Raw genomic sequence first — 60948 nt, 5'->3', positions numbered from 1 at the left:
AAAGAAGAGCTCATAAACTCAGAACTCTTTGTCAAGTTAAAAAAATCAGAGATTTCATTATGAACAAATTCATTCAAAGCCCCACTACCTGAGCTATTCTATCCACATTTTATAGTTTCAGATTTCAACAAAACAGTTGATACCTACAAAACACACATATGAGAACTTAAATAATCGTTTAAAGCATAACCTCTTATTATAATTTCCCCATGGGTAAGGTTTAATATTATAGAATACAATAACAAATTAAAAGTTGTCAAAAGAGACAGTTTGCACCTTGCACACGGTATAATAATAATTTCTTCTCAGTCAGAGGAGGAGGGATCTATCCAGGAGGTAGGAGGAGCCCTGGCTAGTCAGAAACGTTAGTCGTGATAACACTGGCGTGTGAAGTCCTCCACAGCACAGCTGCCTCTCTCCCGCCTCTTCAATGCACACAGCACAGAATTGCCCCTGGGGCCACTGCTGACGGAGACACCAAGACAGAGCTGTGAGGAAGGGGGTGGGACAACAGACCCTCGGCTGAAGCAAGTCAAACTCGCTCATTTGCACTGTCACACACTCAGGGAGTGCTGCATGCGGTCTACAGGTGCTCTACAATCACTGGACCATATGTGGGATTGAGAACAAAGAGGGCTAATTAAAAGGATACTTCAATAAAAGTCGGGGAACAACAACTATTTTGGAATGCTTTAATTAGTATGTTGGAAAAGACATTTTTTTTTCTCAATGGGAATACATACTAAGAGTGGATTCTAACAGGACTACTCCCTTTGGCTGATTGTGGATGGTATTGCTCAAGTGAAACCAGAGGAAAGAACTGCGTGAATTGAAACTTTGAAGTGAGTAACTTCTAAGCTTGGGGCAACAATCTTGTGGGGTGGCTGGGGAAAGGGAAGGGGGAGGGGAAGAGGTAGTTGGGGTCTGGCTCCAGTCTCTGGGGTGAAATGCCTTCAACATGAGGCTTTGTTGGAGAATGCCACAGAGAAGTGTTTGATCGCTTCAGTTTTCAACTGCCAGCAGAAAAAAAAAACACACACATTAAAGAGATCTATGTGCCCTTGAAGACAAGACCATTTTGCATTTGGAAGCAATCTGTCTGCTGCGCATGCTTTGTTTTGCCCTGTTGAATTGTGGATTGAGGGAAATCCTCTTATTGTGTAGTCTCGCCTAACTGCCACCCCATAGTGTGCCTTTGTTTCTCATTGAGATGTACAACACGACTGTTCAGATGGAGAGTTTGACCCAGAAATGGGTTGGCAACTTCAGCAACTGGGACAATACTTCTCTGCAGCTATGCCCAAAGAATGACAGCTTCAAATATCCTCTCTACAGTATAGTGTTTAGCATTGTCTTCATGGTGGGACTCATCACAAATGTTGCAGCCATGTACATTTTCACTTGTTCGCTGAAACTGCGCAATGAGACCACAACATATATGATGAACCTTGTGGTGTCGGACTTGTTATTTGTGCTCACGCTCCCTTTGAGGGTTTTTTACTTCATCCAGCAGAACTGGCCGTTTGGCAGTCTGCTCTGCCAGCTCTCTGTTTCTCTGTTTTACACCAACATGTACGGGAGCATCCTCTTCCTAACGTGCATCAGCGTGGACCGCTTTCTCGCCATCGTTCACCCCTTCCGTTCGAGGGGGCTCCGGACCAAACGCAATGCTAAAATCGTGTGTGTCGCCGTTTGGATTCTGGTGCTTTCTGGAAGTCTTCCAACAGGCTTCATGCTGAATAGTACAAACAAGCAAAATAACTCAATATCCTGCTTTGAGAACTTCTCCTCAAATCAGTGGAAGAGCCATCTCTCAAAGGTGGTGATCTTCATCGAGACCGTGGGGTTCCTTATCCCCTTGATACTGAACGTGGTTTGCTCCGCTATGGTGCTTCAAACCTTGAGGAGGCCGCAGGCTGTCAGTCGAGGAGGGAAGCTGAACAAGACAAAGATCTTGAGGATGATCATCGTCCACCTCTCCATCTTCTGCTTTTGTTTCATCCCCTACAATGTCAACCTGGTTTTCTACGCACTGGTGCGGACGAAAACCTTAAAGGGCTGCGCGGTGGAATCGGTTGTTCGGACGATCTATCCCATCGCTCTGTGCATTGCTGTGTCCAACTGCTGTTTCGACCCCATCGTCTACTATTTCACCTCTGAGACAATACAAAACTCCATTAAGAGGAAGTCTCAGGCGAACCGTTCCTTGGAGGTCAAGTTCTCCGAGGCCATGCAGTCGGAGACAAGCTCCTCCCTTCAATTCAGCCTGAGGTCCATAAAGAACAAGATGTTTCACAATGAATCCAACGTATGAGGACATATATATATATATATATCGGACAAATGGATACTTGCTCAACATCCTATCTTGCAACAAATCTCAAAGTCATTACAAAAAGTGGATGTAAGGAAACAGAATGCAGAAAAAGCTCTCTGCGGTGGATGAAATGTGGCATGAAGCATGTGGATTATGCCCTAATTCGGTTTGTTAATATCTCTCTGGGTAAACTATGCCCTTTTAGAGGGATTTGCCTCCCTCTTAAAGTCATCCTTCAGCCCGGTACTGGGGGCCACACCTGTTCTCAGTGGAAATCTATCCAAACATTTGGATTACTTAACTGTGGAGTAAGAATAATACAAATATAGATCAACTGGAACTTGATTAAAGTAGTCCAGAGCTTCTAACTATACGTGAATGTACTTACATTTCCAGAATGGTAAGTGAATGTGGAAATAACATACTAGGATATAACCACTATTTAATTAAACCCACAAACAAACTAGAATTATACTATTTTATGCAATACCACAGGAAAACACATTGACTGCCTGAAGTGTCATAGTATTAACAAGCTGAAAACATTTGTTGCCACTTTATATAATACTGTATATTAACTTTGCACTGTTATTGATACAGTCATAACGCACTGTTTTTTTCCTGTTACAAACTTCACTTGAAAATAAAGTTCTAAAAGCATAGGTAGAAGTATTTATTTGCAATATATCATCATCATTGCTTCTCCCTCTGTAATGTCGATTCACAAATACAAGCCTGCCATATTGAAGTTACAATGTTCCCTTTTTTTCTGTTTAAACTTTAAATATTCAACAGTTACTATTTAAAGTATTTACTACCATTGTAAATGTGTGTAATGCCACACTGATATAAAATAAGAAATTCTCTCTGTGTTTTTAGCCATCTCAAGTGGCTGATATTGACAAAGAAAAGTCTCTTAGAATAAATTGAATGTATGAACAACATTTCAATCACTCAAAGTGTCAGTAAATGAAGAGTGAAACAGAATCGTCTGGATAAGAGATGCATGCCTCAACACCAGTTTTTCCAAAATTCAGATTGTCCTTGTTCTTATGAAACTATAATCTGCTACAGGCATAACTGAGCTGGGGTTTTGGATAAATACGGTTGAGAAATTTCTTTATAACTGCGTAATTTCTGACATGACAGCACATCGCTAGATTTGGCAAGAACTATCAACACACCCAATCCTAGCCAACGTCCTCCCTTCTAAACGTGCCTGTAAAAGTCTGCAATAAGGTGTTGCTGTATCTGTAAAGATGCGTCAGTCAAAAGGGAGATCCAGAGTTTTAATGATAGATTAGATCACCCTCACTCAAAGGGGAAATAAAAAAGACCGAAAGTCTGATGAGAAGTATTGACTTCACATTTACGTACATCAAATCTGCTTCCACTTATTCATGCAAGTCATCCTAGTTTTAATGTTTTGAATCAGGGAACTTGACTGGATCCCTATTTGTTCAACGTCTCTCATAATGCACTTGTCCCTCACAAAATTCAGAATAGTGGTGCATTATGGATTATTCCATTATTACATTTGCTCCCCCTAATATTTCAATATTTTTCCCTCTTTAAACCTTATGCAACTCCCAGATGATACATTTTCCAATTGGCTCAAAGTGGTTCGATGACTTGTGAGTGGCGACACTTTAAAACTGCTGTAGATGATGGTCCACAACTTTGCATTCTGTATCTAAGATTTTATAGGACAGCTGGAAGTTTTGGACATAAAGTTATTTTAAATGCATCATTATGTAATACGTCAAATCTAAATATGGAAGGTAAAACATCCTCAATAAAGCATGTGTTAGTTCCCAAATATCCAACTGAAATCCTGTTTTGTTTTCACTTCCTCAGTCTCTTGTTTCAGCATGCATGTCACGAAAACAATGTACGAGTCACTTTTAACCTCATGATTTAAATATATATATATATTTTTTTTTTTGCAAAGTGACATTATTTTCATGCAAAACAAGCTCATTACCATTGTAATGCATCCAGTTTTTTTTATACAGTAAAAAGAGAATTATAATATTGACATGTACATTGTTACAGTGCAACATAATCCTTAAGCTCAATATGCAAAGCAAAATACGGAAAAAAGCTGTTGTGAAATCCATCCATTAGATTGTTTGTATGGATGTGCACTGGTTTTTCTTGATTTTGCAGTATTTTTTTTTGTTCTAAGCAGTTTGTTATTCTCCTGGCGCTATGAAGATGGAGCCGGTGTGCTTTTGATAAACATCGGCTTATGTCTCCTAACTTCAAACAAGCATTACACATACATTATTTTCCCCGCTGCTCAGCCCTGCACAAACACAGCATCCGAAACCCAGCATGCCACCTCAAGCTCCACTTCAAAGGTTCAAAAACTTCAACACAGGCCTGTTTACTTTTTTGCCACCTTTGACTGGTTCATTTCCTGATGATGTGAGAAGGAGGGGTATGGTCCCGATAACTAGATTAACTAGATTAAGACTAAAGCTATTATTTAGTCTGCCTAGTCCATCTGCTCGATTTTGTTCTGTCTGGATTTTAATATGTTGATAGCAATGTTTATCTTCTATTTAAAAAAGCAGTTCACCCAAAAAAAATATTTTTGTCATGTAGTCAAAAATGAACTAGTCAAATGTATTTAGTCAAAAAATAAATAAATAAATAAACAAACAAATATATATATATATATATATATATATATATATATACAGGTCCTTCTCAAAAAATTAGCATATTGTGATAAAGTTAATTATTTTCCATAATGTAATGATAAAAATTAAACTTTCATATATTTTAGATTCATTGCACACCAACTGAAATATTTCAGGTCTTTTATTGTTTTAATACTGATGATTTTGGCATATAGCTCATGAAAACCCAAAATTCCTGTCTCAAAAAATTAGCATATCATGAAAAGGGTCTCTAAACCAGCTATTAACCTAATCAACTAATTAATTATAAACACCTGCAAAAGATTCCTGAGGCTTTTAAAAACTCCCAGCCTGTTTCATTACTCAAAACCGCAATCATGGGTAAGACTGGCGACCTGACTGCTGTCCAGAAGGCCATCATTGACACCCTCAAGCAAGAGGGTAAGACAGAAAGAAATTTCTGAACAAATAGGCTGTTCCCAGAGTGCTGTATCAAGGCATCTCAGTGGGAAGGAAAAAGTGTGGCAAAAAACGCTGCACAACGAGAAGAGGTGACCGGACCCTGAGGAAGATTGTGGAGAAGGACCGATTCCAGACCTTGGGGGACCTGCGGAAGCGGTGGACTGAGTCTGGAGTAGAAACATCCAGAGCCACCGTGCACAGGCGTGTGCAGGAAATGGGCTACAGGTGCCGCATTCCCCAGGTCAAGCCACTTTTGAACCAGAAACAGCGGCAGAAGCGCCTGACCTGGGCTACAGAGAAGCAGCACTGGACTGTTGCTCAGTGGTCCAAAGTACTTTTTTCGGATGAAAGCAAATTTTGCATGTCATTCGGAAATCAAGGTGCCAGAGTCTGGAGGAAGACTGGGGAGAAGGAAATGCCAAAATGCCTGAATTCCAGTGTCAAGTATCCACAGTCAGTGATGGTCTGGGGTGCCATGTCAGCTGCTGGTGTTGGTCCACTGTGTTTTATCAAGGGCAGGGTCGATGCAGCTAGCTATCAGGAGATTTTGGAGCACTTCATGCTTCCATCTGCTGAAAAGCTTTATGGAGATGAAGATTTCATTTTTCAGCACGACCTGGCACCTGCTCACAGTGCCAAAACCACTGGTAAATGGTTTACTGACCATGGTATTACTGTGCTTAATTGGCCTGCCAACTCTCCTGACCTGAACCCCATAGAGAATCTGTGGGATATTGTGAAGAGAAAGTTGAGAGACGCAAGACCCAACACTCTGGATGAGCTTAAGGCCGCTATCGAAGCATCCTGGGCCTCCATAAGACCTCAGCAGTGCCACAGGCTGATTGCCTCCATGCCACGCCGCATTGAAGCAGTCATTTCTGCAAAAGGATTCCCGACCAAGTATTGACAATTGTGTGCATAACTGAACATAATTATTTGAAGGTTGACTTTTTTTTTGTATTAAAAACACTTATTTTATTGGTCGGATGAAATATGCTAATTTTTTGAGACAGGAATTTTGGGTTTTCATGAGCTGTATGCCAAAATCATCAGTATTAAAACAATAAAAGACCTGAAATATTTCAGTTGGTGTGCAATGAATCTAAAATATATGAAAGTTTAATTTTTATCATTACATTATGGAAAATAATGAACTTTATCACAATATGCTAATTTTTTGAGAAGGACCTGTATATATAGTACAGGTCAAAAGTTTGGAAAGTAAAAAAGTCTCTAATGCTAATTGAGCCTGTATTTATTTGAAATCAGACGTCAAATATAATTCTAATGTGCTGATTTATTATCAATGTTGAAAACAGTTGAGCTGCTTATTATTTTTTAAAACCTGCAATATGTTTTTTCAGTAATCTTTGATGAATAAAAAGTTAAAAAAGGAACAGCATTTATTTTAAATAAAGATCGTTTGTAACAATATTCACTACCATTCAAAAGTTTAGTAAGTTTAGATTTTTTTTCTTTCTTTTTAGAAATAAATAATCATTTTATTCAGCAAGGATGTGTTAAATTGATACAAAGTGACAGTAACGATTTATATTGTAGGAAAATATTTCTAGTTTGAATAAATGCTATTCTTTTTAGACTTTTAATCCATCAATGAATCCTGAATAAAGTATCACAGGATCCCAAAAGATCTTGAGCAGCACAACCGTTTCCAACATTGATAATAACTGGGCATCAAATTAGCATAATAAAGTGTATAATTTCTAAAGGATCATGTGACACTGAAGACTTGAGTAATGATGCTGAAAATTCAGCTTTGATCACAGGAATAAATTACATTTTCAAGTATATTCAAATAGAAATGTATTATTTTAAATTGTAATAATATTTCACAATATTACTGTTTTTGCTGTATTTTTGATCAAATAAATGGAGCCATGGTGAGCATAATAGACTTTTTTCAAAAACCTTTTGACTGGTACTGTGTGTATGTGTGTGTGTGTGTGTGTGTGTGTGTGTGTGTGTGTGTGTGTGTGTGTGTGTGTGTGTGTGTGTGTGTGTGTGTGTGTGTATGTGTGTGTGTGTGTGTGTGTGTGTGTGTGTGTGTGTGTGTGTGTGTGTGTGTGTGTGTGTGTGTGTGTGTGTGTGTGTGTGTATATACAGTGGATAGCATAAGTGGACACACCCATGCTAAATTTGAGGAATAAAAAAAATCATCTTTTGGAAATTGATCTTAATGCCTTAATTTAAAAAATGAGGAAAAATCCAACATTTAAGGACACCAGCTTTCTTTGTGAATGAATAATGTATCGTAAATAAATAAACGTTCTTCCTTAAAAGACAGGGTGCATGTTAAATTCCCATAGAGGCAGGCAGATTTTTATTTTTAAAGGCCAGTTGTTTCATGGATCCAGGATAATATGCATCCTGATAAAGTGTCCTTGGCCTTTGGAATTAACATTTTATGGAAACTTTCCATAAGATCATCTCTCAATGCAAATCAAACCAGCTATTAGGCTAACTGAAATAACACCATGCCAATCTCTAGGTATGGTGTGTTCACTTATGCTATCCACTGTATATATATATATATATATATATATATATATATATATATATATATACACACACACACACACACACACAATTAATTTGTGTTTACTATTATTTTATTCCTATGGTTAAAGCTGAATTTTCAGCACCATTACTCCAGTCTTCAGTGTCGCATGATCCTTTAGAATGCTGATTTATTAAGAAAGCTTTCTGATGATTATCAATGTTAAAAACAGTTGTGCTAATTAATATTTTGTGGAAAACATGATACATTTTTCAGGATTCTTTGGTGAAGAGAAAGATCTACAGTATTTTTGGGAAATAAAAAAAATGCAAATGCAATGTTAAAGTATTTACTGTATTTAAGAATTCATAAATATATATTATACGTATTTAAGTATTTATACATGTATTCTTGTTTGTTATATTTCAAGGCCTGGTTCCACAGACAGGGCTTAGATTAAGTCAGGATTAGGCCTTAGTTAAATTAGGACATTAAAGTAGCTTTTATAAACGTGCCTTAGGAAAAAAAAACATTACTGCTGTGCATCTTGAGACAAAACAATGGCACTGACATATTTTAAGATATGCTTTCAGTTAAAACAGCTCAAAGATGCATTTTAGTCCAGGACTGTCTGTGAAACCAGGTCTTCTTAAATCATATAATTGCTTTGTGTCAGAGATCAGACTGAAACTTAAATCAACCTTCATTAAAAGTAGAATGATTCTTGGAGTTTAAGGATAAGCGTTATACTGCTTGCTGTCATTTTTCATGTTGCATCCCCAGAACACAAGACAGCAGAGAAGGAAAGGGCCGCAACAAAACAAAGAGGCTAGTGTGTAAACTTGTGAGTGACCTTCTGACCTTTCGACATGTGAGCGCCGCATTACAAGAGACGCTGTGAGTCAAAGCAATTGCCTGAAAAAAGAAGCTTAGCCATCGTAACTGTTCTCAAATCCTGGTGTTTCATTTGTACTCCTCTGTCTTTAAACAGGAGATTAGCATGTTTATTGACATGTACTTCGTGGTAAAGCAGAACAGCTGAACAAGCAAACAGGAACCCGCTGAAGTTATTGATAGAATCTCCAAGGCTGCCAGATTAGGTTTCCCTATGACCCCTGACCCCATTTCAGCAGCACATGTGACAGGAACTCTTCTCAAAACCGACTCAGGTATGCTAACCTAAACCGAAGCGCGCCCTAAAAACATGTTTCCTGAGTGTGAAGCGTTCTGTCTGTCGACCGCATCTTTCTGTCTCTGACACAGTCGCTATTGCTGTCAGTACAATATGTTATACAATATGAAACTTTCCACATGCATAAGGCTGGAGGCTTACGCTGCTATTTTGAACCAATAATTGGAACAAAAAGCAGTTGAAGGATGACATGCATAATTTAATTATTTATCTGACTCCAATATAATTAATCTGACTCCAAGTTGTTGTTATTCTTTAACCTCTAATTCTTTAAAGGTACAAGTCTTTCTAATAAGACTGATTGGAAAAAGTAGGATTTAACCTGAACGTTTAGATAACGAAAGTTATAATCACTTTAGCTTTCAACATCATTAGTGATAAAAGGAAAGATTCTCAAAGCCTTTAAAGCAGGCAAAGTTATTTATTAAGTTACATGTTTAAATATACAGACAGTAGAATGAGACAACATACTGTATAGAAAACTTAGTTGTAACAAATAATGCACTGTTGCGCAAACGAGGCCGTAAAAGCCTTTCTCATAGGATGAGGTTACGCACCGGTGTACGGGAGTTTCTCTCAGATCAACAGTTTTCTTTTCTTCTTATACCCTGAGCAAAGCATTATTAAACATGAGAGGAATACCAACACCAAAACCGACCAAAAGGGAAACCAAAAGATAAGGAAAAAGGGGTGGTGATCAAGAGGGAGAGAAGAACATTAACACATTCTCCTCAATGCATGTTTAAGCAATATTCCCTACATTGTACATTAGGACACTTTAATATCTCTATTCAGTTCACCAACGTTCAGTTCAGTTTATAAGCTGTCAGATGAGACCAAACATGGTATAGTTACATGTTGGAACACACTAGTAAATAAACAGTATGCAGTTGAAAGCATTTGTCATGTGACGTGAATGGTACAGATTTCTCATTGAGGTGCAAACGACTCTGTTTCTCCCGACAGGACCATCCTGTGCCTGGAGTGTCCCAACAGTCCTCAATCAGCATATTGATAAATCCCTTGCACTAAATAGGTATTAGCATACTGTGATGATGAAGGCCATTGTGCCACGTTCAAAGGGTTAGTTCAACCAAAAATGAAAATTAGCCCATGATTTACTCACCCTCAAGTCATCCTAGGTGTATATGACATTATATGTTCAGACGAATACAATCAGAGTTATATTAAAAATATATTAAAAAGTTATATTAAAAAACCTTGGAAGAGCCAAGACATTTTTTAATATAATTCAGATTGTATTCGTCTGAAAGAAGAAAGCCATATACACCGATGGCTTGAGGGTGAGTAAATCATGGGATAATTTTCATTTTTGGGTGAACTATCCCTTTAATTCACATGTACATTGAATACCTGGATTACATTTAACAAAGTGTAGTATACAACTGAGCACAATGCTTTGGGTAATGAATCCCATAATGCAATGCACTCAACTTGACCTTCCATCTTCTGTGAGATTTATTAACCAGAATCAATATCTTTTCATATCTTGGTATATTCATACAAAAAAGTAGGGAATATAGCCTACTGATTTGATTGTCAAGAGAATTAGGTTAAAAAAGTACTTTTTAACTCTTTATTTACCATTATATGATATTTGGATGCCACATTCATGTTAAAACAATGTATAGAAGAATACTACTACTGTTGCACAATACATTCGGTTTCACATACTTTACAAAAGATAATTGTGATTTTTTATTGCACAATTCTGACTTTTTTCTCACAACTGCAAGTCAGAATTGCCAGAAATGAACTCATAATTGCGAGTTATAAGTTAGAATTGCGGGATATAAAGTCGCAATTGCGTGTTATAAAGTCAGAAATGCGAGATATAAAATCGCAATTCTGACTTTTTTTCTCTGACTTTAGCTTAAGATTACGAGTTTGATTGGTAAGATATAAACTCACAATTGCGAGAGAAAAAGTCAGAATTGTGAGATAAAAAGTCATGATTACCTTTATTATTTTTTAATTCAGTTGTGGAAACAAGCTTCCATACAATTTTGCTTATCAGTAAAAGTATCTTACTTAGATATTTTTACCAATTATCAAAAATATATAACTCCCACTTGTTCTCGCAAAAATCATTTAAAAGCAAGACAACACAGTGTCAGCAATTTCAGGAATTTAAAATGGCATGTTATTTCACTTGAGACTAAATACACATAAATAATGTGTCTTCATCATGTCAGAGAGACTATAGAGCCGTGTGTGTGTGTGTGTGTGTGTGTGTGTGTGTGAGTGTGTGTGTGTGTGTGTGTGTGTGTGTGTGTGTGTGTGTGTGTGTGTGTGTGTGTGTGTGTGTGTGTGTTGTTGGTCCAGGTCATGCTTTTCAAACCCTATCTGAAGTGGATCAGGAGCCTCGCACGCAGTCCACACTGACTGCTCTGAGTCCAGTCTTATCTTATCAGTCTAACAGCTCTCCCCCTGGGCCTGGGATTGAGAAGAGCCAGAGCACACACACAAACACACACTCATTGTGTCCAATACACAAATCTCAAGTCTCCTACACCTCTGCATCTTTGTTTTTGTCGATGGTGTGAGTGAGAAGATCCTGATGCAGGTCTGTGTGTTTGCTGAGGCGTCCAGCTAGATTTTCAAGTGTGGCTGGTTTTTAGCTCATTGATATGAGTTGCTAAAGGGAATTATTGGTTGTTTTTCGAATGTTGGGTGGTTGCTTACTGGCAAATTCAGAAAAGCTCCTCCTCAAGCCTCTATGATATTCTAGCCCCAAGATATGAGAAAAACTGTACACCAAGACGGTTCAGTCATATTTTTCTGAATGGGAGAACGTGCAACCCACAATATGCCATAATAAGTCTGTCTTCTACATAAAAGAGCTAATCGGCAATTGATTGTGTCACTTCAGCTGTCAGTTTCCACAGAAACAGTCAGTGTTCTGAGACGCTTGCTTAGGGCTGAACATGCGCATTGCATGGACCAACCTGAAATATATGTTTTTTAGCATAATAAACAACATTTACATATATAAAAATGTATGCTAATGCTAATGTGAGTATGTAATAATATGCTAATGTTAATGCTTGGCCAATGCAGTGCAAGGGTGCATTCTGGTTGTACATACAGTATTTTTTGCCTGTTGTTTTAGTTGTAAAAAAATATATATATATATATATATATATATATATATATATATATATATATATATATATATATATCAGGCTGTGTCAGGGTGTGTTGCTGATTTGAAATATGTTAATTAAAAGTGAGTTTGGAAAGCAGGGGATATTTACATCTGTAGCATAAGTGCCATTGTGAAAAAGAAGTAGGCCAACATTTTAGCATACTTTTAAAGGGGTCATGACTTAAATTTATAATGATCTTTGAGGTCCACTTAATGTTGGCAAGATGTTTACATTAAAAAACATCCTATTTTGACCCTCTCTTTGAAGCATTCAGTTTTCATAGACATGCTGCATTTAAGACTTGTACGTTAACGCCCACTGTTATGATTGGGTAACAGTTCTGCATATTAAAATGATATTCAACATCCCGACATTTAACGCGTAATTGTTTCGAAATCTTCCAATGTTGCAAAATAGCAACCGATGAAATTCAGTCATACATGTTTGAGCCACCAGAGTTTGACACTGAATTGCATGTTAATTTAAATTGAATTAAAATGTATTGTAGTTTAAATTGATATTAAATTGAATAAGCTGAACTTTAGAGTTTTTTTTCTCACTTAAGAAAATTTTTTTTCTCATGTTTCAAAATGACTTCATGTTTCAAAAAGTATTTTATTTTCTATTAGTATGGTTAAACAAAACTAAAAGTTTAATGAGCCCCTAATTGGACACGGTGATGGCAAAAAAAAAAAGGCATGGGAGGATAAAACCATGTTTCTTGGGGGAATGCAATAGTTTTGTGAGAGAACACAAAAGCATTTACTTTTTTTCCCCATTACTTTCCAAGAGTGGTGCATGTGGGATGAGTTGCTGATGGTTAAGGCTTTGTTGTTCAAATCTAAGTATAGGCTATAGTAATGGTGATGCTTGCCTCAGCATTAATATCGTTTCATATTAAGCTTCATGTTAAAAATAATCATATGAAACTCAAAATGTCATGACTGCACTTTGCTCATACTTCTTGTGGTGCAAATGGATTAAAGGGCATGCCGCCTGCTACGCATTTCCTCTCATGTTTTCATCTGGTTTATTTACTAGCTAAGTAAGTTTAAGCGTGCTAAACACATGCGGTTTTGAAACCCACACTTGGAATTGGCTCAGGTGCCAAATGCTTTATGTAAGGGCATAGAAGGTCACAAATGCAAGTGTTTGTGGATTGAATGAAACCTTAGGACAGTGACGTGTCTGTATCTGTGTGGCCTGAGGATTGGTATTAGCAAATTCAGTCATGCATAGGCGCAGACCTGTGTATGTCAAGAAGTAATTTAGAATTTAGAAGTAAATTCTTTTTGTTCTTACATTCCCGTCTTTGTTATATGTTTGTCTTGTGTGGATCACAACATAGATGTGTTAGCTTAGCTTCAAATAACTCTAAACAACAGATATGGCCCACAGGAAGACAGTCAAGGAAAGGAAATGAACATTATCAGTTTGATATGAGAAAATTCCAGCTGATTAGCTTGTTTACATCTTAGGACGTCAGAAGAATAACATCTGGTGAGTGTATAATAATGCTAATGTGAGTATGTAATAGTATACTAGTGTGCTAATGCTTGGCCAACGCGCAATGCAAGTGTGCGTTCTGGTTGTTTTAGTTGTTATTTTGGTTCATAAAGATCCACTTCTGCTCTTCCTTGTCTGCTGTGAGATGCAGATAATGTACAATTAATGAAATAAAAGGCCACTTAAGAGCATCTAAACTGTTTCATAACACATTTAAAAGTATTCAACGTCATGTTTTACTTACTTAAGTAAATTACTTAAAGCCCATCGCTCCTCCTGGAGCATAGGGCATCGACAACAATTCTCCAGCGGGCACGGTCTTGGGTTGTCTTTTCTATTTGAGTCCAGGTGATACCACTCTTCTTCAGCACTGTTTCATTGTCTTGCTTCCAGGTGTTCTTGGGCCGTCCCCTCTTTCAAGTGAGGGACTGGCGTGTCACATTACATGTTGGTTTATGTAATGTGTGTCCAATCTAGCCCCACTTTCTCCTCCCTATCTGCTGGGTGATGGCTTCTTGATTGGCTCTTTGCCAGAGCTCATCATTATTGGTACGTTCAGGCCACCAGAATATGCAAATATATTGAATATGCGCCTTAGGCATCCATTGGTGAAATTCTAGATCTTCTGTAGTGCGCTTGGTCATTCTCTATGTCTCCGGCACATAAGAGAACAGACTTCACGTTGGAGCTGAAAATCCTCATTTTGGTTGCTTCTCCTATCTCTTTGGAGGCCCAGATGTTTTTGAGCACGATGAACACCGCTCTTGCTTTGCCCACCCTGGCGACCACATCACTGTCTGTGCCACCCTGTTTGTCCACTACACTCCCAAGGTAGACAAAGGAGTCCACTTCCTCAAGAGGCTGTCCATCTAGCATGACATGACTGTTGTTTTACTGTGTTGATCTTCATCACCTGTGTTTTCTTCCTGCTGATCTTAAGGCCAACCTTTGCTGAGACTTCTGCCAGTCGTGATGTCTTCTGCATCTGGGCATGTCTGTGGGAGAGAAGTGATAGGTCATCAGCAAAGTCCAGGTCTTCCAGCTGCGTCCAAGGGGTCCACTGTATCCCATTTCTTGTTCCCTCAGTGGTGGACTTCATTATCCAGTCGATGGCAAGCAAGAACAAGAAAGGTGACACCAGACAACCTTGTCGAACTCCTGTTTCACTGTGAAGCTGTCCGACTGCTGACCGCCATGTATCACTCTGCATGAGATGTCTTGGGACGTGTTTCGAATCACGGTGGTCAGCTTCTCTGGCACCCTGTAGTGTCTGAGCAGCTTCCACAGCGTCTCTCGCTAATGCGTAGGATGGTGATGTGGTCTGTACAGGATCTGTCCTTTCAGATGCTGAGCATCCACTGCAGTCTTCATTCTTTCCAGCAGGATTCTGTTCAACACTTTTCCTGGTACTGACAGCAGCATAATCCCTCTGTAGTTGCCACAACTACAATCTGGAATCTCTTCCTTCTCCCAGATCTTTGCAAACCGGCTGTGGAGCATGCTAGTGGCTGTGTTGATGTCTGCCTTGATGGCCTCTGCTGATATAGACCAACGCTACTTTTGAGTCATCGAAGGGTAACGCCCCTTTTTGGGGGAAAACAAACGGATTCCTCAGAGAGCAGAACTCGCTCTAGATCTGCAAAGTTTCTTGATAGCAAAAATGGCACAAACATGGCACAAACTCTTTGGACCGTAAGCGGTATTTAAAGAAGCTACTGGATACGGGGTTACAGAGGTGTCCCTTTGAAATGGTCGAAGACTGGATTAATGACCCCACGCAGTGGCCAAATATGGACTGTTCAGACATCTACCACTATTTTGTGGAATCACCAAGTAAGTAACTTTAGCCTATTTTTTTGTCATTAACACACTCACAGTATGACAAACTAGACGATGAGGCCATGTTCCATTGTGGCGGTTTGTATTTTGGTGAAGAAATGACTCTTTTTTAATTTATTTTTATTTGACGGATATTTTCTTCATCTTCCGAGAATTCAGCACCGGTAAATACACTATTATCTCAGACCATGCCTCTGTTCGTTCAAGATAGCTTGTGAAATTATATATTAAAGATGTTAACCAAACCTAAAGTGATGGGAAAAGATGAGATGCCAGGAAAGATTAGGCTATAATAGTTTTTGCGTTTACTTGCATAACTTTTGTGTTGATATAGGCTATATATTTCCTCGAAGCTCTTTATTTCATTTCCAAATTTTCTCTGGGGAAATTTTTCGTAGACATTTAATGACCGAATAAAACCTTCTCTGGCAATTCCAAAGTTTTGCTAGTGAACGCAGAATAGAGATAACATTAATTTGTTAGGATCATATAGACCAACACTACATATTTTGCCGTACACTGTAAACCTTTTTACAACTTTCAAAGTCCTAGCACTTTCTAGACACAAGCAGAAACCAGCCAAGTCCACTTTAGTCCTAGCCTGCCACTATTTCAACAGTAAAATCAGTTAACAGCCAAGATAGCGTGCCTAGTGAGAGCTAATCACGCAGCTGCTAGCAGCTTCGTCTTTCTAACTAGTAACGTTATAGCTAGTCGACAACAAAACTATGTCAATACCTTAAATCAAGTTAAATATGATCCAAGTGACATGGCCTCATCGTCTAGTTTGTCTTACTGTGAGTGTATCAATGACAAAAAAATAGGCTACCTGGTGATTCCACGAGATAGTGGTAGATGTCTGAATAGTCCATATTTGGCCACTGCGTGGGGTCATTAATCCAGTTTTCGACCATATCAAAGGGACACCTCTGTAACCCCGTATCCAGTAGCTTCTTTAAATACCGCTCACGGTCCTCGGCCGGCAAAGAATGTGTGAATGTTTGTGCCATTTTTGCTATCAAGAAACGTTGCAGATCTAGAGCGAGTTCTGTTCTCAGAGGAATCCGTTTGTTTTCCCCCCAAAAGGGGCGTTACCCTTCGATGACGCAAAAGTAGCGTTGGTCTATTTCATCTGGTCCGGCCATTTTTCCACTCTTTAGTGTATTAATAGCTTTCTTGATCTCATCTTTGCTGGCCTTGTCGCAGTTGACTGGAATTATATCCTCTGCGGGTGGAATATCTGCAGGCTCTTCCAGGGCTGGTCTATACAGCTGTAATCTGAAAGCTGGTTCACTGAAATCCTCTGCACATCTCTTTCTATGGTCATCTGAGGTGATAACCTTGTTTGTCCTTGATTGGCCGGTCAGCCTGCTGGAATTTTCCAGACAGCTTCTTGGTGATGTTGTACAAGTCCTTCAGATTCCTCTGTGTGGCTGCTTCTTCTGCTTGCTTGGCTAAGCCATCCACAAACTCTCTCTTGTCTGCCTTAATGCTCTTCCTGACCTCCCTGTGGGCACATGTGTACTGTCTTTATGCCTCTGCCTTTTCAGCTCTTGTCCGGTTGTTATTAAATGCTGCTTTCTTTGTTTTCCTCTCTTCAATCTTCTTCAAAGTAACCTTCATCATCCAGTCCTTGTCCTGTGTCTTCTTCTTGTCCAGGGTCTCTTCACAAGCATCAGCCCACAGTCGCTTTGCATGCTGCCAGGAAGTCTCAATGTCTGCGTCAGAATCCTCATACAGTTCTACCAGAAAGACTCGGGAGAATAAATACTGTAACAATAAATACATTTATTGATAGCCCAGCAAGCAATAAAGTTCTTTGGCGTAGGCCCCGTCCATAGCTCGCAATCCGAGGGTCCGGACTCTGCATTTCCTGCCTGAAGACGAAGGCAGGGGCGCAGCCGACCCCCCGTGAGGTATAGGAAGGGGCCATCCTGGTGGTGGTGGGGAGGATGGAGGATGGAGGGGAAGGGACCATCCTGGTGGTGGTGGGGAGGATGGAGGTGCATGAAAGCGTCAGCATCTGTGAACTCAGACATGTGTAAGTACTGGTCTTTTATACCACAAGTCTTAGACACGATTGGGTAGATGAGAAGGTAATAAGTGACGTAGCAATTGAGTCTTCCTGGCAGAACTTAACGCTAGAGCTTCCATTTCCTGGAGCACCAGGAACCTGTTCGAGATGGCGACACAGAATTGGTCCTGGGTACGTTTGTCCCGCAAAAGGTCCACGTCGTAACGTGTGCAGGTACTGGCTGGCTGAGCGTGTCGTTTCATATGGAAATTGACTGTCGCTAGCACCAGGTGGTGGTCCGAGGCCGCGTCTGCTCCTCTCTTCACCCGCACGTCTTCAATCGATCGCCTGAACTTCTGGCTGATGCAAACATGGTCTATCTGGTTCTCTGTGGTGTGATCAGGAGATCTCCAGGTGGCCTTGTGGATGCGTTTGTGTGGGAAGACACTGCCTCCGATGACGAGGCTATTGAGGGCAAAGAGGTCAGCAAACAGTTCCCCGTTCTCGTTCATTTGTCCCAGTCCCTGGGTTCCCATCACCTCCTCATAGCCTGTATTGTCTTCTCCTATCTTGGCATTAAAATCACCTGTTAAGATGTTAACATCCGTGCTACTGTGTTTGTTCAGAACATTCTGCAGCTGCCTATAAAACTTATTCTCTTCCTCTGCATCATTCCTCTGCATAACACTGCACCACATGGAGCTTAATCCTCTTTTGCTTGGTGGAGAATGTGGCAGTGAGGATTCGTGAGCTGACTGGTAGCCAGCTAACCAGAGCTCGCTGTGCCTCCCTGGACAGCATCAGGGCCACATCCTCTGTGTGTGGGGCGTCCTTCTCCTCATGTCCAGAGTACAGTACCATCTCTCCAGTTGTCAGCCTCAGCTTACCGGACTGTACCCACACCGGGTCTCGCACAGTCCCAGCAGCGCTATGTTGAACCTCTCCATCTCCCTTGCCACCTTCGCTGCTTTCCCAGTCTCATACATGGTGCGGATGGTCCAGGTGGCAATCTTGGTAATCCTCTTGGGCGCCTTGCAGCTTCTTGTCGGCTTTCACTGCAACGTGTCATAGTCCTCCGTAATAAAGGCTCCTCCTCTCCCAAGTCGAGTCCTCATTGAATTTTCGTTGATGATTCTGTAACACTTTGTTTTTACAGTTAGGGTTGTTGGCCCTAAGCAAACCCCTTGGCCTCGGGGAGAGGTATTAGTCTTGCCTCTACCCTTCGACCTGTCCAGCCTGGGAAGCCCTACCAGGAGTTTACACTCACGCTGGCATAGCTCTCAGGGTCATAGAGACACACAAACCACCACCCCGCGTTAAGGAATGGACCGTGTGATGGAACGTCATGTTTGAGTTGAACATAAATGCTTGTCAGCAGCACACTTTACTCAATTTATACTTTATACACAATTTATATTTCAAAAACAATATAATTATGAAATTACATATAAATACACCTAAATTCTAGTGGGTAAAAGTTGCAACTAATTGCATTTGAGAAATTTAAATTATGTTTTCATTTTATTGTAAATAACATGCAATTAAGTGTCTGAAAACATTGCATTCAGTCCACACTTAAGTATATTCTTTTAAAGCATGCTATATCATAATAAGTAATGTTTTCAAAAGTATGCTAATGTACCTCTTCACAAAGACGTGAAGTGAGAGCTGTTGACCTGAAAAAGAAAACTGGCAATGTGTGAAATCAAAACTCATGGAGCTGGAAGCGTTCACATACTTTTGTACAGTATGTTCTTACAAAAGTGTATTTACAAACATTTGGACACATCAGAAACACTGCAAGAAAGTAATAATGAATGTTGATTCAAATGATGATGTTCACAAACAACAAAACAACTACAGTAGAAAAAAAAACGTATACCATGAAATAAATCAAATATCAAATTCTTCAATAAGCAAGCAGACCAAGATCATGTTGCATGTCTGATGGAGTGAACCACTGTAAAATTTGCTCAAGGAAGGGAGGAGGACACAGATGCGGTGTCATATAATCCAGATGTCTCAAAGCTCAACAAGTCTTCTTATCAAAGCACTGGGGAGAATCTGTATCTGTGTTGAATTGCATAACACCAGTCAGTGCACAGACAGTCTCACAACAAACTAGCCAATCGAAGGTTCACTCTCCTTCAGAACATTTACCCTTAGCTGGTGTTTACTGGTGTTTTCTAAGGCAAGCATTACTGATTATGTTATTGATGTGAATTTATACTGGAAAACACAGATAAGTTATGTTCAAAATATCAGCACATTTGTATAAAGTTGGAACTGGTTAAATTATAATTTCTTGTAAAATTGTGTTTACTTTTCAATTTTCTAAAGTTTTCTATAAATGTATGATTACTGAACGTTGCTTATATCTCATACAGTGTAGCAATTTGGACACACACACACGCACACGCACACACACACACACACACACACACACACACACACACACACATACACACACACATACACACACACACACACACACACACACACACACACACACACACACACACACACACACACACACACACACACACACACACACAGAGCGAGAGAGAGAGAGATTTTGCATAGACTGATTATATACGTAAGCAATAAGGTACGAGAGTCTGTGCTGTATCATGAATAAGTCATGGCTAAAGGCCGTTTTTAGGCACAAGTTTTTATGAAGTAAAATCACTAAAATCCTTTCTTTCGCTGGAAAAAATAGTCCCTGACTGTGAACAGCAACAGAAGTTACATGCGCTTCGTGTCGCACACACGCGCACATTTGCACACACGCAAGGTCGCTCGCTCTCTCCCTCTCTGCCGTGCGCGCACTACACGGTTTTGGATTCCGGGAGATTTTAACTAATTTGCGGGCATCAGGGAGCCGCTATCAATATGCGGGAGACTCCCAGAACTTCCGGGAGACTTGGGATGTCTGTGAATATATATCATTCGTTGCGTCTAATTCTAAATATGAATGAGGATAGGCCTACTCATTCCAATGATGTTATTGATCAATTTTTTTTTATTGTTGTTCTTATTATCATTTAGGGGTGCTTAGGAACATTTTGAAGTAGCTTCAGCCCCCCTAAAATAGGCCTAACGATGTCCCTGTTGCAAATGCTTTGACTGACTCTAGTCGGTTAAAAGGACAAGATATCGCAGCGGACATTCAAACATTTTTTTAATAGTGAACATAGGACTGACCTGAAGGAAAATGCTAAATCTGAATGCAGGTAATACACTCGCTCACTCGATCTCTCTGAGAGTGGGGGTGTTGTGTATACACCCGTTGGGTGAAGTGGTCATAGCCGTGTTTTATTGTGAATACAATAGTTCTCTTACGAGAGGTTCTCTCGTATTGCGTAAGTTTAGCTTACGCTACGGGAAAGATTCATCTTCTCGAGATACTGAAGCCAAAAAATTATCCTTAATTTTGTATTCCTTGTCAACGCAGTGCAGCAGCTAGCAGACCTAGAGCAGGCCATCTCGCGTGCTCATTGGCTGCTCTGCGCAACTGCTGCAGCCTACCAGTGAGCCCGGCGTGACGTCACGCCCAATGAAGGGCGCCCGCGCCTTCATAGCGTCACAGCCCGCCAGAATGGGCATGGCCTAGCGTATAAAAGTTGGGGCTGTAGGCTGAATTCTCTGATTTTTCGTCTCTTCAGCGAGCTCTTCTTATCGCTGGATTTGAGAGAAGCAGCCGCCGAACAGCGAGAAGCCAGCTTAGGACAGCACTGAGGAAGCCGGCCGTCTTCGCCACCTTCAGCCATCCGTGCGAGCTACGCTATCCGGCGACGTATCCTTTTTGCCTTGCAAAAAAAAAAAGCATTCAAGATGCCTCGCACTTCCTGCGGCTCGTGTAGAGCCCCGCTCAGCGCCGGAGACCGCCACCTGATCTGCGCTCTCTGCTTTGGGCCTGGAACACGCAGAGCTCGCCCTCGCGTCCGGGGGCTGTGAGCTCTGTGAGGAGCTTCCGCTGTCGACCCTGTGGGCTCGAATTGAGGCGTTTAACACCGCAGCAGTCACTCCGCCCTCTGTGGGACCGCACAGGAAGAAGCGCCATTCCCTGAGACAGCTGGAACCTGTGGCCACAGCGACGCGCTCGCCGGAGAACGTCCCTCGAGCCTCGCCTTCGCCTTCTCCGCCTCTCCTCACTGCCGCTTACGAGCCTCACTGCCGTCGCATCGGAGGATGAGGCCGAGGAACACGCCACGAATGACTGCTGCTCCATCCTGGCATCGGACAGTGAGGAATGGTCGCTTCATTCCGCCACCTCGTCGATCCAGGAATCTACCCGTACCCGCGCTGGAGCTGATGCGGAACTGATGCGCCTGCTGATACAGGCTGTTGACTGTCTCGGGCTCGAGTGGTCGCTGCCAGAGGAACCCGCACCGAACAGGCTCGACGGCTGCTTCCTTCAGAGTCGCCGCCGCCATACAGCTTCAGCAACTAGGCCCGCTCCATTCCTGCCGGAACTTCATGCGGAGCTGACGAAGTCGTGGAGTACACCTTTTTCTTCAAGACTTCAGTCACAGGCCTCCGCGTCGCTCTCCCAAGTGGACGGCGCCGCCGAGAAAGGGTACACGGCTATTCCCCCTGTGGAAGAGGCGATCGCAGCGCACCTTTTCCCGCCCTCTGCGAGACGGCGGTCACGGTCGGCCCTCCCGTCTAAAGCCTGCAGAGCCACGTCCGCCTTGGTCCGCCGCGCTTAGGCTGCCTCCGGTCAGGCCGCGTCTGCGCTACACTCAATGGCTGTGCTTCAGATCCTGCAAGCCGACCTCCTCCGTGAGTGGGATGAGAAGGGCCGGGATCCAGCTGCGGTTACGGATCTGAGGAGTGTGACGGATCTCTCTCTCTGTGCAACCAAAGCCGCAGCCCAAGCCATCGGACGAGCCATGGCCGCGTTAACTGTGACAGAGAGGCACCTCTGGTTAACGCTCGCGGATATGAGGGAATCTGAGCGAGCCACCTTCCTGAACGCGCCGGTCTCTTCGGCCCAGTGGTGAACGGGATCGTTGACCGCTTCTCTGAGGTGCAGAAGACCACGCAGGCCATGAACCTCTTCCTGCCGCGACGCTCGAGTTCCGCCACAGGCCGCTCTCGCGAGAGACAGAGACAGCCGCCCGTGCCAACCAGCACCCAGCGTCCAGCACAGCCTCAGCCTCAGCCTTCGCAGCGACGCCAGGGCGGCCGCCCTAGATCGCGCTCAGACAGCCGTCACAGACCGCCGCCCTCCAGAGAGCCTTGGCAAAGAATTATGCTGAAGTCTGAGCACGCGAAGCCCTCCTAACAGCGAGAGAGAAAAGACGCGCGTGTCCCGCTGCGGCCGGACCGCCATCAAAATTCATTTCCCTGTCAGTCCCCTTCAAACAGGCTACTGCAGTGGTTCAATTAAAAGCCAACGAGCCAGTTTATTCACCCTCTCGCCTGCACACAAACGCCGTTTTCACGGCGACCCACAGAAATCTCAAAAAGAGTATAATGTCTGTTCCGGCTCACGCCGTCAGTGTTTTAAGTGTAGTGAAAGTGCCCACGCCCCAGTGTTCACCCCTACACATAAGCACTCCGAATCCCGTGTCACTCACAGAGCACACTCTCATAAAGCGCAGAAAAGCCGCTCGAGTGTTGAATGTAAGAAATGTGTCCACAGGTCTGTGCCCACTATCTGCCCGCTCTGTTACACGATCAAAAAAGCAGGTTATGAATGTAAGTTTTGTGCCCGCCAGAGAGCGCTCACGCTTGCCAACACAAACCTCCCCCCGGGCCCCGCCCGCGCGTCTAAGTGTTATCACAAAACGCAGAGCGTTAATAAAACGTTCCCCATCCAGTATGATCGGGGCTTCAGATACAGTTGTAAGTCTCATGCCCGCGTACACGCGCTCACGCTTACAGAAAGCTTTTCCGCCCGGTGCGCTGCTCGCGCGTCAAAGTGTGGTAAAAGTATGTTCCCCATCCCTTATGATTGGGACATCTCACATAAGTCAGCCGGTTTCGGCTGTCAGCGAGCAGCCATTGCCCAGAACCGAGAGCGCGCACGCCGCACTTTCGGCTCCGGTTCAGTTTCACAAGCCCGCAAATGGCGGCGGTCTGAACCCGGAGGTCATTCGCCCCCTAGCGGCTCACATAGCTGCGTGGGAAACTATCCCAGGGATTTCAGAATGGGTATTGAGCACAATAAAGCAGGGCTATACACTTCAATTCTTTCGACGTCCCCCGAGCTTTCAAGCCCGGACCGCGACGATAGTGAATGCGGAAGTAGCACACCTACTTCACGCAGAAATAGCAAAGCTGCTGTGCAAAGGGGCTATAGAACAGGTACCGCCTTCTCTGAGCGAGTCAGGCTTTAACAGCCGATATTTTCTCGTACCCAAGAAGGACGGAGCCTTCAGACCTAGATCCTAGATCTGAGACTTTTGAACAAAGTACTTGCGAAAAGACCGTTCAAAATGCTTACGACCAGAAACATCCTTGCGCACGTTCGCCCGAGGGACTGGTTTATTTCTCTAGATCTGAAGGATGCCTATTTTCAGATTCAGATAGTACCCCGTCACAGGCGATTTTTGAGATTCACCTTCGACGGTCAGGTATATCAATACACTGTCCTGCCGTACATTTACAAAGTGCATGGACACGGCGCTCTCATCCCTGAGAAGTCAGGGGCTGCGAATAATGAACTATCTGGACGATTGGCTGATACTGGAACAGTCAGAGACCTAACTGCTATCTCACAGAACAGTGCTTCTCAGTCATCTGGAAAGCTTGGGTCACACGGTCAACTGGACCAAGAGCTCATTACTGCCCAGCCAGTCAATTTCCTTTTTAGGAAAAGAACTGGACTCGGTGACCATGACGGCTCATTTATCGACACAGCGCGCGCCATGTTCGCCACCTAGCCGCGTCTTTCCAGAAGGGCAGCTTTCTCTCTTTGAAAACTTTTCAGAGGATGTTGGGCTGTATGGCATCAGCTGCAGCGATGCTTCAGCTGGGCCTACTGCTCATGCGCCCGCTCCAACGCTGGTTGAATGCTCGCGTGTCCCGCCGAGCCTGGGTGTCTGGCGGCCAGAAAATCAGAGTGACTCGCGCTGTTCGAGGGCAGACCGGTCTTTGGCCAGTGGTCAGACCAGGAGAAGGGTTTTCACATAAACTGTCTGGAGATGATAGCGGTCGAGAACGCGCTGAAGGGCTTCCTCCCGTTCATACAGGACCAGCATGTTCTTGTTCGCTCGGACAACATGTCTGTGGTTTCCTATGTAAACCGTCAGGGCGGTGTCAGATCCAGAATTCTCTGCAATCTGACAGAATGCCTCCTTATTTGGTCTCAGATGCACCTGCGCTCGCTGAGGGCGGCGCATGTGTCTGGCAATTTGAACGACGGCCCATACAAACTGTCCAGGGACAATGTTCCCCCAGGGGAATGGTACCTGCACCCCCAAACGGTCCAGAAACTGTGGCGCCTATTTGGCAGAGCGGAAGTCGACCTATTTGCGTCAAAAGACAACGCTCAATGCCCGACGTTCTTCTCGAAGGACGAGGACGCGCTGGCCCAGGTTTGGCCCAGCCTCCCGCTATATGCTTTCCCTCCGGTCTCTCTGTTGCCACAGGTGATCGAGAGAATCAGGGAAACGCGCCACTCGGTGCTCCTCATAGCCCAGCGTTGGCAGAATCAGATTTGGTTCCCGGAACTAGCACGGCTGTCACATACAGCTCCGTGGCCGATTCCGGTGAGGGCAGAGCTCCTCTCTCAGGCTCGCGGCACGATCTGGCATCCCCATCCAGAGCGCTGGTCTCTGCATGCATGGTTGATCAACGGGTACTCGTTGCCCTGCCAGAAGGAGTGATGAACACGATCACGCAGTCTAGAGCCCCTTCCACGAGAAGACTCTACGCGTCTAAATGGTCGGTGTTCTCTGGATGTTAAGCCGACAGAGGTCTGGACCCGCGGACATGCGGGGTGGCGCATCTGCTCACCTTCCTACAAGAGCTGCTGGATAAGGAAAGATCCCCATCCACGCTCAAAGTATACGTGGCGGCCGTGGCAGCGTTCGCAGAATCGACGCACGGCCAGTCATTGGGAAGACACGAGTTGGTCATCCGCTTCCTTAGAGGAGCTAGAAGGATGAATCCGCCGCGCCCCCCGTCGGTTCCCATGTGGGATCTTTCGTTGGTCCTCGAGGCCCTGAAAGCTTTTCCATTTGAACCACTAGACTCCGTGGGGTTGAAACATCTATCCCTGGAAACCGTCTTTCTGACTGCACTGTTGTCAGTAAAACTTGAGGGGGACCTGCATGCGCTGTCTATCAGCGCGTCGTGTCTTGAGTTCGGGCCGAATGACTATAAAGTCATCCTCAGACCCAGACATGGCTATGTCCCTAAAGTGATGGGCACTCCATTCAGAGCCCAAGTTATTTCATTGTTAGCTCTCCCAGCATCTGACAGCGAAAGTGATGTGAATCTCCTCTGCCCTGTCAGAGCGCTGAGGGTTTACATTACGCGCTCCGCCTCCTTCAGGCGTTCGGAGCAGCTTTTTGTTTCGTTTGGTGGGCGCACCAAGGGTCTCGCCTCCTCGAAACAGAGCCTGTCCAGATGGATAGTGGACGTTATAGCAGCCGCTTATGCGTCGAAAGGTCTGCAATGCCCTCTGGGCATCAGGGCTCATTCCACGAGAGGCGTGGCCTCTTCGTGGGCATGGTCCAGTGGAATTTCTATCCATGACATATGTGTAGCGGCGGGCTGGAGCTCCCCGTCTACCTTTGTCAGGTTTTATAACCTTGAAGTTCCTGCCTTGCAGGCTAAACTGTTGTCAGTTTGAAGGAGAGGTGTATTCTGCCCAGATCTCCTGCTTAGATCACTCTCACATGACTCAGCTCTCCTGGTTGAGCTGCACTAAGTAGGGTATGGCCATGTGCCTATACAGACCGGCGCGCTGCTCTGTATTTCCTACGTGTGCTTATGTACAAGTGATGGCCCGCGTGGCTGGCCACCTTATTTTTCACTTATGGGGTTGCCCTGAAAGTTCGGGGTCTCATGGTGGATGCTTGGCGTGAACGGTGTTGACAAAGTGTTCCCGTATGTGTTCCCAATACAAGAGAACCTCTCGTAAGAGAACGATACTCGGTTACTAACGTCACCTCGGTTCTCTCTAGAGAGGGAACGATTATTTCGTAACCGGCCGTGCTCGCGCCACGAGCGACTTCGCTTCAGTCGACGAAAAACCAGAGAATTCAGCCTACAGACCCTACTTTTATACGCTAGGCCATGCCCATTCTGGAGGGCTGCGACTCTATGAAGGCGCGGGCGCCCTTCATTGAGCGTGACGTCACGCCGGGCTCACTGGTAGGCTGCAGCAGTTGCCGCAGGGCAGCCAATGAGCACGCGAGATGGCCTGCTCTAGGTCTGCTAGCTGCTGCACTGCGTTGACAAGGAATACAAAATTAAGGATAATTTTTTGGCTTCAGTATCTCGCGAAGATGAATCTTTCCCGTAGCGTAAGCTAAACTTACGCAATACTCGTTCCCTCTCTAGAGAGAACCGAGGTTACGTCAGTAACCGAGTATCGTTTTACTTTTAGTTTAGTTTTCATGGACATCTCCTGTGTTTCCTTTTTGTTTTCTTGGTTGTCGTGGTTTATAAGCATGTTTTCCTTTGTTTTCATATAGTTACACATTGATTGATTACATCCACCTGTTCCTTGTTTAGTTCATCAGTTCATCAATTTAAAGTAGACCAATAGGCCTATTTCACAAAATGGAGACCGGGAGTAGTATAGCGATCCGGTCGCGCCACCGGCCGTTACGATCGCCATTCATTCTCAAAGTAGACAGTGAACAGCTTGTTCTCTTACGAGAGGTTCTCTCGTATTGCGTAAGTTGCTTACGCTACATGGAAAAGTCATGTTTTCTCGAGATATTGAGGCCAAAAAATTATCCTAATTTTTCCATTTATTATCAACGCAGTTAGGAGCTGTCTCACACCGAAAGGTCATCTTGATGGACGCCTCCAACTTAGGCTGGGGCGCTCTCTTTGAGGGCAGACGGTCTTTGGCCTTTGGTCAGACCGAGAGAAACACTTCCACATAAACTGTCTGGAGATGATAGCGGTCGAGAACGCGCTCAAGCGCTTCCTCCCGTTCATTCGGGACCACCATCTGCTAGTCCGCTCGGACAACAGCTCGGATCTTTCCTTGGTCCTAGAGGCCCTGAAAGCATTCCCCTTTGAACCACTAGACTCCGTGGACCTAAAGTACCTCTCGCTCAAAACCGTTTTTCTGACAGCTCTGTCACCAGTTAAACGTGTGGGGGATTTACACGCGCTGTCTGTTAGCACTGCGTGTCTTGAGTTTGGACCAAATGACTCTAAAGTCATCCTTATCCTCTGTCGGCTCTGCCAGCATCCGATAGTGAGAGCGATGTTAATCTCCTCTGCCCTGTCAGGGCTTTGAGGTCTTACATTATGCGCTCCGCCCCTTTCAGGCGTTCGGAGCAGCTCTTTGTTTCGTTTGGTGGGCGCACCAAAGGTCTCGCCGCCTCGAAACAGAGCCTTTCCAGATGGATAGTGGATACTATTGCATCCGCTTAAATGTGTCTAAAAGTCTGCAATGCCCGTTGGGCGTCAGGGCTCATTCCACTAGAGGCGTCGCCTCATCGTGGGCTTGGTCCAGCGGGATTTCCATCAACGACATTTGTGATGTGGCAGGCTGGGCCTCCCCGTCTACATTTGTTAGGTTTTATAACCTGGAAGTTCCCGCCTTGCAGGCTAGACTTCTGTCAGTATGAGTGGTGTATATGTTCTGCCCATATCTGATCGTGTGCAGACTCTCATGTGACCTTAGCTCTCCTTGTTGAGCTGCACTGTATGGTGAAGATTTATATTGACCGGTAACGCCACTCTGTATGCCCTATATATGTGCTTATGAATCCCCAGGATTCCCTGGGACTCATGAAGTGGATGCTTGGCGCGCACGGTGTTGACAATGGGTTCCCGTAGCGTTAGCAACTTACGCAATACGAGAGAAGCTCTCGTAAGAGAACCTACTCGGTTAAGTACGTAACCTCGGTTCTCTCTAGAAGAGGGAACGAGTATTGCGTAACCCGACCGTGCTAGCGCCACGAGCGATTTTCGCTGCTAGCTACTGCACTGCATTGACAATAAATGGAAAAATTAGGATAATTTTTTGGCTTCAATATCTCGAGAAAAGATGACTTTACATGTAGCGTAAGCAACTTACGCAATACTCGTTCCCTCTTCTAGAGAGAACCGAGGTTACGTATGTAACCGAGTAAGTTTTCTCTCAGTCATTAATTTATCTGCTAAAAGTAAGAATAGCAGATGTTGTCCGTTTTGTTGATAGTTTTCAGGGAGCTGTGAAAAGATTGAAATTGGACAAAGGTTACAAATTCTTGACTTGCTTACATAAAAAAAAAAGTTCCATTCATTTAAATGGCATGACACTTGATGACTAAGCTCCCACTTACTATAGCTAAACAAAATAAATAAATACATTTAAATGATGTCTGATTGTTGGCTATGTATAAAATCTAGTGATGTTATTAAGTGTTAATGGCCTGCACCCCAGCAGAATCGGAGCAGCTGTTCTGTCGGACAACATCTCCAAGACGTTACACACCATATGACTAGTAAGTCAAAGTCCAAATCACAGTCTTTGCTGTCCCAACTTAATTGATATAAGTAGTGTAGAACATTATATAGAAACTGTGTCTATTCCTCGCTTAGTGAGGCCAAACAATAAATCTAGTGTAGGATCTATCAAAAATCTTATTGTAATTAAACCAGAAAATCTAAATATCAGTGAACAAAAACAATTTCTAAAGCTAGGTCTTCTAAACATTAGACCGCTCACACCTAAGGCGGTTATTGTAAATGAAATGGTCACAGATAATAGTTTCGATGTACTTTGCCTTACTGAAACCTGGCTTAAACCAAATGATTATTTCGGTCTAAATGAGTCTACTCCACCAGGATACTGTTATAAGCATGAGCCCCGTCTGATAGGTCGTGGCGGCGGTGTTGCAACAATCTATAGAGATATTCTTAATGTTACTCAGAAAACCGGTCACAGGTTTAATTCGTTTGAAGTACTTGTGCTAAATGTTACGCTCTTAGATGTAAGAAACAAATCCATATTATCTCTAGCCTTGGCTACCGTATATAGACCTCCAGGGCCCTATGCTGACTTTCTAAAAGAGTTTGCATACTTTCTCTCAGATCTATTGGTCAATGTCGATAAAGCAATAATTGTTGGAGACTTTACCATACACGTAGATAATACAAATGATGCGTTAGGGGCTGCGTTTACAGATTTATTAAACTCCTTTGGGGTCACGCAAAACGTCAGTAGTCCCCCTCATCGTCTAAATCATACACTAGTTTTAATTATATCATATGGAACCAATCCAACTGATATAAATATTATACCGCAAAGTGACGATCTCACTGATCATTACATGGTATCTTGCGTAATACGTATTGCTGAAATTTGTCATGTTGCGCCACGTTATCGACCAGGCAGAACAATCCTTCCAACCACTATAGATAGATTCTCAAATAGCTTACCTGATCTATCTCAGCTGCTCAGTGAACCCAAACAAACAGATGAACTAGAGGAAATGACTAGCAGTTTGAGCACCATTCTCTCTAGTACACTAGATATTGTTGCACCAATTAGATTAAAAAAGGTTAGAGAGAAAACTAAAGCACCATGGTACAACAGTGCTACGCATGCTATCAAGAGAGAAACTCTTAACTTAGAGTGTAAATGGAAACAAACTAATTTAGAGGTCTTTAGAATCGCGTGGAAAGACAGTATGTCACGTTATAAAAAGGCTCTAAAAGCAGCCAGGGCTGAGCATCTCCGCAAACTAATAGAAAATAACCAAAATAATCCAAGGTTTTTATTCAACACCGTAACTAGACTAACAAATAAACAGACATCACCAGAGCAAAATATTCCGTTACAATATAGTAGTAATGATTTTATGAATTACTTCGATGAGAAAATAGAAAGCATCCGAAACACAATTGTAAATATACAATCCTCTATGATGCCTTATGATTCAACCTCAATTATCGCCCCTCTAGAACAACTACACCGCTTTACAACTATAGGACAGGAAGAGCTAAATAAACTTATCATTGCATCTAAACCAACAACATGTTTATTAGATCCAATACCCACTAAACTACTGAAAGAAGTGTTACCTGTAGTGGAAGAGCCTCTTCTTAATATTATTAACTCATCTTTATTTTTAGGTCATGTTCCAAAAATATTCAAGCTGGCAGTACTAAAACCTCTCATTAAGAAACCGCAATTAGATCCAAATAACTTAGCAAATTACAGACCCATCTCAAATCTTCCATTTATGTCTAAAATACTAGAAAAAATTGTGTCCGCTCAATTGTGCTCTTTCTTGCAAGAAAATTATATCTATGAAAAATTCCAGTCTGGATTCAGACCGCATCATAGCACAGAAACTGCGCTAGTTAAAATTACAAATGATTTAATTTTAGCTTCTGACCAAGGCTGTATCTCAATACTAGTTCTAATCGATCTTAGCGCTGCGTTCGACACTATAGATCATAAAATACTCTTGGATCGACTACAAAACTACACTGGCGTTCAGGGACAGACATTAAGCTGGTTTAGATCGTACTTATCAGACCGTTACCATTTTGTCTGTTTAAATGGGGAAAAATCGAAGATAACGTCAGTAGACTATGGAGTGCCGCAAGGATCGGTGTTAGGCCCTCTGCTATTCTCAATATACATGCTGCCACTTGGTAATATTATAAGAAAACATGGAATTAATTTCCACTGTTATGCTGATGACACTCAATTATATATCTCATCACGACCAGATGAAAACACTAACTTATCTAAATTGACAGAGTGTCTAAATGATATAAAATGCTGGATGACGTGTAATTTCCTGCTATTAAATTCAGATAAAACGGAGGTACTACTTATTGGTCCAAAAAACTACCCACAAAATCCCTTACAATACAACTTTAATTTAGAAGGATGTCCTGTTACTTTATCCACTACAGTAAAAGACCTGGGTGTTATACTAGACCGCAACTTGACTTTCGAAAATCATATTTCATATATTACAAGAAACACTGAAACATTAAAAGCGCTATACAAATAAATTTCAATTGAATTGAATTGAATTGTTAGTTGTCCAGGAGATTGAAGCAATTTTCCACTAGACTATGGCTAATTTTTCATGTTCCTTACCAACATGAATGAAACTAAGAATTGTAGGCTACATCTTTACAGTGAATCTGACCTAACGTTGCTAGTAGGTCTAATAATGAAATTAAGGCAAATCATTAAAAAATGGTTAGACTAAAAACATGTTACAAAATCACATTTTACTATCTGGGAAAAGAAAATATATTTCCCTATGAATGATCAATATATTAAATGTTTTTTATTGTGTTAAATATATTAGGCCTACAATATATTAAATAATACATAAGGAATTGCTGCTTTTCATGTATGGTGATTCTGCAACTAGGAACACTTTTGGCACTGTGAGCTTATGGAAAATTAATCGTCTTTATTTGTTTGTCTTCTAACCATAGACTGTAAAAATATATGGAGGTAGTGTCCATGACGTCACCCGTAGGTTTCGGAAGAGCGTTTTTGAAGCCTAAAGTGGACGGAGTCGGCAGTTGCCATCTTGGAAGCGCGTCACTCCCAGATAAACGAAAATGTGCAAAAAGCGGGTTTTGGGTGGAGTTGAGGTGCCTGGATGCTGAAACTACGGCCACCTAGCTCGATGTGATCGAGTTTGCTCAGGCTAAGGAGCTAATGTGCTACTGGCCTCGTGCTAAAGTGACGGCTGACTTGAAGAAGTAACGTTAGGCCTAAAGCCAATAGTTAAAGTTCATGTTTTTGCCCTTTGAAATACTATAATAGTTAAAAGACATAACTAACCGTGAGACTATGTGTATTGTGATGCATTATTATTCTCATGCAGTAACTTACAATATTTGCTCTGAGCGTGTGTGTGACAGTGATTCATGAGCATACATGTCAGCTCGGCACTGCACGTCAAGTTCGTAGAGAGCTTTATTCAGTCCATTTTAAATTCTGATTGATATTACCTAAGAAGTAAATGCACTTGAAATCTGCGCTCATTTAAGGGACGAAGAGAAAGCACTGACCCCTGCAGGATTTAATCTGAATATACTTTTTATTGAACACTAAAAAGTTAAATAAGCATATTATAGATTATCTGTTCCGTGAGATCAACGGTACCGCAGAACGAGTGTGGCCTCTATATCTTAGACGTTTTTAAATCTGAACTCCAAAAAATCAACGAAATTGTCTGACATCCATTGGTGCATGTTCACATAGGAAAACAACTGAAAAGCAGCGCTGGTTGTTCTCTCGATACTTGACAACGATGGAATCCAACGGCGTGGGCGAAGGTATAAGGCGTGTATTAAATTGTATGAAATAATCCCGAAAAAAGTACAAACACGGCAGAGATGGCAAGTTCAGCAGCTGGAGTCAGCTGAGGTGACATGATGGATAACAGAGAGCAGACAAACGGCTAGACAGCAGCGGCAATCCACCTGTCACTCAAGTGGCCACGCCCTTGATTATGCAGCATTTTAAGGCTTAAAGCAGCACTATGTAGTTTTTCAACCTTCATAATATATTTCCAAGACCCTTGAGATGGTACATCGACTTACAATAGGTTGAATGATACGTCTGCCATAGCCTGACAGTGTCTGTATCACTTTTACTGGCACTATGTAACTTCGGGTTTCGGGTAGTAACCCGAGCACAAAAAAAATGCATCACTTGAACTATTGACTGTGCTGAACCACCTCACTCTGCTCTGCCTGTAATGAGAGCCAATCATCTGTCCTACACAGCAGTGAATGGAGACCATTGACAATCCCATGACAATCCTAAAACAATAAGTGAATGATGCACCAAAAAAAAATGTTGTTGTCATGAACGAAGCAACAACTAAAAGGAAGAAGCCAAAGGTTTTGTCAGAGGAGACAAAAAAAAAAAAAAAAGGGAGAGTGACAAATTAAAAGGCCGGACGAGGATAAATATCGGAGGGAGAGCAAGACAGTGGTGAGAGTGCGCGCGCGGAAGCGCGAGACCGTCTCTCTCTCTCTCTCTCTCTCTCTGTCTCTCTCTCTATACTCGTTCTTTCAGTAACATGCACCCTGTCACAATCACAGCAGTCAGTCATCTATAAAGTGTTTATAAATAAATCAGGGAGTCAGGGAGCTGACTACCGCGCGAAATGTAAAAGGCTGAATAACATGGCCTGGCCATCTTACGGAATCTATCTGTTCCTCCATTTATCTTCATGAATTAATTAAGTTAATGCTACTAGAGTAGCGAATTATCAATCTGGTACCTAGTAGCCTAACGTTAAACACTAACATGCTAGTTTACGATGGTTATAATAAATAATCTTTCAGGATAACTATCCTAATGTCTGCAGGCTGATAGTCATGTTTGTTTATTTATTTTTCTGGTGAAAGTGTCTTGCTTTTCAATTTATGTATTTTATTACTTAGGCTAATATTGTAAAACTGATTATATAAGACTATATCAGTCAACAACATTAGTGGATACGTAATCATACAACAAAATAAATCTTAATACTTCATGAACTTTTTTTGATTTAAAGTTGCTAAATGGCACAAGTTGGGATTTTTGCCTAATGCATTTCTTTTTTGTCACTCACATATATTTTAATTAATTAACTATTAATACTTGATTTAAAATACATTTAGATCCACAGCATTGGTTATTCTTCTTCTTATTATTTTTTTAAACTGTGTAGTGGTGGAAATGACAGTTAATGGTGGAAAGATTGTTTGTTTATGTTTACTTAAATTGCCAGTCCAAAATATTTTTAACCATGTATTTTATTATTTAACATATAAGTTGAACAGTATAGTTAAAATAATGATTACAAATTATATGCAAAGTATATGAACCTGCTCAAAACATTAATTTCATTAAAAAAAAGCTGTACTGTGTGTGTGTGTGTGTGTGTGTGTGTGTGTGTGTGTGTGTGTGTGTGTGTGTGTGTGTGTGTGTGTGTGTGTGTGTGTGTGTGTTTGTGCATGAAATTGATTGATCTTCCACTGTTTTCTTTGTCATTCCTTCTCCTTACTTGAAACCTCTAAGATTGGATTCACTATTCCTCTTTCTTTTTTTCCTGCGATATCTTTTTCTGTCCTTTTCTATTTTCTGTTGATATTTAACTTGATCGGCTTTTATTCTTTCCCTGTACTCCTGTCACTTCTTGGCCATCGACTTCGGCATCTTAAATATAAATATAGACAAATAAAAATAAATATAGACTGTACTGGAATGGTGATATATAAAGTTATCAGTCTAAAAGCACAAATATGTCATGAGAACATGCAAATAGCATAAGAAAGGGTCATATATCATGTCCAAAGCTACGCCTGTAATTTCTCAGCGGTGGAAATGACATTTTAGCAGTTTTTCTGAAATATCAGCACACCCTCATGTCAGGCTTAGCTACTTTTGGACTTAGCATGTTGTTTACTCGTAATAAACATAAATACAATATTTTCATATTTGTTGTACAATTCAACCGAACTTCAGCCAAGGTGGAAATTACGCTGAATAAAAATACTCTGTATAAAAGCTTGAGTTATCTTGATTAATTTTCTTGTGCTGAAGAGCACATATGTGCCTTAAGTTTCATCTTCAACTAATAGGCCTACATCAGTTTCACTTTTATTTCCATAGTTACCAAGTAAATAAAATATTTAAGGTGGATCTATTAAGGCGGATTTTGTTGAAGGAGGTGGAAATGATGGAAAATGGTTTAAAATTGTGATATTCATAGGTCCTATGGAATTTCGATGGTATGATATTTTATTTGTCCTTAAGACAAACATGTTAAAAATATTTTTAAATCGATCCTTTAATATAATTTTTTAACATTCAAAGAGCGCCAGTCTGGGTTGGGGACAAGCATAAAACTGCAAAATCTGCTCGTACACGGATGTCATCCTCAGTGAAAAAAGTGCCCCTCTTCTCTTCGTAAAGCCCAAATCCAACGTTTTTTTAACATTTCGTTGTAAGAAAAGCTGTGAAATGATAAAAAGGGTTGTTTCTTTTTTTGAGTTGAAAAAACTCAACCCGGAAAAGAGTTAACCCTACTTCTGGTCTCGGCGGCCATTTTTGTGAAATAGACCTATTCCACAGAAAATAAAATAAAACGTGGGCTTGGCAACAAGAAACAATGAGCTGTAAAGGCTCCCCCCCTTCTATATAGGGGCGGGAGCTGCAGCTTATTTGCATTTAAAGAGACACACGAAAAAAAGTGTGTTTTTGCTTCCACTCAAACATTTACAACATGGTATAAAATATGATCTGTATAGTATTTTGAGCTGAAACTTGTCGTGGAAATTCTCAGTACAAATACAACCTACTAAATCTGACTTCCAGTTGTTAATATAATAAAATAATATACTACAGTATCTCGAGGTAATTCCCTGAATTCCCTTAATACTTACAATACAATCCAATTATTTCCTGAAGTATGGTGACGGCGTCCCGTCAAGAAGCTACTATCACTACCTCAATCACACTTGAGCTGTTTCTTTTGTTGTCTTTTGAGCGTAGAATCTTTAGTACTTCTATTCCTCAGTATATATTTGACACGACTCCCAAGTTGCTCTTTGCAGAAATGAAGTTTTATTCACGGCCGGGAGATCACTGGTCACAACAACCAAGTGAGTCTTACTGAACAAAAAGATACATGTATATTTAAATCATACAGTTGAGTAAAAATCAATGTCATTCAAGTCTTCTTCACTGTGATTTGTTCTGGTTATTGGTTTGTAATGATCTAAGCTAATCATATGACTGTTAGTTCTAGCTGCGTTAAGCACTTTTTGTGTAAGTCGTGGTCTTTGACCTGAGCAACCTTATCTGCATTTTTCCTTACATTTCATTTTGAAAATACCTGTCTGACCACTTCTGAGGACATTACATAAAATATTTCTATCACAAACTTCACAGACACATTCTGGGGACATCTAAGACTTATATTACTTTTTGTAAATAACAGGTCCCCTTTATAATGAAAAAATCAAATTCAAAATATTAACAAATAACTACAATAACATATCAGTGACACTAAATTATTTAGTTTATAAAATATTTTTTAAATATAAAATATTTTTTAATGTTGGTTAATGTGATTTAAATCATACAGTTGAGTAAAAATCAATGTCACTCAAGTCTTATTTACTGTCATTACTGGTCACATGTCATGCAGGTAAATAAATAAAATGTTTATTTTATTCAGTAAGTTGTCTTTAAGTACGCGTTTTATTATTAAATGATTTATTATTTTAAAATGATTTAATTATCTAAAATTATTAATTGCCATTTTTAAGAATTAATTATTACACTGTAAAGAGATTGCTGTAAATTTTACAGTAACTTACTGGCAGCTGGATGCCAGTAATTTACTGTAAAATGTTTTACAGTATTATTACTGTATTTTCACTTACAGTATACTGTACCTTTACTGTATTTTCACTTACAGTACTGCACCTTTACTGTATTTCCACTTACAGTATACTGTACCTTTACTGTATTTGGATTTACAGTAATATTACCGTATTGTCATTTACAGTATTAGTATTGAGGTTTTTTTTGGGTTTTTTTTACATGTTTACCCCACCCCCAAAAATTACAACAACTCATGAACATTTGTCCTTATAATATTCTTTTTAATCGTTGAACATTTTGTTTTTAGAAGTACAAATTACAAATCTTGACCTCAATAGCTGAAGAAAAAAAAAGGCACAATCACCAAAGTCCATAGAACTTATCTCCTGGGGACCATTTATATCTGTAGCATGGCAATAAGGTACACACACTGAAAACCAAAACAGGCCTTAAAATAATAAAATACAATAAAAGTCAGTTTGTGTTGTTACATTTCAGTAATTTTGCCAGTCAAAGTTGACAAGCCCTCTGATGAGAAACACTGAGGGGTTCAGGCTGATGCTTTTTTGGATCTTTCCAGATTTCCATCTGCTCTGTGCCTTTAGTGTTTGGTGCCATCAGGGTTAATTCTCAGAATAAACCTGCAAGCACAAAGGGGGAAAAAATACATTAATTTTGAGATGGGTATTGTCAGAATTTGCTTTAACTCTCAAACTTGATGCTGCATGTACTTTTATGTTGATAAAAGAAAAACATCTGATTCTGAATGCACCTAGAGGGATGGTACATAATTAACTCATAATCCATTACATTCAAATAATTTAAGCTTCATTCCTTTACAATACATTCCTGTGTAGCTTAAACAGCAGAGAAAGATGCAAGAATGCTGAAACAATGAGTTTGACTTCCAGGGAATGGATAACTTAATATATTAGGAACACACCACCTATTTTTTGAAACAGGAGGTTTTCACCGTCTCCCCTATATTTAGATAGATGGGCAAACGCATTTTTGTCTCATTGTCTTAGTCTGGAAGTGCCACCGCTAGCTTAGCTAAGCATAATAAATTGGAACCCTTTGTTGCCGGATAGCATGTTGTGAGTAAAAGCGATTAAAAAAAACTCAATTACTTCTTGTGGCCTGCGTATTCACAACAAGTACAAATAGCAATGCAGATTAAGACTAGGCGATCTCCTAGGCAGAGATTGACTTGGGATGAAGCACTGCTACTTGGGCACAGATATCACGCAACACCTGAAACCACCCAACTTCCTTCAACATACCGGCGTGAATATTAGCTGGCTATTTTTCCTACAGTAGACACAGTGAATGGCGATAAACATGGCGGTTTTTGTGAGAGACGAAGAGGGTGACTTCTCAGACAGTCAAGATCCAGAACCATACCTCTACGAACCAGAGTTTTCAGAAGAGGAGCTGCATGCTTTGGAAATAGAACGACAGGAGGAGGAGGTTGCGATCGCTCAACAGCCTGAGGACGTGAGGATGAGAGCTGACACGAACTGGTGGTGTGAGTGTGGGGAAATATGCCAGCCTATGCCGACTGAAATAGAGTATCTGTGCTGTGGCGAGTGGGACAAGGTACTGCCATCGATGACCAGGCTCAACGTGTCAGATCAAGATGAGGTACCCGCAGTTGTGTCTCAGCTACCGAGGATTTCTCTGCGTTGATCCATTCTGCAGTCCTCAACTTTTTTGAGAAGTCATCCTCTTCGTCTCTCACAAATCCGCCATATTCATCGCCATTCACTATGTCTACTGTAGGAAAAATAGCCAGCTAATATTCACGCCGGTATGTTGACGGAAGTTGGGGGATTTCAGGTGTTGCGTGATATCTCTGCGCCTAAGTAGCAGTGCTTCGCCTGTGCTTCACCGCAATATAGTCCCAAGTCAATATCTGCCTAGGAAAACGCCTAGTCTTAAAGGAACACGCATTTTTGGGACTTTAGCTTATTCACCGTATCCCCCAGAGTTAGATAAGTCCATATACATACCTTTTTCATCTCCGTAACTCTGTCTGACGCACCCACCGCTAGCCTAGCTAAGCACAAATACTGGAGGTAAACGGCTCCAGCTAGCATACTGCTCCCAATAAGTGACAAAATAACGCAGCATTTTCCTATTTACATATTGTGATTTGTACAGTCACAGTGTGTGCAAATAACAAGGTCACATGAGACACAGCCATCTTTTAACCATAAAAATACTGGGAACTATATTCTCAGAAGGCGAAGCACTGCTACTTCTGTAGAGTGATTTGCTTGCAGCACCTGAGAAGCCCCGTGGTGAGGAGCTCAGAGTTGCGGTAATCATTCAGCCCAAGTAGCAGTGCTTTGCCTTCTGAGAATATATTTCCCAGTATTTATATGGTTAAAAGATGGCTGTGTCTCATATGACCTTTTTATTTGTACACGCTGTGACTATACAAATCACAACATGTAAATAGGAAAATGTTGGTGTTATTTTATTACTTATTGGGATTAGTATGCTAGCTGAAGCTATTTACATCCAGTCTCTGGGCTAAGCTACTGTAGGCTAGTGGTGGGTGCGTCAGACAGAGTTACAGCACACACGGAGATGAAAAATGTATGTATGGACTTATCTCACTCTGGGGGATACGGTGAATAAGCTAAAGGGGGGGGTCCCTTTTACTCAGGACATGCTATCCGGACATGCTATCCGGCGGCGCTGCCAAGCGCGAATAGAGCATAAAATTCTCATCTACCTCATCTAATTGGACGCTTGAACATTTTGAATCCAAAGCGAAATTGACAAGCGTAAAAAGCAAGCGTTTGAAGCGAAATTGACGCGCGTCCGAGGCGAAATCCGCTTTTTGTGGGAGGGGCAAGTGCTAGACGGTTGTCTGTTTGCAAGATGGCTGATGTTGATTGACTTCTAGACGTGCGTAATTGCGTCTTTACATTGACTTAAAGGGGTGGTTCGGAATTTTGGACATCGGGGCTCATTTCCAAGTGAGCCTTAGTGTTATTTATCAGTGGAGACAGTTTTCAAAAAATTTCATCCAGTCGTTCAAGTTGCATAGTTCGCCAGTGCTAGGCTAGCGCGAGTCAACGGTATCTGCTAGCCTGCCATTAAAAACAGTTTTACCCACTCCACAGTACACTAAAAGCAAATAAATTATAACGCCAGACTGTCGATGTAAATGTCTGTTGAGAGAATAATGTTAGAAATCAAACTACTCTTGCATCTCAATGATCTCATTACATTTACAGGAACTAGTTTCTCAGCAGCGGCGGAAGTTTACTTTGCTCCGGTTAGTAGTATTGCGCCGAAAAGTAAACACAGAACAGCTTCTGTAGTGATGAGTGTCAGCGGCAGGTAAATAGTGGACCGGCGTGCTCGGTTGCCTAGGTAACTTAATATCACTCCGCCGCTGCTGTAGACTGTGCTAATAAATACAGGGAACAAAGTATAACTATTGCAATGCGATGAAAGGGTAATTTGATTTCTAACATTATTCTCTCAACAGACATTTACATCGACAGTCTGGCGTTATAATTTATTTGCTTTTGGTGTACTGTGGAGTGGGTAAAACTGTTTTTAATGGCAGGCTAGCAGATACAGTTGACTCGCGCTAGCCTAGCACCGGCGAACTATGCAACTTGAACGACTAGATGACATTTTTTGAAAACTGTCTCCACTGATAAATAACACTAAGGCTCACTTGGATGTTCTATTCACGTTTGGTGTGAACGCACCATAAGACAATGCATGGACTGAGACAAAAATGCGTTTGCCCACTTATCTAAATATAGGGGAGACAGTGAAAAACCCCTATTTCAAAAAACGGTAGCGTGTTCCTTTAAACTTAAATACAATGTAAGTTGCTTTGGATAAAAGTGTCTGCCAAATGCATGAATGTAAATGTAATGTAAAAAATATATATATTTTGGGTTACCTAATTCTGCATTCGACAAAATGGACAGCTAATGCTGAACCAGAGTCTGTTAGCTGGATGATGATTCTGCCCTTCATAGTCAGCATCCATGTTTTTGCTTAGAGAACAGACTCTCCTGAAACAGACAAAGTCACAGCAGCCTTTTAGTGATATTATAGTTCACAGAAATAAAATACAATAACAGAACTTGTTACTAACAACAACGACATGAGGGGTAAAGATGATGTAAGATATGATGTTGTATGGTGTTTATAGTTTTTAATAAATGAAACAACATTTAAAATATTAGTTAGCAAAATTTTGCTATATTGATAATGGTATATTGCTAACCCTTTCCTCCTCCTCCTTAAATGTCAACCTCTGTGTTTTAGTGGAGAGCGTCAGCAGTAATGTACAGTCCGGAGGGAATGGCTTCTGCAAATTCAAAATAAAGAACAGAAACGATTATTTAAAAGCACTTTAACTCTGCTGCCTGGTAAACCCGTTTTCTCCCCTTCCGTTGGTTTCATCGGCAGTTACATTATATTATGTTTGCCTGCTTAACTAACGCATACTTCAGCTAATTTAGTTGATGTCATCTTACTCACCTGTAGATGTCATCACCATTACGACGGCAATCACAAGACTCCAAAACACACCTCCGACATTGCAGACATGATTCAGACCACAAACTTGAAAATAAAACAAAAGATGTAATTAACAATGGTGTCGCTGAAAGGGTTAGTTTACTTAAAAAATGAAAATTATGTATTCTCAGCCTCAACTTGTTCACAACCTGTATTAATTTATTTCTTGTGCTGTATACAAAAGAAGATATTTAAAAAAAACATGAGTAACCAAACAGTTTCTGGTCCCCATTGACATCCATTTTTTTATTATTATAGAAGTCAAACTGTTCCATTACCAACATTCTTCAAAATATCTTCTTTTTATGTTCAGAAGAAAACTTCATGCAGGTTTAGAACAACTTGTCGGCAAGTAATTATGACAGAATTTATTTTTGAGGTGCACTATTCCTTTAACTTATTTTTTCACGTTAGCTCACTGTGCACGTTGTTACATCTGCCTAACTAGCTAAATTGTGATAAATAGGGGACGGAACATACAAAAGTTATTATTTTTCTCTGTTTAATAAGTTTACTTCGGCTTATTTAGGTGAAGTTAACCTACCTGTTGATGTTATCACCGTTAAGACGGCAATGAAAAGGCTCCAACACACTTCCATCGTTGCAGACTGCAGACATTATACAGATCACAAACCTGAAAATAAATCAAAGCATATACTTGAAAATATTGTTTAAAAAAAACTCACTTAAACAAGGGGTTCGTCTATCTCACTTTACCTCAGTATTCCTCTGACTCTTTAACGTAAGCTCGCCAGGCGAAGTCGTCTGTTAGTAATGTTAACCGCAACGAACTAACGTTAACGTGTCGTGAAATACTGAGGTAAAGTGAGATAGACGAAACCCTTGTTTAAGTGAGGTTTTTTAAACAATATTTTCAAGTATATGCTTCGGCTTATTTAGGTGAAGTTAACCTACCTGTTGATGTTATCACCGTTAAGACGGCAATGAAAAGGCTCCAACACACTCCATCGTTGCAGACTGCAGACATTATACAGATCACAAACCTGAAAATAAATCAAAGCATATACTTGAAAATATTGTTTAAAAAACCTCACTTAAACAAGGGTTTCGTCTATCTCACTTTACCTCAGTATTTCATGACACGTTAACGTTAGTTCCCTTTCGAACGGTCACTTCGTATTGCGTAGCTATACGCAGTGGGGAAACTCCTTTTCCTCGATTTACTGAAGCCTTTATGTAAAGCGCATTTGCAGCTGCACAGCTAGAACATGAGCGTCTGGCTCGCTCATAGGCTGCGCTGCGGCAACTGCACATCCAATGGCGCAGGCGCCTCTGACGTGCAACCAATGAGATCACTCTGCGTCATACACGTCAGAGCCCGCCAAGGGGGCGTGACCTCAGTCTATAATAGCCCCCGAATTCGCCATTATAGCAGATTTTACTCCTTCAGCGACAAACTTCACGTCTCTGACCATTTATTGAGCCTTCGCCGTCGAACAAGCCTTCAGCCTGAGCCAGCTACAGTTCAGCAGACGACACATTTCACCGTGTTTCTCCTGACGCCGTCTCTCCTGTGGCTATCCGGCGATATCCTTTTCATTGCTCTTTGTATATTGTATTATTTGTACGAGCGTTGTTCAAATGCATCGTGTTAAGACCTGCGCCACGTGCGGATGCAAGCTGCACGAGGCGGACGAACACGCTAGCTGCATTCCATGCCTGGGACTTCACCACGCGGAGAATGCACTATCTGCCGGCGGATGTGCGGCCTGCAAGAGCATGCCTATCTCCGTGCTGCGAACTCGGCTAGCCCTCTCCCGTGACGGCGACGCCGCCTCTCCCGCGCTTCCTTTTCCGGCCCTACTTCAGCCAAGGAAGAAGAAGCGCCGCAGCCAACGGCAGCCGGAGAACATGGATGTTAGTGAACGCACGCCGGCCTCGTCCCCGCGTGCCTCACTCTCTCCAACCCGTTCATCTCCGGTCCTGTTCGAGGGAGATCAGCGCCCCCCCCCCACGTGGCGGGCCTTGTCTCCTTCGGCGGGCCTAGCGAGCACGACGACAGCCTGTCTATCGCTGCGTCTGAGGAAGAATGGCCGGGCTCTTTCGACCCCGTCATGGCTTCCCAGCCAACGCCCAACGCCTCAGCTACCAGGACTAACTCCGACGCGGAAATGCTTCGGATCCTGACGCAGGCCGTAGCGGACCTCGAGCTCGAGTGGGCCGCGCCCGCTGAACCCCCTCGAAGTCGGCTGGATGGCTGGTTTCTGCCAGGGCACCAACAGGCCCCTCGTCACAAGCCAGCGCCATTTTTTCCTGAGGTACACGAGGAGCTTACCAAGGCCTGGCGCACTCCTTATTCTACACGAGGCCCCGCAGTTTTCGCGACGCTCTCCTCCGTGGACGGAGCAGCGGAAAAAGGCTATGAGTCGTTGCCGCCCCTCGAAGAGGCGTTGGCCGCTCATCTCTGCCCGAACACAGCTGCTAGCTGGCGAACTAGCTAGCTAGCTGGCCCTGCACACGATGGCCGTGCTGCAGGTTTACCAGGCCAAACTCCTCCGGTCTATGGACGAGGCTGGCCCGGACCCTGAGGCTTTTCGGGACCTTCGGAGCGCCACAGACCTGGCCCTGAGAGCTACTAAGGCCACAGCGCAGGCTATCGGGAGGAATATGGCGAGTTTGGTCGTGCTCGAGCGCCACCTCTGGCTTACCCTCACTGACATTAAGGACGCGGAGAGAACAAAGTTCCTCGACGCCCCAGTATCCAGCACCGGCCTCTTCGGCCCGGCAGTGAAGGGGTTCTCAGAAAGATACACCGAGGCACAGAAAGCGTCCCAGGCCATGCGTCACTTCTTGCCTAAGCGCTCTAGCTCGGCGTCGAGTGCTCACAAGCTAGCCCCGCCGACGCCTCGGCCAACAAAGCCCACGAAGCAGGCCTCTCAGCCCCGCCCTGCGGCTGATGCCCAGCGCCAGCCGAGAGCAACCAAGCGCTTCCCGCTTCCCCGACGCCAAGGCCCCAGACCAAGCGCCGCGCCTCACACAGCGCCGCCAAAGTCGTCCTAGCATGCAGGGGAAAGAGAGAGGGCACGGGTCCCGCACTCGCCGGACCACCCTCGAAGAAGTCAACAAAACTTCCCACAGCCCCGTGTTCAGTTCAGGTGGCTGGGGATTTTATTACTGCAAACAGGCCCGCAACAGTAAGCGCGTTCTTGCAAACAAACGCCGTTTTCACGGCGACCCATATAAAGCACAAAAAGAGTATGTTTCACAAACACAACACGTGGGTTCACGGTCCCCCTTCATCAGGCGGCCCCTCCCCCGTTATAATACTGCCTTCCCTACACGCAAATGCTTGTACAGTCAGTCCAATACTCAATGTGTGCACAAATCACAATATAAGGGTATCAGGTCCCCCTTCACTAGGCGGCCCCTCCCCTGTTGTAACACTGACTTCCCCACACGCGAATGCCTGTACAGTCAGTCCAATACTCAATGTATGCACAAATCACATGATAAGGGTATCCGGTCCCCCTACATTAGGCGACCAGCCCCAGTCAGTGTGTCAAGCCCTAGCCACACGTGTTCTAGCCTGGCAAGCTATCCCCGGTGTGTCGAGTTGGGTCATAAACACTATAAAGCGAGGTTACTCGCTCCAATTCGCTCGCAGACCCCCGAAATTTCAGGCGGTTCTCGAGACTTCGGTGAGAAGCAACGTGGGTCACGTGCTTCGCACCGAAGTACAGAATCTATTAGCAAAAGGGGCGATAGAATTAGTCCCCCCCGCGCTAAAACACATGGGTTTTTACAGCCGCTATTTTCTGATTCCGAAAAAAGACGGCGGTCTCAGACCCATTCTAGATTTGAGACATTTGAACAAAGCTCTCATGAGACGGCCGTTCAAAATGTTAACTATCAAACATATCCTCGCGCAAGTGCGCACGGGGGATTGGTTTGTCACAATGGATCTGAAAGACGCTTACTTTCACATTCAGATAAACCCTCGTCACAGGCCATTCTTGAGATTCGCCTTCGAGGGCCAAGCTTATCAATACACCGTTCTGCCGTTCGGTCTATCGTTAGCACCCCGTACATTCACGAAGTGTGTGGATGCAGCGCTTTCTCCCCTGAGACATCAGGGAGTGCGTGTGTTAAATTATCTCGACGACTGGCTGGTGCTGGCACAGTCGAGAACCGAGCTATTAGCTCACAGGGATTTGATTCTCAGCCATCTAAAATGCCTGGGTTTCACAATCAATGTGTCAAAAAGCAAACTAACCCCCAGCCAGAGTGTGATCTTTCTGGGTACAGTTTTAGACTCGAGAGCGATGACAGCGCGACTCACACCAGAGCGCGCGCTCTCAGTGCGAGCGCTTACAGGCACTTTCAGAGCGCGCGAGCACGCGCCACTGAAGAAATTTCAGAAACTGCTTGGTCTCATGGCAGCAGCATCGCCAGTACTCCGCTTGGGATTACTGCGCATGCGCCCGCTGCAGCATTGGCTGAAACGGCGTGTGCCAACTCACGCATGGCAGTCAGGCAACTTGCGCATTATGGTAAATCACGGTTGTTTAAGAACCCTGATTCCCTGGCGAGCGCAGAACTGGTACCACGAGGGGGTGACAATGGGAACAATTTCCAGAAGGAAAATGGTTCTTACAGATGCGTCCAACCTGGGTTGGGGAGCGCTGCACGAGGGCATGCCTGCATCCGGCCTCTGGTCGAGCACGGAGCAGAGCTTACATATCAACTGTCTGGAGATGAAAGCAGTTGGATTGGCCCTGAAAGCATTTCTGTCGAACCTCAGGGGTCACCACGTTTTAGTCCGCACAGACAATATATCAGTGGTGGCCTACATAAATCGCCAGGGGGGCATCAGGTCAGGAAACCTGCATGCGATGGCGAGAGACCTCCTCTTATGGGCACAAACCAACCTGAGCTCTCTGAGAGCAGCGCATATACCGGGCATCCAGAATGTGGGCGCGGATATGCTTTCACGGGGCAACACTCCCCTCGGCGAGTGGTCCCTGAACCCACAGACGGTCAGTCTGATATGGAAGGTGTTTGGCGAGGCCGAAGTCGACCTGTTCGCCTCGAGAATCAACACCCACTGCAAATTGTTCTTCTCGAAGGACAGGGACGCGCTGGCCCATGTCTGGCCCAACCGTCCCCTTTATGCCTTTCCCCCCGTCTCGATGATTCCACAAGTCATCAAACGGGTCAGAGAGAGCGGGTGCCCAGTCCTTCTGGTGGCCCCTCTCTGGAAAACCAGACCGTGGTTCTCGGAACTGGTTCAGTTATCGGACACAATCCCATGGCCTGTCCCACTGAGGAAAGACCTCCTCACAGAGGCGAACGGGACATTGTGGCATCCGAGACCCGATTTATGGGCCCTCCATGTGTGGCCCCTCAACGGGTACCCAAAGACCTTCCTGAGAAGGTCTTAAGCACTATATCTGAAGCCAGGGCCCCGTCGACTCGGCGCCTTTACGCTTCGAAATGGTCGGGTTTTTCCAGCTGGTGCTCGAAAAATCAGGCTGACCCAGAGTCATGTGAGATATCTGTAGTTCTCTCATTCTTACAGGAGCTGCTGGATGCGGGTCGCTCCCCGTCCACGCTCAAAGTGTATGTGGCAGCCATAGCAGCACATCATGTTCTGGTGGCTGGCCAGTCACTAGGAAGAAACGACCTGGTCGTCAGATTCCTTAAAGGTGCTAGGAGAATGAACCCCTCCAGACCTCCATCTGTGCCATCTTGGGACCTCTCCACGGTCCTGGGGGCTCTGAAAGGTCCACCTTTCGAACCGCTCCAATCGGTTGATCTAAAACCCCTCTCGCTGAAGACCGCTCTCCTTATGGCTTTGGCATCTATCAAGCGAGTGGGAGATCTGCAGGCACTCTCTGTGAGCCCTGCATGTTTGGAGTGGGGTCCAGATGACTCCAGAGTCATCCTCAAGCCCAGACATGGTTACGTTCCTAAAGTGCTCTCAACACCGTTCAGAGCACAGGTGGTGACGTTATCAGCCCTCCCTCCTTCTGCAGAGGATGGAGAGGTTAATCTTCTCTGCCCTGTCAGAGCGCTGAGAATCTATCTGGAGCGTTCTGCGTCTTTTAGACAATCAGAACAGCTTTTTGTCTGCTTTGGTGGTAGATCCAAGGGGGATCCAGTCACTAAGCAAAGACTGTCTAGATGGATAGTGGATGCTATTTCTGTGGCTTATACCGCAGCGGGTCAAGTTTGCCCTATAGGCGTCAAGGCCCATTCAACCAGAGGTATGGCCTCGTCATGGGCTTGGTCATCTGGCATTCCCATTAGTGATATTTGTGATGCGGCCGGCTGGTCCTCGCCTTCCACATTTATGAGTTTTTATAATATGGAAGTGCCTTCCCTGCAGGCGAAGGTGCTTTCGGTATGATTAAGACCCGTGGGTGGCCGGTCTTGTCATATATTACTGTGCACAATCACATTCACATATATACATGAAACCCGCTGCTGGCCGGTTGTAGTTCATACATAAACCCGCTGTGGCTGGTTATATTTATATATATATAAACCCGCTTTGGGCCGGTTATATGACATATACAAAACCCGCTTTGGCCGGTTATATGACATATATAAATTCCATACATATATAAAACCCGCTTCGGCCGGTTATATTCCATAACAGATATCAACCCGCTTTAGCTGGTTAAGATCTCATATATAAACCCACTTGACTGGGTATATGTTCGTATACTAATAACCCCGACAGAGTCTGGGTTCATTGGTGTAGTATATTGGGTATTTCTACTGATGTATACTACGGAGATCTGACGGTGTCTGGTCTATTTTTACATAAATTATGCGGTTATGGCTTGTTCTGTACGCTCAGGGGTCCTGAGTTGCAGTGACAGCCAGTTACTCAGTGCGGCGTTTTGCATGGCGTCCCCACTGCGTATAGCTACGCAATACGAAGTGACCGTTCGAAAGGGAACTACTCGGTTACTCACGTAACCTCAGTTCCCTGAGTTAGGGAACGAGTATTGCGTAGCCAGCCGCACTATGGTAACATGGCAAGTTGTCGCTTCAGTCGTTAAACCTGCTATAATGGCGAATTCGGGGGCTATTATAGACTGAGGTCACGCCCCCTTGGCGGGCTCTGACGTGTATGACGCAGAGTGATCTCATTGGTTGCACGTCAGAGGCGCCTGCGCCATTGGATGTGCAGTTGCCGCAGCGCAGCCTATGAGCGAGCCAGACGCTCATGTTCTAGCTGTGCAGCTGCAAATGCGCTTTACATAAAGGCTTCAGTAAATCGAGGAAAAGGAGTTTCCCCACTGCGTATAGCTACGCAATACTCGTTCCCTAACTCAGGGAACTGAGGTTACGTGAGTAACCGAGTAGTTCGTTGCGGTTAACATTACTAACCGACGACTTCGCCTGGCGAGCTTACGTTAAAGAGGCAGAGGAATACACAAACGATATTGTTATCGTTTTACTAAAAGAATATTTCGGATAACTTATCTTAACGTTACTTACCAGTTAATATTATCACCGTGACGGATATCCGGCCGACAGTCAGGAAAAAAAGGCACCAAAAACCATTCCGACGAAAACAAAAAGTCAAATCATGTTAGTTTGCTGTTAACATAAATGACAACATTTGCAAATGTTTGTTTTACATACAATAGAAATAATATACTAACCTTTTTGGAGTTACCGGTACATCTTTTGTCCACATTAACTGCCACTTCAACCATACAGTCAAAAAAATTCAAAAGAAATCTCTCTTGCCATTGGTCAGTTTTTCGCGGGCAAGTTTACTACTGTAAATTGATTTACAGTAGAGAAGAATTACAGTAGTGACCATATATTTTCCCATAATCCTTTGCTGTTTACAGTAACATACTGTATAAACATTTTACAGTATCTTACAGTACATATTACAGTAAAATACTGTTCAAATTACGGAAACCAGTTACAGTGTAGCTTTTCATCAACTCACAAACCTCCAGGGGTTTGCAAACTCCAGTTTTGGAAACACTGACCCACAATATAAGTTTAAACGCACATTTTTGTCTTGCAAAATTGTGGAACTGTTTAAGCTAGCCACATTTTTACAAGCCACGCGGTTTAAAATGCTACATTGTTGTCACAAGGCCACTTGTGTGGAATCTCGACCAGAAACAGAACATGTGCTCATTGTGAGTCAGTGCTGAGGTCATGACAATGCACAAAGCATGCCTGGCTGAAACTGAAAGAAAACACACACATTTTGTACATTGTTAATAAGTTAGTGAAGTACTGTGAAAGGACTGTATGTCACAACATTATTGAAAGCTTGATTCTGATCGGTTGGGTGTTGTGGCATTATCAATTTTGTTGACCTCCTTTCAGATGCATTTCATGTCACCATATTGTTTCGACCTATAGTTACCCTTGTGAAAAAGAACACTTAATCATACTTTTAAGAAGAGTAGTTATGGAAATAACATTTTAAAGGATATACGTGTGAACGTACTGTAATGTTTTCGGACACTTAATTGCATGTTATTCAATATTACATTAAAATGTAATCTAGTTTAAAATTATATAAAATGCAATTAGTTGAATTTAAAAGTGCATTTTGACCCACTTAAGTATTTCATCTTTATATGTAATTTCATAATTACTTCTATTGTCTTTGAAATATAGTTAAAGTACCGCTGAATGTATACTGACAAGCATTTATGCGTTCATAAGGAGATAGTGAGTGAGTAACAGACAAACAGGAGAAACACGGAGCAAAACGGCATCATTTATGTCTCTGTAAACCATGTAAAAATATCAGATAAAAGTGAAAGCATTTTTAGTGGATTAGTTCTCGCTGATAAGATTATACGATCCCTGTAAAATGCCACCCATGCTTCAAATACACAACATGAAATCACTTATATTGAAATCTACAGGCTTCATCTACAGGGACTCTGATAATATCTAATCAGGACAGTTTTTCCTCAGAACTCAAAACTGCTCTTGTTATTTCAGTTGTGAAAAATCTGTGGAAAACGAGTGTTATGAGAAGGGTTGTGATTTGAGCTCAGTCCTGTTCCTACATGTCTGTGATGAAACAAGGTGTGAACTGAACTATAACTGAAATTCTTCCCATAAACCCTCACCCTCTTCTTTCACGGAAATTCCCACTCTAAAATGACATCAGCAACTTCCTGTATTTCCATAGTTCACTGATTTTCATACCTTCTTGCACTTTGTTTACATAACACATATCAACTACATAAATAGGATATCGCGGGCTTGTAATTTCACTGCTTATCGTATGTCGGATGGTCTGATTACCAATGCTGTGAGACATTTACAGGTTTATGGCAGTGGTGTAAAGTATTTAAGTAAATTTTACCGTACTTAAGTAAATTTTGGCTACTTGTAGTTTGACTAAGTATAAGATATTAGCAATGTTAACTCTCATTGACAAAATTTTTGAATAAGTATTTAGTCTTTATGAGTATGCAATTACTCGTTACATTTTGCATGGCTCCTAACTTTTTCTGAAGCAGTTTATTTCTGCTACAACAGAAGCAACATCGCCATCTACAGGACATCGAAGGTACTATTGTGTGTTTTGCTCTTACTCACCCAAACTTGTCAACAAAGCTACTTTACATGAATGCAAGTGATATAGCCGGTAGTTGCTGAATCGAAGGTGTTTGATTTATAAGATGAGGAATCATTTTACGTAACATTATTTTGATTATTCGTTTTATTAAAGAGAACTTTTTGAAGGATATCGGTTAACTTATGCCCTTTTTGAGCACTTAAGCTGTGTCGACCTCGATTTATCGCAATTTTGAGGTGTTTCATTTTTCACTGGCATGTCTCTCAGGTGTTAAGGATTTGTGCCGTCTTTAATCTCTGAGCCTACGTTTAGTACCAATAAAATACTTAAGGACTGTTTAAATCAAATACTCTATAAGGGTCTGTTTACACGACGCAGTTTTCAACAGTTTTCAATACGTAGAACTTTTTATGCAATCTTGGCCGTTCGTTTACATGACAACGGTGTTTTGGGTGCCCAAAGCCGCAAACCTTTGAAAACGGGTTTCAAAGTGCAAGTTTTTGAAAACAGTCTCCATGTAAACAACAAAACCATGAATCTCTGAGAGACGATGACATCATGCACATGCATATTACGTGTTCAGATCGTGTTTCATTGCCATGTAATGGCCTGGCAGCAGAATACAGTTTTTTTTTTGTCATTTTCGTGGATCCGTGTGAATGTGGATCGTTTTGACAATGGTGTCGTCTGTACGTAGAAAACTCAAATGAAAAACGTCTCAGTTTTAAGCATATCGTTGTCATGTAAACATACCCTAAGACTTTTACTCACGTCGCATTGGAATCTGTGACTTGTAATTGAGTCATTTTGGCTGTAAGGTATCTGTACTATTACTCAACTATGAGCTTCATTGAACTCTTTACACCTCTGGTTTATAGAACATGGCATGAGCTCTAGGTTTTCCCCAGAGGGTTGCTTTATGTTTTGTGAACATTAATGATTGACGTAAGGGCAGGTCCGGGCGGATCATTCAAGGTGAGGCACATGACGTGTCTCCGGTTCGGCAGAATAGCTTTAGGGTCTGGATCATCTCACTTTATCATCAATGATCAATGTCAGCCAGTCAAAGTCCGTTTTTACTGATGTTGACCATCTTAGTGAGGAATTTCCTCAGTGCCTCAGGGGAATCGTACGATTATTGACACACTGTATGACATTAACTGCATTATTAAAATAAAGCATTGACCAAGGCTCTTATGGGTAACCATATACAGCAAGAAAACAAACTATACATTCCAATTAAATATTAATGCTTATAATGTATATAGGCCAGGATTTGGATATACTCCACACCAAGAATATAAAGTTGTTACACATAAATTAATAAGACTCAAATATACGGTCAAAAGGTGTTAGATATATAGCTGGTGGATATTAAAATGCGTATAGGCAAATGGGCAGATGAAGATTATTAAATGGAGCAAATTTTATCTGAATATATACATAAATGAAAAAAATATATAAAAAGAAACGACAATGTAGCCTACTACAAAAAGAGTTGTTGTACACTATGTCATGAACATGCATTGGAGATTAATATTTTGTTAATAAAGTGGTAAATTCTGCAAACAATGCACTTACGTTGCTTCATAAAGTTGAGGTTAAACCACTAGAGTCACATTGATGATGTCTTTAGTTCCTTTATTTGGCTTGAAAGTGGTAGTTCTGTACCTGCCAATGGAGAGACAGAAACCTCTCAGATTTTATAACAAATATCTTAATTTGTGTTCCAAAGATGAACGTTTGTCTTATGCGTTTGGAATGACATGAGGGTGAGTAATTAATGACAGAATTTTCATTGTTTGGGTGAACTATCCCTTTAAAAAATGTAAGGTATAATTAGTTAAATATATATATATATTTTTTTACTTATTATGGTTTACAGTTTGTTCTTAGTGAATTCATAAGAGAGGTAGATATTCATGAATATATAATTTTCATCTTTTCTATGAATCAATTAATTTAGTTCACAAAACCTGTCAAAATGATTTGGTCTCTGTTGGAATCAACTGATGGCATGCTCAAGCTGACTCGTTATGATATGATGATATGATTTTATTTATTTTTTTGATCTCAACCCTCATTTATTTCCATTATGAAGAAAAGAGTATTTATAAGAATATTCTTAAAAAACTCACTTTATAGCCTACATTCACACAGCTGATATGAGGATGAGCTAATTGTAACGTACATCGTTAATTAGATGTTATTTGTCTAGGAATATCATTAGACATAACAAAAGTTTTGCATGTGTGTGTCAAGACAGTAACCGGGATTTGCAAAAGAAAAGGAATGGACAACAGACCAACAACTTAGTTGAAAGATTGAATTCTTTAACTGAAATAAAGTGAAATAGTAAAAGGGATTTTCTTAATTTTCTTTTCATTGATTCCTATTTTTGTTCCTTGTTTTAAGGTTTCACAGTCCGGTTTCTGATATGATCAGCAGGAGGAAAGTTTCTACAGACATGTGTGAAACTGTAATGAAGAGCAAATAAAACTGAAAAACAAATTGTAACTATGTTCAGGGAAGAAGGAGGCGGGAACCGGCGAACATTTAAATAAAATAAATAAAATAAAATAAAACCAAACAAACTAAAATACCGCCAGCAGCCCCTCGCGGACGACTGCTGGCTTACCCAATTAAACATAACGGCCAGCAGCCCCTCGCGGACGACTGTTGGCTAAAATAAAACACAAATACAAAAAACTAAACTCAATTAAAATACAGGCCTGTTCCTCTCTCGATCATCAACGTCGTCGCTCCTCCTTTATGTTTCCGCTCCTCCGTGAGAGATGCGAGACCGGTGTGCTTCACAGGTGCTGCTCATTAGCAATCGCACCACCGGCCTCGCGCCGTTCTCTCACGTCCCTCGGCCGTCCTGTTCGCCACACAAATGATTCAAAATTAAATATGCAAATCGTCAGTGGCGCAAAAAGTGGGTATGCGTTATATGCGGCGCATAGGGGCGCCGCATCATGGGGGCGCCAAAGCGATGGTTAAAAAAAAATCTATTTTTTTTTATAAGTTATATACATTTATATAAAAGTTATACAAGTTAAATATAAAAAAAGTTATATAAATTTTAGAGGACTAACAGGCTAGAGTAGGCGCCGGCGCCCTCATAATATTCCATCATAGAATTTATTTTGACACAGAAGGGTAATATCGCGAGGGTGCGGGGGCGCCGTGAGCGCTGAGTGAGCAGCACAGGAGTGCGTTATCGTTGAAACTCGAAAAAGATGAATGAAGCAAAAAAGCGGTCGGGGGCTAAAAATAGAAAAAGAAGGAGGTTAAAGGAGATGGCATGTCAAGCTAAATAAGTGGATGGTGAAATGCAACAGGTATGTGATGTTTGTGCTTGGAGGAGGCTTGCAAATATTCATGTTAACAGACTAACGTTTGCTAACTCTGGGAATGTAGCAGCCAGAGCTAGCTAGTTTAGAATATGCAAAACCGAGGTTGCTGAGCTGAAAACTAAAAAATATAAGGTAGCATGTACAATAAATGACAAGAATCTGGAAAACAACTAATGCAATATCTCTGGTTTATGGAATCATGCGTAGATTTGCTACCAAGCTTGGAGGCTTGCAAATATTAATGTTAACAGCAAGTGTTTGCTAACTTAATGCAAAATAATATTGCTGATATCTACATTTAGATTTTGGTTAAACCTTATGGTACCAATCCCATGCATGACATATCTCAATTTTATTAAAGTAAAATAACAACTGGAAAATATAAGGTAGCATGCACAATAAATGACTAGAAGCTGGAAAACATGACTTATGCAATAAGGCTGGTTTATCATGGAAACAAATAGATTTTGTTTTACCATTCATGTATGTTCATGTTAGCTGTGCTGTCAGACACACAAGCTATAGTTACATCTGCTGGGTGACATGGAAGCTGTATTTAAGGTCACATCTCTCTCTCTCTCTTTAAAGATATGTGCTATATAATATGTATGATCAAGTGGCAAACAGCAACGAGGCTTTTGTTGACCACTTGGACAAAATCTGTTTCTGTTTTGTTGTTGTTGTTGTTGTTGTTGTTGTTGTTCATTGACATAATTTATGTCATCATTGTTGTCATTGTCACAAGTACAGGGATTTGCAAAGAAAAAAAGAAAATTTTCTGGCATAAGGAAGATTTGATGGATGATCATTTTGATACAAATGACAGCTACACACAATATGATTATTATTATTTAATATATATATATATGTGTGTGTGTGTGTGTGTGTGTGTGTATGTATGTGAATATGTGTATGTTTGTAACTGTTTATTCTGTAACTTTTTATAATTTGTTAACATTGTTAATATATATATATATATATATATATATATATATATATATATATATATATGTGTATTGGGGGCGCCAAAATTGTTGCTGCATACCCCTCTAACACTGGGTAGTTGCGCCCCTGCAAATCGTTTAACTTCATGCTAGATGTGAAAAGCAGCACACACACACACACACACACACACACACACACACACACACACACACACACACACACACACACACACACACACACACACACACACAAAATTACCTGTTTTAACAGGAAATAATTCTGATGACACATATACCAGTACTTGATAATAGAAAGTTAAAACAGGCTCAAAAAAAAAAAAAAAAAAAAAGGCACGAACATGGTCACATTGATTGAGCTGTTCAACGATAGCATCAATTTGAATACCACTCCGGAAGGCTACTTCACCATACGTTGAAACTCTGAAACCGTAATGGGTTTTTATAATAGTGGTTTTCAGTTGTAATGAGTAAAATAAGGTCTGTGGTTAACATTACTTTCATGTCTTGTTCTACCACATAGATTACACACTGTCACCCGTTAAAGCCCGTTAAATTCAGACATGAATTCTGACATCTTTTGCTTTTGAAGCATAAGTTGCCAGATAAGGATTAGACTACCTTTTTTTTTTTTTGCTAACAATGTGTTTTGCATTATAACTGTTATTGTAATAAACTATTAACATGTGACACGTGTTACACATACTCAATGTTAACAAAACATTGGTTTCTAAGCACTCTCAAATCTGTTCTGAAAGTGTGAGTGTGCCTGATGTCGTGACTGTGTGATGATTCAGTTCATCCGGAGCAGAGGGGAAATGATAAGCTACTGGTGTAAAACACACACACACACACACACACACACACACACACACACACACACACACACACACACACACACACACACACACACACACACACACACACACACACACACACACACACCTGTTTATCCATATTTGGATAAATATCAGATACAAGATGTGTAATGCTTAATCCAAGGAAGGTGAATATAGTTCCAATAGAAAATGATGTTTATTAAAGGACAAGTTCGGTATTTTACACTTAAAGTCCTGTTTTAAGATCGTTTCTGATGGAATACAACGGTTAAGATTGAAATTTGGACAAATGCTGCTGTCCCGAGAATTTTCGGTTTCTGTGTAAGCACCCCCAAGCCCCCACACTCATCCAAAATGGTTTCATAGGGGCACTGGAAGAATCATTCATAGAAACGCATTAAACTTTAGTTTACAAAGACGTGAAACTCACCGAGTGGTCTGGGGTGTTCACTGATATGCTCACACAAAAATCGCTGCAAAAGGCTTTCCAAAAGGTTTTATCGTAGTTTTTTTCCAACTCCATTGACCTGTATTGGATGTTCTGTGAGGTACGGTATTACTCCGCCGGCGGAAACGGAAATGGGGTTGTTTGTATTCTTTCTGTAGTTATGCAGTCGCGGTATCATAGTAGGCTACGCTATCCAAACGTTGGCAAAGGCGCATTATCGCCACCAACTGGGCTGGAGTGTCTAATATTCAAGCTCTCAACGGAAGAATGTCCGGTTGTGAGGCGTTTGGAAAAATAGGTCCACAGTTTTACAACGAATGGTAAAACACCTGTTGGAAAGCATCTTTTGCAGCGATTTCGGTTCTGTGTCGGGATTCTGACATTCTTGCTCCGCGTGTGTGTATTCTGTCTTGAGCGCACAGGATGAGCTTTCGCTTATTCTAGTGCGCTCTGTCTTGTCGTGTGTTGTGTTTTGTGTTTACATCGGCCGCATGCTTTCATGTCATGTTTTGTGTTGTACTGTGTAGCACACAGCTTGTGTTTTACACTAGCCGTGTGCTTTCATGTTGTACTGTTTTGTGTGAACACGTGGCTTATGAGTTCTCATTAGCTGTGTGTTCATGTCTGGTTTTGTGAGCACATGGCTTAACTAGAGAACAGTGTTAATTAGATGAGTCTAATGCTGAATGTATGAGACTTTGCAACCTTGCGCACACACACATAGAGAGAGAGACACACACACACACAGGAGTGAAAGCAGGTTCAGCTGAAGTGACTCAGTGTCTTATCATAACTGTCCAGCTCTACTGTTCTCAACGACACTCTTAAGATATGATCAGTGTGTCCTATAATATGCCTAGCTGGCGCCAAGTTTGTGTGAATGTGTGTGTTTGTGTGTCTGGGAGATGTATTCAATGATGATTTAAGACATGTGATTCAAATGTGCTGATTTGTGCAAAAACGCAGAGGTGGGTCACTTTTAACAATGGAGACAATGAGCAAGCACAACTGAAAGGGAGACTGCATAGGAGGACAGCATATTTATTACAGGAACAATGCCCTGTGTACACAACAAGATGTTGAAATGTTATATATGTTTTGTTATAGTCATAATATAATTAAAACTCTGAATATATAAATCTAAATCTGAATATATATATATATATAGTTATACATCTGAATATATAAATGCATCTTCTTTGGTCCTGAATTTTAGCACAGGATTGTGGGTATTACACATTTTTTTACTCATTCCCACAAGTTCCATGCTTATAGTGTGCTAAATTCCTGCAAACAGTTATTAGCATGCATGTTGAATGAGTAAACTAATTCATCCAGATTAACAGATCGAATTAATAATTTTAAATCTTGCTGTCAGACCATAATTTCACAAACAACATGAGTGAATGAGTGCAACCGTGTCTTCGCTCTCTCTCCGAGTTCAGGTTTTACGTGCAGTGAGCTGTGTGTGAAGCACGTTCTCACATATTTGGGTGCTAATTAAGAAAAAGGCTCTACCAACTGCAGTTGATTTTGATATCGATATCCTAGGTATTAACTGGTAATTGTGACTTCACAGAATCTCACAATTCTGATTTCCCAGAAAGCAACATAGGTATATAAATACCAAAACTTTCTTAGTAAATGTTGTCTTTCTTGTAAAAAAAACCCCTGTCTTACTAACCTTTATAAAACAATTAACTGAATGCATTAAATTAACAATCATGTAAGCCCTAAACATGACCTGGCGTTACGGTCTTGGTTTGACAGCACTTGAGAGGGTTTTTCTAAGGCCGCGCTAGTCTATTCTGGGCTGGAAAGGAAGGAAGACTGAAAGACAGATGGAACGTTTAATTTCTGTTCGCAGCAGTGGACAGACGTATCAGACACAATAGTAAAAACACACCCTCATGTACCTCTAACATCTTTCCATTTTTACCCGCACATGACCTCTGGGTGGCGAACACAGGATGCATTACACTGGCATGCGAACGCCAATCCCATCGCGCCATTTTTACTTGAACCATCCGGTCCAGAAACGGTACTCAAAGACAATAGAGCGAGACAATAACAATGTCAGAGCAATATAAATAGTTGCAAAGGATCTGTGACTTATGCTGCCACTGTGATTTGTGATAATGGGAAGGTCCCAGTGTTCTTAACCTGATGAACACAGACAAACATTATTCATTAAGGATCATGAGATATAATTTGATATATCGTACCTCACATTCTGACCCATGATACAATTATTGTTTAAAGTACGTTGCTAAAGTACTTGTAATTAAAACTGTAATACTAACAGTAACTTAATACTACAGTAAAAAAATACACCAGCATATATATATATATTCACAATAAATATATATATATATATATATATATATATATATATATATATATATAAACTGCAACCAAAACACCTTAGCAAAACCGTCAAACTAAAGAGAACCACAAGGCTAGATATGTTCAGTGATGAATAAAGAACTAAACAATAAATATAATCAGAAACCATGGAAACATACTCAAACACAGGAAGAAAACACAGAAAGAGAAACAGAAGCAATGGAACTGAAATCAGAAGTCTTTAACAGGAAGTATAACATAATATATACTGTAAAAAAAAAAGATTTTTTAAAGTTCTGTTGATAGTCCACTTAGTATGTATACTCTGTGTAATGTATAATATGTAACTCTGCAATGCAACTTTCAACTAACTCTCATTAGAGTGTTATTATGAGTCTTAATATCTACTAAAAACTTTATGCTCCCCCAATAGACATTCTACTGACTATAAATAAATTTGCAATTACATGTCAACTTGTTCTACTAACCCTAACCTAAGTCTAATACTCTAATGAGAGTTGACATGTTGCAAATTTACTTATAGTTGGAGATAGTAGCATGTGTAGTTTTTGTGTCAAGTGTCATATAGATTTGAAATGATATGAAGACGAGTACACAGTGACAGAATTTGGAAGAATCCTATAAAACTATTCCTATAAGACAGAAAACAGATGAGAGGAGTGATATTTATTCATCTGTGCAGTTATATAACGTGAGACACGATAATCTTACTGTTAAGTAAGACTTCTTCAGGAAACAGTTAAAAGTGAAGAGAAGCTACAGGATATCCTTTTGAACATGTTGCTTTTACACATTCAAGCAAGCAATGCAAAGCAATGTAGCGATAGAAAAATCTCAAATGCCTGTGAACGGTTTCACACCTTTATTCAAGTTTTTTTTAAGATTGTCAAGTTTCAAACAATTCTCATTACTCAAATAGATTATTATTATTTTTTTACAATTGCACTACAGTAAAAACAGTAATACAGCAAAACCAATATTTATTAAAACTTAATTCAGCATAAAGTTAAAGGAATCATGTATCAAATTGAATATTACTAATAAACAAGCTGTAAATATGTGTGCACCGCATGGACACTCTAGACCGTGCGTACGTACTCTTTTGTTTTACATCTGATATACACATTTAGATTGAATATGCCTCTCTCATTAATAGACTTGGGCACTGACATTTCATGAAATTAAATCCAAAAGTTACAAAAAAATTATTTATTTAAATAGAAATATTTGTAGTGAATGTGCTGCTTTTGAACACTTTTCCTGTGGCATGCTGTGTTTTAATGTTTTAACCACAGCGAGTAGTGCTTGGCGCATGCTAATTCCGCTGTTATTTGTACTTTAAATTATTTTCACGCTAATAATAATCAATGTGCACTTGACTCCGTCTGAGCAGATGCCTTAGCAACATGCAGTTTCAATCAAAATTATTCAATCCCCATTGCAAATCAGGTTTTTTGGATACATTTTCAGACTTTCAGCTGTTTGCAATGAACAAATCAAACAAAAGTAATTGAAATAGCTCAACACAACAAATGTTTCAAGTGGGTTCCCCAAATTCAACTGAAAATGCAACTTTTAATAACTTCTGCAGTCTCAAAATAATTCAACCCCTTTATGGCAAGCATCATTATTACTTAGTAGAACATCCATTTGTTGTTATGACCTGCTGCAAATTAGATGTATAACCAGACAG

The 60948-nt window shown here is 41.6% G+C and overlaps 1 protein-coding gene and 1 pseudogene across 1 annotated transcript; one reads left to right on the top strand and one right to left on the bottom strand.

Annotated features, from left to right (window-relative positions):
• Nucleotides 1–373: 373 nt before the first annotated feature.
• Nucleotides 374–4136, top strand: lpar6a (lysophosphatidic acid receptor 6a). The gene has a single exon (XM_077207706.1). It carries the CDS (start codon nucleotides 1211–1213, stop codon nucleotides 2312–2314), a length of 1104 nt encoding a protein of 367 aa, XP_077063821.1. The 5' UTR covers nucleotides 374–1210; the 3' UTR covers nucleotides 2315–4136.
• Nucleotides 4137–14070: 9934 nt separating this feature from the next.
• On the bottom strand, nucleotides 14071–22102 carry LOC143716490 (uncharacterized; annotated as a pseudogene).
• Between the last annotated feature and the right edge of the window lie 38846 nt (nucleotides 22103–60948).

Source organism: Siphateles boraxobius, unplaced genomic scaffold (genome assembly GCF_051911475.1).
Source record: "Siphateles boraxobius isolate OS27281-9 unplaced genomic scaffold, OSU_SipBor_1 6, whole genome shotgun sequence".
NCBI classification, from domain to species: Eukaryota; Metazoa; Chordata; class Actinopteri; order Cypriniformes; family Leuciscidae; genus Siphateles; species Siphateles boraxobius.
This window is presented reverse-complemented; position numbering and strand designations above follow the sequence as displayed.

Coding starts and splice junctions, on each gene's coding strand:
- lpar6a (XM_077207706.1), top strand. CDS start 1,211: ATGTACAACACGACTGTTCAGATGGAGAGTTTGACCCAGAAATGGGTT.